General features: G+C 34.2%; 1 protein-coding gene and 1 long non-coding RNA gene across 3 annotated transcripts in view; one reads left to right on the top strand and one right to left on the bottom strand.

The window, feature by feature from the left end:
• Positions 1-18,270: 18,270 nt before the first annotated feature.
• On the top strand, positions 18,271-54,295 carry LOC148610827 (very-long-chain 3-oxoacyl-CoA reductase-B-like). Its single transcript, XM_088596222.1, has 10 exons — positions 18,271-18,499; positions 30,565-30,611; positions 31,166-31,241; positions 33,600-33,710; positions 41,596-41,660; positions 46,911-46,955; positions 47,927-48,043; positions 50,618-50,683; positions 53,118-53,267; positions 54,089-54,295. Exons 1-10 carry the CDS (start codon positions 18,316-18,318, stop codon positions 54,200-54,202), a joined length of 975 nt encoding a protein of 324 aa, XP_088452348.1. The 5' UTR covers positions 18,271-18,315; the 3' UTR covers positions 54,203-54,295.
• A 13,912-nt stretch (positions 54,296-68,207) lies between these two features.
• The window catches only part of LOC148610826 (uncharacterized), a 6,969-nt gene continuing 3,087 nt past the window's right edge, over positions 68,208-72,089 (bottom strand). Inside the window, exons 2-3 of one of the 2 annotated variants that reach the window (XR_015924784.1) lie at positions 70,289-70,386; positions 68,208-69,823 (exon numbers count right to left, since the gene is read on the bottom strand). This is a non-coding gene — a long non-coding RNA (uncharacterized LOC148610826). The other variant, XR_015924783.1, reaches the window with a different exon arrangement.

Here is a 72,089-nt window from a genome sequence, read left to right as displayed (position 1 = left end):
TCTGCGTATACCATCTTTAGATTTTATTGTACTTTCCTTAAAGAAACATCATAAAGTGTGTTAACTTTACATAGAGTACCAATCTGTATAAAATCTGAAACTGCTAAAGGTACATGTGATTAAACAGTAATCAAGGGAACCAAGGTTATAGCGGTAATCAACAGAATGTATTCCAGGGACAAAGACCAGACATGGAAAACAGACATACACAACAAAAAACATAAAGTAACAAAAATCATACATACAAAGTAAAAAAGCAAATGAGCAATTCGGACTCCACTAAAAATTGGGAGCATGGACCAGGTGCACCGGTAGGGTGAGCGTCCTCTGCTTTTCTAGAAACACACGCCGAGTTGCTCATAAAAAGTCAAGTCCGGGATAGACAAGCGAGGAAAGGAAAACTATGACCCGTTGAATAAATCAGTTTTCATGGTGCAGATGGATACACCATAACTATCCACGAGTTCATGATGGCGACCATAAAACTTCTGAAATGATGATTTCAGTCTTGTAGCAACATAACCTTATTCCAGAAGCCTACTTGTTAGTGTTCTGGCACAATACAAAAAGTCTGCGTAGCATCGGCAAGCTCTGGCATGACGTATGAGTTGTGATATGTACACTCCATACGCAGGTGCAGAAGGAATGTTGCCACAGATGAAAGGAAAGATGACAATTTCATCACGTTTGTCGTAAAGTTTGGTTAATAGTTTCCTTCACCATCGATTTCTAAGTGAAGGTCAAGATATGAGGCTGACTTCACAATGTCTGTAGAATCTTCAAGTTCTGTTGGGTAGATGCGATGTATCAAATCCCCGAAATTAGGATTGTTTAAAGATAATACGTCATCTATATAGAGGTGACTGAGATTAAAGGATCTAGCCAAACGATATTCTTTCTTTCTGATCAGATCAGCTACAGAAAAAAACGAACAAACCGGCGATGCTTGTTCGGTCTACTTACGTAACTGTAGTCTTTACTGTGTACAGATTAATATTTAAGAGAAAATCATATATTCATTTCCATCTTCTATCAAATAAATCATTAGCAGTAACTATTGAAGATTGCAAAATTTATATACAAGATTAATGTACAGCAATTAAATGATAATGTGATCTGTGACTTAATGACAAGTTCAGACAGGGTATGTGGTCTGTCATTTCTTAATGACAAGTTCAGACAGGGTATGTGGTCTGTCATTTCTTAATGACAAGTTCAGACAGGGTATGTGGTCTGTCATTTCTTAATGACAAGTTCAGACAGGGTATGTGGTCTGTCATTTCTTAATGACAAGTTCAGACAGGGTATGTGGTCTGTCATTTCTTAATGACAAGTTCAGACAGGGTATGTGGTCTGTCATTTCTTAATGACAAGTTCAGACAGGGTATGTGGTCTGTCATTTCTTAATGACAAGTTCAGACAGGGTATGTGGTCTGTCATTTCTTAATGACAAGTTCAGACAGGGTATGTGGTCTGTCATTTCTTAATGACAATTTCAGACAGGGTATGTGGTCTGTCATTTCTTAATGACAATTTCAGACAGGGTATGTGGTCTGTCATTTCTTAATGACAATTTCAGACAGGGTATGTGGTCTGTCATTTCTTAATGACAATTTCAGACAGGGTATGTGGTCTGTCATTTCTTAATGACAAGTTCAGACAGGGTATGTGGTCTGTCATTTCTTAATGACAAGTTCAGACAGGGTATGTGGTCTGTCATTTCTTAATGACAATTTCAGACAGGGTATGTGGTCTGTCATTTCTTAATGACAATTTCAGACAGGGTATGTGGTCTGTCATTTCTTAATGACAAGTTCAGACAGGGTATGTGGTCTGTCATTTCTTAATGACAATTTCAGACAGGGTATGTGGTCTGTCATTTCTTAATGACAAGTTCAGACAGGGTATGTGGTCTGTCATTTCTTAATGACAATTTCAGACAGGGTATGTGGTCTGTCATTTCTTAATGACAATTTCAGACAGGGTATGTGGTCTGTCATTTCTTAATGACAAGTTCAGACAGGGTATGTGGTCTGTCATTTCTTAATGACAATTTCAGACAGGGTATGTGGTCTGTCATTTCTTAATGACAATTTCAGACAGGGTATGTGGTCTGTCATTTCTTAATGACAATTTCAGACAGGGTATGTGGTCTGTCATTTCTTAATGACAATTTCAGACAGGGTATGTGGTCTGTCATTTCTTAATGACAATTTCAGACAGGGTATGTGGTCTGTCATTTCTTAATGACAAGTTCAGACAGGGTATGTGGTCTGTCATTTCTTAATGACAAGTTCAGACAGGGTATGTGGTCTGTCATTTCTTAATGACAATTTCAGACAGGGTATGTGGTCTGTCATTTCTTAATGACAATTTCAGACAGGGTATGTGGTCTGTCATTTCTTAATGACAATTTCAGACAGGGTATGTGGTCTGTCATTTCTTAATGACAATTTCAGACAGGGTATGTGGTCTGTCATTTCTTAATGACAAGTTCAGACAGGGTATGTGGTCTGTCATTTCTTAATGACAAGTTCAGACAGGGTATGTGGTCTGTCATTTCTTAATGACAAGTTCAGACAGGGTATGTGGTCTGTCATTTCTTAATGACAATTTCAGACAGGGTATGTGGTCTGTCATTTCTTAATGACAATTTCAGACAGGGTATGTGGTCTGTCATTTCTTAATGACAATTTCAGACAGGGTATGTGGTCTGTCATTTCTTAATGACAAGTTCAGACAGGGTATGTGGTCTGTCATTTCTTAATGACAATTTCAGACAGGGTATGTGGTCTGTCATTTCTTAATGACAAGTTCAGACAGGGTATGTGGTCTGTCATTTCTTAATGACAATTTCAGACAGGGTATGTGGTCTGTCATTTCTTAATGACAATTTCAGACAGGGTATGTGGTCTGTCATTTCTTAATGACAAGTTCAGACAGGGTATGTGGTCTGTCATTTCTTAATGACAATTTCAGACAGGGTATGTGGTCTGTCATTTCTTAATGACAATTTCAGACAGGGTATGTGGTCTGTCATTTCTTAATGACAATTTCAGACAGGGTATGTGGTCTGTCATTTCTTAATGACAATTTCAGACAGGGTATGTGGTCTGTCATTTCTTAATGACAATTTCAGACAGGGTATGTGGTCTGTCATTTCTTAATGACAAGTTCAGACAGGGTATGTGGTCTGTCATTTCTTAATGACAATTTCAGACAGGGTATGTGGTCTGTCATTTCTTAATGACAATTTCAGACAGGGTATGTGGTCTGTCATTTCTTAATGACAATTTCAGACAGGGTATGTGGTCTGTCATTTCTTAATGACAATTTCAGACAGGGTATGTGGTCTGTCATTTCTTAATGACAAGTTCAGACAGGGTATGTGGTCTGTCATTTCTTAATGACAATTTCAGACAGGGTATGTGGTCTGTCATTTCTTAATGACAATTTCAGACAGGGTATGTGGTCTGTCATTTCTTAATGACAATTTCAGACAGGGTATGTGGTCTGTCATTTCTTAATGACAATTTCAGACAGGGTATGTGGTCTGTCATTTCTTAATGACAATTTCAGACAGGGTATGTGGTCTGTCATTTCTTAATGACAAGTTCAGACAGGGTATGTGGTCTGTCATTTCTTAATGACAAGTTCAGACAGGGTATGTGGTCTGTCATTTCTTAATGACAAGTTCAGACAGGGTATGTGGTCTGTCATTTCTTAATGACAAGTTCAGACAGGGTATGTGGTCTGTCATTTCTTAATGACAATTTCAGACAGGGTATGTGGTCTGTCATTTCTTAATGACAATTTCAGACAGGGTATGTGGTCTGTCATTTCTTAATGACAATTTCAGACAGGGTATGTGGTCTGTCATTTCTTAATGACAATTTCAGACAGGGTATGTGGTCTGTCATTTCTTAATGACAATTTCAGACAGGGTATGTGGTCTGTCATTTCTTAATGACAAGTTCAGACAGGGTATGTGGTCTGTCATTTCTTAATGACAAGTTCAGACAGGGTATGTGGTCTGTCATTTCTTAATGACAAGTTCAGACAGGGTATGTGGTCTGTCATTTCTTAATGACAATTTCAGACAGGGTATGTGGTCTGTCATTTCTTAATGACAATTTCAGACAGGGTATGTGGTCTGTCATTTCTTAATGACAAGTTCAGACAGGGTATGTGGTCTGTCATTTCTTAATGACAAGTTCAGACAGGGTATGTGGTCTGTCATTTCTTAATGACAAGTTCAGACAGGGTATGTGGTCTGTCATTTCTTAATGACAATTTCAGACAGGGTATGTGGTCTGTCATTTCTTAATGACAATTTCAGACAGGGTATGTGGTCTGTCATTTCTTAATGACAATTTCAGACAGGGTATGTGGTCTGTCATTTCTTAATGACAATTTCAGACAGGGTATGTGGTCTGTCATTTCTTAATGACAAGTTCAGACAGGGTATGTGGTCTGTCATTTCTTAATGACAAGTTCAGACAGGGTATGTGGTCTGTCATTTCTTAATGACAATTTCAGACAGGGTATGTGGTCTGTCATTTCTTAATGACAATTTCAGACAGGGTATGTGGTCTGTCATTTCTTAATGACAATTTCAGACAGGGTATGTGGTCTGTCATTTCTTAATGACAAGTTCAGACAGGGTATGTGGTCTGTCATTTCTTAATGACAAGTTCAGACAGGGTATGTGGTCTGTCATTTCTTAATGACAATTTCAGACAGGGTATGTGGTCTGTCATTTCTTAATGACAATTTCAGACAGGGTATGTGGTCTGTCATTTCTTAATGACAATTTCAGACAGGGTATGTGGTCTGTCATTTCTTAATGACAATTTCAGACAGGGTATGTGGTCTGTCATTTCTTAATGACAATTTCAGACAGGGTATGTGGTCTGTCATTTCTTAATGACAAGTTCAGACAGGGTATGTGGTCTGTCATTTCTTAATGACAAGTTCAGACAGGGTATGTGGTCTGTCATTTCTTAATGACAATTTCAGACAGGGTATGTGGTCTGTCATTTCTTAATGACAAGTTCAGACAGGGTATGTGGTCTGTCATTTCTTAATGACAATTTCAGACAGGGTATGTGGTCTGTCATTTCTTAATGACAATTTCAGACAGGGTATGTGGTCTGTCATTTCTTAATGACAATTTCAGACAGGGTATGTGGTCTGTCATTTCTTAATGACAATTTCAGACAGGGTATGTGGTCTGTCATTTCTTAATGACAATTTCAGACAGGGTATGTGGTCTGTCATTTCTTAATGACAATTTCAGACAGGGTATGTGGTCTGTCATTTCTTAATGACAATTTCAGACAGGGTATGTGGTCTGTCATTTCTTAATGACAATTTCAGACAGGGTATGTGGTCTGTCATTTCTTAATGACAAGTTCAGACAGGGTATGTGGTCTGTCATTTCTTAATGACAATTTCAGACAGGGTATGTGGTCTGTCATTTCTTAATGACAATTTCAGACAGGGTATGTGGTCTGTCATTTCTTAATGACAAGTTCAGACAGGGTATGTGGTCTGTCATTTCTTAATGACAAGTTCAGACAGGGTATGTGGTCTGTCATTTCTTAATGACAAGTTCAGACAGGGTATGTGGTCTGTCATTTCTTAATGACAAGTTCAGACAGGGTATGTGGTCTGTCATTTCTTAATGACAAGTTCAGACAGGGTATGTGGTCTGTCATTTCTTAATGACAAGTTCAGACAGGGTATGTGGTCTGTCATTTCTTAATGACAAGTTCAGACAGGGTATGTGGTCTGTCATTTCTTAATGACAATTTCAGACAGGGTATGTGGTCTGTCATTTCTTAATGACAATTTCAGACAGGGTATGTGGTCTGTCATTTCTTAATGACAATTTCAGACAGATTGATGTTATTTCCAACAGACCGAAAGAAATATAGTAGCCATTCCTTACTATTTAATTAGTATCAAAATTTAACGAGTAAATCATAAAAAAGGTTGATGATGTCACAGTCACATAACAAAATTTGGTCTATGAGATGATGGGCAACATGTTGTATCCAATCAGAAAGCGTGTTTCATCAGAAATGAAATTATTTATTTATAACCTCCTGTCTTATAAGAAAAAGTCTGCTGGTTTACTGATATAACGAAACTATACAATAAAGATAAAGTTGTTTATCGTTTGAGTTGTAATCAAACGCAGGAAGATTGGAATTTATTTGATGTGGCACAAGGATGTGTTTTTGGAGATAGGTGATGCAAAAGGAATCTTGTTTTTGAGAGTGTCACGTGGTTCCAATCAATATCAATTAAAGAATCTTTTGTATAATAAATGCTTCGGTGCACCGTATATGTAATATCGGAAATTCCTGTTGTCAAAATAACTTTTCATCTTGTAAGATATATTTTCTGTACAATGTAAATAATCTGTAGATTAATGACAATTCTCTTTATTTCGTGAACCCGCCTGGAGTGTGGAATTTGTTTTCTGTCGCTAAAATATACCAGCCAAGAGCTTTGCGCCTACTCGGCAGCCATGGCATATGAGTCGATATAAATTAAATACTTGTGTATTATTAAATAATCCTAATAAATAGGTTTTGGTTGAATAAAGGGTAAAACGCGTATGAAATTACCTAACTGACAGACAAGGACTGCGGTGCGTTTAATCGGAAAATAGTGTATACTTTCCCCTTTCACATTTTAAACAAATAAACCTACTTTTTCAAGTATTTTATTGTTGAATACATCAAATTACTAATTATGGCAAGTTCCATAAAAAAAAACTACTTTGTAAAAGGCTTTAACAGAAATCAGGTTTTAATCACCATTAAAAATTATCGTATTAATTTTAAGTAAGGAAGGATGATCACACACGATAGATGATCATTATACCCTCTTTGACACTGAGTTAATAATATATATTGAACACTTAAAATTATAAAAACTAGTTTAAAATTTTTAATAGATAATTATATACATAAAAGGAAGAGACAATGTGGACAATATCATTTCAAACAAAGACATTTGATAACGTTTTAATAGATATACATCGTTCATGGTAGACTAATTACAAGTCGAGAGGAACTAAAAGTACCACACTGTTCTTATTTTCTAGTTTAGATTGGAATATCATGTAATCTTAATATAAAATCTGAAAACTTGAATGATTGTATTCATTATTTCAATAATATACAAACACAGTAGGTTAGAAAAAAGTCCAAATATTGTCAACTCTATTTCATAAGATCGAAGGGAACAAGTTCAATATTTCCAGCTGAAATGTTGTGAACAAGGTGGTGACAAAAATATGTATATACTGTAAAATAAACGTTACAAACCAAGGGCACAATAGCACCGTCGATGTCGGTAAACATTATAAACATCTAGAATTTGAAATCATACTAGAGAGTTGATAAAAATCCTTAAGTTTGAACAAAATTTTAGACATATATATATCCTAAGATAAGAAAAACTTTTTTCGATAACACAAGGATAAATAATATCCATAGTTTGGTTTCTTTATTTCTTAGTTCCAAGACACCAGCAACCGGTACACGATGATCCATGCTTCATTTTTTAAAGTAAGATATAAAAGAACAACATGTAGAACTCCATAATTGATTTTTTTTCAATTCAAATTAAAAGTGACATGAAATATAAATTTACAGTCAAGTAGGGACTCACAAATAGTATATCCTTGAATTCACTATATATACATACGTATTGATAAGACGAACGTAGTTTACAAAGGATCTTTCTTATCATCGCCAGAAGCGGTCTCTTTTTTTTTTTATAAATAAAGCCATTTGAATACAATGTGTACCATATGACATTTAATAAAACATCTTTTGTGCTATGTTAAAATACTTTAAACATGCTGCATTTCTCTCCATAAATCCAATGTACAATGTTACAATTTTTAATTAGCTAATATTTATACTTTGAAGTTTTCCTTTCTACATATATTGTGTCATTGAGTATTAAAAAAAAATCATACTGATTTGGCCCAGCGGCGTGGTGCAAATTTCAGAAGAATTGTGCAATCTATGTAACAAGCACGAAATTTGGTTCATATATTCACCTACTTCTACTACTTTCTTTCAAATAGGGAGCCACACAGAAACATCACCTACTTCCAGTAAAATCAAGACGGCGGATTTCGTACTCCGAAAAAGGGCAATAACCAACATGGCTTAGCAGATGAAAACAAAATCTTTTTTACATATGTGATAAGAAGTTGTAAAGAAAAGTATAACAAACAAGAGGCTCACGGGAGCCTGAATCACTCACCTGGTTAAAATTCGCCTTTCAAGGGCAATAAATTTAATAAGACGTTGTCCAATAATTTTGGCTCAAGAAAACTTAGGCAGGATTTATCATAAGGATCATTTCAGCAAATTGAAAATTTCTTTTTATCTATCAACTGTAAAAAAATGTCATTTTTCACCTTGTAAGAGCAACAACTTTTACAAGGAGTCGTCTGACAAGTTTGATCCCTGGATACTTTTGTAGGTCTCATAATAAGGATCATTTTAGAAATTGAAATAATTTGGCTAAATCTAACGGTTTTGGAGAAATATGCGAAAAACTACTGTCCGATCCGTATGTTCTATTTTCAGTAACGGCTGCGATTCACACCAAGTTTGGTTCTAATTGGTCAAGTAGTGTCAGAGGAAGAGAGCTTTGAAAATTGACGGACAACGACGGACATCGACGACAGACGACATGTAATGACAATAGCTCACATGGCCTTCGGACAGATGAGCTAAAAAGTTGTGGACAGAAGAACGAATGAACGGAAGAATGAACAGAAGGACATCACTATATGACCAAGCAAAGCAGGGGTAATTAAATTTAATACTTTTTGTTCGTTTAAATAAGCTGAAAAAAAAGAATTTTTTCCCACATTTATAGAGTTGTACGTTGTATTATTTCTCATGAACAAACTACAAGGGTCAAGAAGGCATAATTTGTTAAATATCTAAAATGTAAAGTATGGTTTAATTCATTTTAATAGAACGATTATATAGTTGTCTATAGAGTCAACAAATAAAAAGTGTCGTTACTGAACGTTAGTCATTTTCATCCTATAAAGTGTAACACTACATATAAATGATTGTGGCGACAGGTATTTTATACATAAGACGAAAATATCAAGGTAGTTACAGGTAATGATAATCTTTAAAATATCATAATTGTTCAATTTCTGACCAAATTTGATAAATGGTTTAAAAAATCATTTTTCAATGTCTAACAAAAGTATAATAAAAAGAAAATGAAGATTTTAATTTGTGTGTTGCATTGAAATTGGCCTCATCAAGGTGTCCATTTCGCAGCGTGAAGTCGCCATGACAACGGGATTTACAATCGTCAGGTGTGTATCAGTGACGTTCCTAATGTATCATTTTTTATTCATCGAGCCCATGTCCAAACGTCAAAATCCCCCCATGACACCCTTTGTTGTCCACCCTGACTTAATATGATCTAACGAGAAGTAATTGAAATATTCAATGGCGGATGTTTAATGGCGAATTGATTCTTTGTAAAGAAGACACTCTTGATAATCTCTTCATGACAGATAATTTCATTTGAGATGAGGTGTAAATCTGTATGGCCATTAGACCATACACCGTGTAATTATGATGAAAAAGATGTCTATAGGTCATTTGTCCTTACACTCCCCCTTCCCATAAAATGTATGTCCACTTGAATCTTTTTCACCCTAACGTGTGCGTGAACTCGTAAATTGATCTTTTAATTTCACGTATGCAGCATCTTCTTTGTCGCTGTAAACTTTCAACATTGGGTGTCCACTTGCTGCAAGGACCATATAATTTAGCAAACAGTGTCAAGAAATTACCAATACTGTTTTGTTCCCAAGTTTGCCAATTCTCGAGGAAAGCTTACGATCGTTAATACACCTAATTACAATTAAAATGTATCCCAACTCAAATTTTATTTCAATGTAAAATGAAACTCTAAGTTTGTTGTCATTATGAAGCTGTGCAATGTGTCACTAAACGAGACTAAAGTGCTATTGACATATTTTGTTAAATGTCAGGGGTTCATACCTATCGTTCTCACGTATTGGAAAATGACTTTGGTTTTATACATTCAAAATATTTTTACACGATTTGCACATTCATTTCACATATTCTTTTACCCATATTGAGCATTTAATAGAATTTCGTTAAGGATTTCAAAGTAAAATGCCATAAATAAGGAGTTCATAATATAATTATTATGTTATTAATAAATTCCATAAATGTAAAGTGAATTTCATTTCTGAATTACAATTATCATGTACCACTTGATACACATAGACTTTTCCATAGACTTCTTTCTGTGTAAAAGTACTGCTACAATTATGCACAAAAGATAATATAGCGAATAATCGTGTGCTGTCGTATGAAATGCAACAAAATCGATCCAGCATTATGTTTCACCTTAAAATAACTCGCATTTAGACCTAGCTAAAAACATCACGTACATTCTGATCGCGTTGTTTTTTTACGCTAAAAGTCTAGCTTCCATTACGGTTATTTATTTCCGGTATATTCCAGCACAAACGGACAGCTGGATAAGAGTGCCATCCATGAAAGTCTTTAAAATACGATTAAGATCACGTAAATCTAAGTAGACATCAAATTCAAAATAAGTCTTGAACTTTGACCCATCAAGTTCAAGGTGAAAACAATAATAAATAAGTAAAAACTTTTAAAAAAATAAATAAATTGTTGACAATATGAAAATCCATCATCAATAATATGTTAGCCAGATGGAGAATATTTCCCAATAAGTTCGGTATATTGGAAATGAAACTTTTTAGGCAGCAGACGAACTTTTATAACACCTTGTTCAAAAAGCTCAGGGAGTGATTGTGTATATGTCCCTCAAGCAGTTATTGCGTATAAAGAAGTCAAAATTGTAGCTACTAGCTTTGGCATACCTTACAATGTACCGAGAAATATAAACACCAACTGCTGCTATATTACTGCAAGGAAAATTTTATACTTATAAAATCAAAATCTTCTCGTTTGTCATAGTTTTATACTCAGACGAATCTGATGTGAAGGTCTAAAATAAATCCAAAAGTACCAATAATACTTGCAATTTTCGATATCTTGTACACGTTTCAAGGAGTAACCTCTCATCATCAGCAGCATTAAAATCAAATACAAAGAGAGATTTTAATCCAAAGAAAGATTGTATACAAGCAGTTTTTAAAACCAAAATTATCGAAACAGAAAGCTAAATCACGGAAAAAAGCATCGTCAAGATATCAGTATGTAAAATTAAAGGGTCTAGCTTCTTTAACCTTCTTGTTTTTAACAAGATTTTGAAGCAACTCCGATTCACGTAAATAAAGAATCAGTTCGGTATAAACTTGAGAAATTGGCAAATCAGAAACGTTTTCTTCATTTTGTTTTTACTTTTGGGGGCGGAGCAATTGCAAACAACAGTCTCCGATTTTTGTATATTTACACCGCTATGATTGAAAAAAAAAATGAAAAATTATAATTATTAAGAAATGAAATCTGTCTAGATTACAGTTTTGAACCTTCCGCGTCCGAGCAAACCAAACTTGGTACAAAAATCGCGTGCAATTAACAATTGTGCATACATATTAAGGAATTCAACAGTACCGCGCCATTAAAAGAAGAAAATAAATGTTCGCAAATATTAGTGAAAAAAATCGTGCACTTTTGTTTGTTTGGTTATATATATATATACATCTATATATACAGTTTAAACTACACTCCAACTCTAGAATCGATGCGAGGTTACAAATTTGGTCGCTCCCTCTGCGGGATTCGAACCCCTTCTCTTCTCTGACATATATGGCAACACCGCCTGCACTAAGTCCAACGCTCGACCAACGCTAAGACCACTCGACCAACTTGAGTGTATAAAAATATAGCTTCCGTTAACCGAGCGATACTTCCTCGTAAGTAAATCTAGAGCGCGAACATTTATATACAACGTCTCAGAATGTGACGACTCTATTCGCTACACTGCTCCATCGGATCAAATTGATACAGGGAAGATAATGTAAACTTGGGGCTAAGAGATGGATGGGGTAGAGGTGAAGTATGAAGTTTGCAATAGAAAAAGAATATTAAGGTTTTTATAAATAATGAGACATGCGCAAGATAAATTAAAAGAGAAAAAAGGCAGGAAATATTCAAATACTGACGCATTCTTCAAACGAACACTTCTATCGTGTGAAATTCGTGCGTTTATCGTGCCTTTACACGCACGAATGTAACATAATATGTAAGCGCACGCAAAATTCTCAGGAAACTCATTATATGAACGATGATCGGCACAATTCCAAATGAAGCGTCAACGTTTCACGAAATGAAACGACATTTTTATTAATGAACCGTGTATTATTGACCGGAAGTGATCTGCAGTACAAGTCACGTGAGGCAAAATGATGAACGGTACAATGCATCAACCATTGTACAAAGGAAGACAACTCAATATAACCTAAAGTAAAAACTGCCGAAAAATAAAATAAAATAAAATCGTTCTCCCGCTTGGTGATTATTAACATTTTTGGTATCATAACCCACTAAGTGGTTTCAGGGGAGACGATTAAGGCACATAATGTTAGATGAAAGGCGATGAGCTTTTAAAAAATAGCAGTGCTCTCACGTGGTCATATGAACGCTCTTTCTGGTTTGTTAATTGACAAAATTTAAAGATTTCATATTCAATTTCTTGAAATGACGCACATGCTAGAAATATACAACCACCGACAGACGGTTCAACTTTTAAAAGTAGTTATTCTTAACTCCTCTAGTGGTAGAATTCTATTCTCATCGACTACGTCACAGTTAATACAAATGGGTCTATTAAATATTTTTTAATAAAAGGTCAAATTAGTGTCCAATATTTTCGTACAATGTAAAAGTCAGTAGAAAATTCAACCATTACAAACTATAGTGTAAAATCAATGTTTTATTGTTAGTTTTATTCAAAAATAATTATACCCTTTATCAAAATTATTGCGAATTAATTTGAGCTGATAAATTACGTCACATTCAATTCCCGTAAAACAGAAAGCACGACAGTCTCTGTAAAGACCAACAAACCGTATCGCCCAGAATTGTACCTCAACAATGACGTCATAGCCCAAGTTAAGCAGTAGATAGGTCTAACAATATATTACGATGGTTGATGGAAGTCATTATATTGTATGATTACCACCACAGCATATAATCATTTAAACAAATTATGAACATTTAAAGTAATTGTGGATAGACCGAATATTGAAAAACTTTACATAACTTTTATTAGACCGATTGTTGTATATGCCGATGTAATATTGGATTCAAACACTCAGTCCGCTATTCTAAAACTCAAAGTTGAAAAGATTCAAATTGATGCAGCCAGAATAATTACAGGGGATACTAGACCATAACATCAATTAACAATTAACATACAGAAACTGGATGGCAGAAATAATGTGAGAATCACAAATTAACACTACTGTACTAGATTTTGAACATTATGACACCGCCTTATCTTCAAACTCTGATTCCTAACAGGGTAAACCAAATCCATAATTACCCAACTCGTAATTCTGGCCTAATCCAATCTGTTTATTGTAAAACAAACCAATATAGAATAAACACTCTAGGGTGACTGGATAGACTACCCAAGTATATTTCGTTCAGCATATTTCTAATCGGCGTTGTGACATCTATTTTGCCTTTTACAGACTGATTTGAAGTTTACACCGGATCGAAAAGTTCCGGGGTCACACGTCATCATGAATTTTTTGTCCACATCACGTAAAGAAGAAATCACTGTGCACGTAAAGAAAAGAAAATGCACATAAAGTAGTTAGAGATCGACATAACGTAAAGATGAAACGACCTCACGTTATAAGAAAACCACTGCACGTAGAGATAAATCCACATAACGTAAATATATGTTGACATAACGTAATCACAAAACGACAAAACGTAAAGACGAAATGGCAGAACGTTAAGACAAAACGACATAATGTAAAGCTGTTCCTGCATAACGTAAATACAAAATGACCACATGTAATTATAAAACCACAGCAAGTAATATAAAATTGACAACACGTAAACAAATGTGAATCTCATCAGACAGTTTAGGCGTTCCATACGGGTGAGTATTTATTTGAAATGTTTACTAAGGTTCAAAACTTTTTGATTCAGAGCAAACGTTTCAAAGTAACAACCTAAATTACACAGTTACTTCTTTTGAATAATTTTGAAAATTGCTTATGACCTGAATAAATACTTAGCTTAATTATCAACCTCTTCACTTTGCACCTAACTCACCAAATGTACGTTATGAGCACTAAAGCACTACTTCTTTGAGTTATGCTAATAAGTATTATTCATGATTTCAGGAGACGGATTGATATAAGGCAAAGTCTTGTTTCTGAATCCTGTTATTAATTTGCTATGATAGTTCATTTTATTCTGTTGTTTTGAATTGATGTTGAAATAATGAAAGTTACTCAATAAATATGTTTTAAAACTAACTGATAAATGCGCTGCATATCAATCGCATTGACGGTTTCCATATCCTGTCTGACACACACCCTGTTAATTACATGCACTCATGTTTATTACATTGACACATATGATACTTTCATGTTTCTTACCTTTATGATTATGAAATAGGTTAATAAAAGGAAACAAACTTTCGTGAAAATACTTTTACTCTTGAACATACAATACAATATTTAATAAAATAAGTTTATAATTACCAATGATTCTTATCAAGCTTTTTTACGTATTGTATGTAATTCATTAATGAAAAATATGACATGATAATTAGAATTGTTTACATAGGAAAATGTCCGCTTAAGCCTTTAGTTTTGGAATCGGCATTGCCTTTATCAGTGAACACCATACTTGTATCGTCTGTGCAAGACTCGTTAGCATAGTCAGAAACATTAAAACCCCTTAGGCACAAAAGATTTGGGGCGGGAGTCGATAAGAATTTTTTATACGCAAGCGCAATATTTTTATTTGTATTTCAGTAGCAAGTTATTTGCAAATCTGCCTTGGAGGAAATGTTTTCTTTTTTCAATGAATGAGTAAACAATTATTGTTAAAAAAAACCAGCCCCTACTTTCTCCTCGCTTATCACTGTTCTATGACTTAGTTAAACATCGCCATACTTTACCATGTTTAATCCTTCAGTGTATCTCTAGCAACATTTTATTTAGTTTTAGCCGGTCATATATATTTGTACAGATACCGGGAATATAACATTTCTCCATGGGTGGATTCTGAGCATTGCTGGTATTGACCGATGATGTACCAATTGAACTGACAACTGTAAAATCCAAAAAAGAAAATAGGCAAAACTATATGCTTCGTATTAAACAATTATAGGAGTTATATTTTTTTTCGAGGCGGGTTAGGTTCTTGACAGCAGCATATATGTACATCCATGTATATCCCGAACTTTTCTTTGTAAGGGCAGTCAGTCTCTAGCGGTTCTCGCTATAAATGTAAGTTAATCTAATTATCAATTTACAAGTTCAAGATCACAATGAAACTAGAAAAAACTATGAGCAAAGCTCTATACAAACTTTTCTGGTGTTTGTTAAACGATTTCTAGACATTTTCCATTAAGTCATGTTTTCGTTTATTGGAACAACAAAAAATAATTATGATAAAAATATGATTTAACACGTCTATATTAACCTGTTTAACAAAAACGTAATTAGCACCTCTGGACTTTTCTCGTCTTTATTTCTGCCATTTCCGGGGTTTACCAATGACATAAGCATTTTTATCACTAAAACCAAAATGTCTACATTTAATTAAACATATTTTACTTAAAAACTAGTTTATACATGATATTTTTATTTGGATTAATACCTCTAGATTATATTGGTTTTGATTTGTTTTTACCATTTTCGGGTTTTCCAAAGAAATCAGAATTTCATCACTGACCTCCCTCCCCAAATAAAAAAATGAAAAATGAAAATAAAGGTCTGTATGAACATATATCGCTGAAAAATAAGTTCCAACAAGTTTATTGGAATTTCACATCTGGATTTTTCATTTATTTCTACAGGTCTTTCCCGGTGAAAACGTAATTATGGGACCCCAAAAACCGCAATTTATGGGGTGGATTACTCTTACATACGTTTCTGGTCTTTACCTCTACCCACCGCTAGAACACAAATGTACAAAGCAGTTTCACGCATGGGCAGAAAATATTATATAAACTTTGGCACACGTTTGTTCATTTAATAACGGACAAATAATCAAGAATTTGACAGGCTCGCTTTGCTAGTCGACTTGCACCCCATTCCGCACTTGACACTTATTACCACACCTTTTTACCTTGTCGTTGAGATCTTCTTAATTAAGGGTCGCCTCTCTGACCTGTCTCAATAATATTTTTTTCTACTTCCTGTTTCCGGCCCATAGGAATCAGACACAAATTTTATTGGATTGTTTTTTTCAATAAATATTTATGAAACTCTAAAAAATATTCATGTTTCTGGCTTCTACACACATGTCCACAACTCTTTTTGAAAAGCTGAGGTATTTTTTTAATTTGTTTTGCAGTGCTTTTTAAAAACATATTTATGACCTCTCGTGTTTGACTCTCTGATCGGAAAAAAATATCACATTCAAACCTATCAATACCTTCAATAATTTTATATGTCAATACTATGTCTAATCTAGCCCTTCTGTACTGTAATGATGGTAAACCTAGATAAATCTGCCTTTTACCATACCTCATGTGTTGGATGTCCTTTAATGGTCTAGTTATCCTTCTTTGCATATTTTCAATTAAGATTGCTTCCTTTTTATTTAGAACTGACTATGAAGAACTACCATACTCCAGGCGTGGACGTACCGGCTTTTATATAATACAAGGAACATTTTTTTGTCTAAATTAAAAGTTCCGTTTATCAAACCTAGTTTATGATTTGCCTTTCTGACCTTGATATTTATATGTTCTTGAAAATCCACTTTGTTATCTATGGTGATTCCGAGATCTTTTCTTTGTTTGTCTCTGTTATTTTCTCATTATTCATTGTATATTTAGAACCTGTTTCTTGACCTATGTGCAAATACATTAGAGCGTCTAAGTCCCTTTGTGGACTAATATTTTCTTACTCAGTATTTACTGTGGCATAGACTAAAATTGTGTCGTCAGCAAATAGTTTGACCAGGTTTTCAATAGCATCAGGAGGTCATTTATATAGATTGTGAAGAGTAAAGGACCTAGAACATTTCCTTGTGGAATTCCACTAGTGACACTGGACCAATTTGAGTGGTCTCCATTTAGCACAATACTTTGTTTTCTATTATTGAGGAAATCTTTAATTCAATTTAGTACGCTACTGTCTATTCCGTATCCTTGGAGTTTGTGGATTAGTCTTTTGTGCAGCACTGTATCAAAAACCTTCTGGAAGTAGAGACAAATACGGTAAATGGATTTTTGGTTGTATAGATTGTCTGTCCACTTCTCCATTGCTTCTATTAGTTGGGTAGCACAAAATCTTCCCGCATCACCAACCCTCACTTTTTCAAACTACCCAATTACATATTTTCTAGATCCTTGAAATAGAAAACATTTTCATTCCACATAAATAAAGTATGTAAATATGGAATGTTTTCTAACAAATCTAACAATTTAAATTAAGTTGAAAAGGTTAAAACTATTTCACACTATATCAGGTAGTCAAAAAAGACTCATTATATGTAAACAATCACTACTTGGCGAATGAAACAGTGGCGAATCTAGAGCGTTCTGGGTATGACTTATTTGGACTTGTACATTTTGTTCTTTGAGCCCTAATATTTGCACAAAAAATACCAAATAATAGCCAGGGTATATTTTGGTCTAAATACTCTGTATCGGGGGCGGATCCAGGATTTTAGATTAGGGGAGGGGGCGGGCGCACAGTTAATTTTTTTAGGTTAAATATTTGAAATATTCTTCTAGAGTGGGTGCAATGTAGATATCTATTAAAATTTGCGAGAAATTAAAGTTTCAACCTAAAACCGCCTAAATCTACCCCTGGCAACCCAAGCTTTGCAAATTTTAAGGGGAGTACGCCCGCCACGCCCCCGCCTGAATCCGCCCCTGCTGTATCAGGGACATATGTCTGTCTGTACTTACCTGTCCGTGTTTATTGTACAAGAACTCCGGTCACCTGTTCAAAGAGGGATAACTCAAAATCCAATTCAATGTTTACCATAGCCACAGACCTTTGATCACCGACGCGTTTTGATCAACTTTGGTTAACGTGATCGATAGAAGCTGTGTCCTTGTCCCACCATGGCGTCCGCTATCCAGAATTTTCTTGGGAGTTATTCGGATTTGTTTGCTGTTGCCGGTGTTGTCTCTGCGTCATATTTAGGATTGAAATTAGTCCTCTCGTTTCTGAATGGAATCAAAGTATTTCTATTAGCTAAACATCTTGGTTTGACCAAAAATTTCAAGAAATGTGGACAGTGGGCCGGTAAGTCACGTTTTTTTTTTAAAGTGGCCTACTGAGTACACGTACTTGCCCTTCTCCCTTTTGATTTTATGAAAATATTTGCCAAAATATCGGTCTCCATAACTGTTTTCCAGAATATAGGTAGTTCATTGGTATTTGAAGTATATCTTTAACTTTCCTACATGCCAACTAGCTCCCAACATGTATTCAGGGTATCACTTGAATCAGTGTCCAACTGGAATTCTTGTCTTAATGTCAAAAGTGTTTGACAATGTTGATCATTAATGTGTCTTCATGTCGTTATTTGACTTATTAGTTTATTTTGAAGAACTGTCATCTTTCTGTTACCATGGATTTTATTACTTTTGTTGTTGGGGGCCTTTCAGAGCTTGCCTGGTACTTGAAGGTGTGTTTACTACACAGACTTTTTGTATCACGCTAGAATTCTAACAAATAGGTTTCTGAAGCAGGGTTATGTTGCTTCAAGATTGAAGTCATCACTGCAAAAGTTTTATGTTAGTCATGAACTCGTGGATCGTTACGGTGTATCCATCTGTGCCATGAAACCTGATTTGTTCAAGATGTCATAGCTTTCCTTTCCTCTTTTGTCTACCCTGGACTTGACTATTTTTGAGCAATTCGGCAGGTGTTTCTAGAAAAGCAGAGGACGCTTACCCCATCAGTGCACCTAGTCCATGCTCCCAGTTTTTAGTGGAGTCCGAGTTGCTCACTTGCTCTTGTTACTTTTTATATATGATTTTAGTTACTTTATGCTCTTTGTTGTGTATGTCTGTTTTCCATGTCTGGTCTTTGTCTCTGGATTACATTCTTTTATTACCACTAGATTCTTGGTTCTCTTGATTACTGATACACTTACCGGCATTGAAGACCTTTTGGTATCTCTGTTGGTATTAAATATTTTATAAAGTATATACCATGGTGCCTTTATTGTGTTTCATAATATCTGTTCCTTTTTCTATTGTGTTTCGAAATGGGTTTTTGAAAATTGTCCTAAAGTTCTTCTATGTATTGATGGTACCACAAAGAAAAAAAACGTAAGAAGTTTAAGAGGGAACAAAAAGCAGCCTGAAAAACAACTGCTTGCCATAATTATACAAGCTTATTTTGAACCTTTACATTGGAGAGCAAGGTGATGCTAGTAAAAAATTGATGACAGACAGCTGAAAATCTGTACTTTTTAGCTCACCTGGCCGAAGTGAGCTACTGTCATCACTATGCGTCCATCATCATCCTTACATTTTTTCAAACATCTCCTCTGAAACTACTCAATAGACTGTAAGGCCAAAAAATATGTTTTTTTTCCTGTTTCCCGATCCAACCTGGACTATTTTAGCAATACCATGGACCAAAATAAAAAGCAAGCTAACACAGAGTCAAGCCAGGGAAAATCACTGGAAGTACATCCAACATTACAGTCGGGGAAGTTATTGCACTTTTCAATGTAAGAAAAAAATTTGCAGTATTGAAAACAAATTTACAGCCCAAACTCTTTTAGGCACCCCTCAATTTAGTCTAGTGAAATGGTCGCATTGGCAACTTAAATAATGTTTTTGCAACTGAAAACAAAATTAAAGTCGCCAATTGGCGACTTGAAATAATATTGACTGGCGACTGAAAAATCTGGAAAAAAATCATGTCTGAGCCGGTATTTTTTATATGTTACTCAATTGTCACCAGTACGTTTGAAAGTAACGAGATTTTGAAAACGATTTTAAGCGTGTCATCGATTGTTTCTAATTCCCCATAATGGCGGAGAAAGTAAAACAAACACTTTTGACAAGTTTTTTAACGAACAAGGACACCAGACAACATGAAAAACTAAAACCAAAAACACACTAAAAATTAAAAAAGTGAATGACCCGGACAAAATGAAAATACATGGTATTACTTGAACTTGTGATAACATTTTTTCTGGCGACCTACTTTTTTTGGCTGGCGACCTAAAATGTGTGTTGGCCACTAAAATTTCAAGGTTGGTGGCCAAAAGACCACCTAGTTTCAAAAGGTACTTTGAGGGCTGTGAGGGTAAATGACAACATACAAATGTATCTATAAATGTTGTCTCCCCAGTTTCTTATCCTCCTTTTTTCTGATAATCATTGAACAAAAAACAAAGAAAAAATATCCATTCAAGTATTGACCTTTCCATTGGCCCTACATTTTGATATACTTCCTTTGCTGGGTTTTTGATGTTTACTTTGTATTTTTCACCTGGTCACATCCTCATTTTCTTATTCTGGACCTACTCAATCCTAGATCCTGCCCCTTTTACTCTGGACTCCCTCTCTCCTCACTTGACATTGTGACTGAACTTTTTTTATACATTGAGCTATGCTTGGCACACTTTCCAGTAAATTATTTCTCGATCATTGTGAAAGATGTTTTATTTATTTTGTGTTCCATTCTCTCTGCTGCCCTTCATACCATCATCAGAGCATCATTTTTTAACTCACCTGGCCAAAGGTCATGTGAGCCATTGCCATCACTTGATGTCGTCGTCGTCGTCCGTTGTCGTCATTAACAATTTTTTAAAACTCTTCTCCTCTGATCCCACTTGACCAATTGGAACCAAACTTGGTATGAATGTTCCTTGGGGTATCCTGCATAGAACTGGAGTAGGGATTTTTGATCCGTTGAAAAACATGGCCTCTGTTACTAAAAATAGAACAGGGGTCTGACAGTAGTTTTTCGCATATATCTCCAAAACTGTTAGGTTTAGCCTAATTCTGACATGTGGTAAAAGTGTTCAGCATGATGAGATCTATCTGTGGTCAAATCTTCATTTTAGTCTGTTAAGCCATTTTGGAGTTATTGCTCTTTTTCGACAATTTTTTTCCTATTTTGAATGTTATTTCTTTCAAAAATTTTCTCCTCTGACACCACTTGACCAATTGGAACCAAACTTGGCATGAATGTTTCTTTGGGTATCCTGCATAGAACTGATGTGGTGAGTTTTGATCTGTTGAAAAACATGGCCGCCATTACTAAAAATAGAACATAGGGGTCAGACAGTAGTTTTTCGCATATATCTCCAAAAACATTTAGTTTAGCCAAATTCTGACATGTGATAAAAGTGTTCAGCATGATGAAATCTATTTGCGGTTAAATTTTCATTTTAATCTGTTTAGCCATGATGGAGTTATTGACCTTTTTCGACGTTATTATGCTATTTTGAATGTTATTTCTGTCAAAAATCTTCTCCTCTGATACCACTTGACCAATTGGAACCAAACGTGGTATGAATGTTCCTTGGGGTATCCTGCATAGAACTGGAGTAGGGATTTTTGATCCGTTGAAAAACATGGCCTCTGTTACTAAAAATAGAACAGGGGTCTGACAATAGTTTTTCCCATATATCTCCGAAAGCATTAGGTTTAGCCAAATTCTTACATGGGGGTAAAAGTATTTAGCATGATGACATCTAGCTGTGGTCCAACTTTCATTTTAATCGGTTAAGCTATGTTGGAATTATAGCCTTTGTTTTCGACATTTTTTTTCCTATTTTTAGTGTTATCTCTTTCAAACATTTTCTCCTCTGACACCACTTGACCATTTGGAACCAAACTTGGTATTAATGTTCCTTTAGGTATTCTGCAGAGAACAAATGTGGGTACTTTTGATCCGTTGAAAAAACATGGCGGCCATTACTAAAAATAGAACATACGGGTCAGACAGTAATTTGTCCCATATATCTCCAAAAACATTTAGTTTAGCCAAATTCTGACATGTGATAAAAGTGTTCAGCATGATGAAATCTATTTGCGGTTAAATTTTCATTTTAATCTGTTTAGCCATGATGGAGTTATTGACCTTTTTCGACGTTATTATGCTATTTTGAATGTTATTTCTGTCAAAAATCTTCTCCTCTGATACCACTTGACCAATTGGAACCAAACGTGGTATGAATGTTCCTTGGGGTATCCTGCATAGAACTGGAGTAGGGATTTTTGATCCGTTGAAAAACATGGCCTCTGTTACTAAAAATAGAACATAGGGGTCAGACAGTAATTTTTCGCATATATCTCCAAAACCGTTAATTATTTCAATTGCTGAAATGACCCTTATTATAAGGCCTTCAAAAGTCTTCAGGAATTAAAGTTGTCAGTCAACTCGTTGTAAGAGTTATTGACCTTGAAAGATGAAAAAAGCCTTTTTTCTGCAGTTTTCAGCCAATATCTAGAAAACTATAACAGATAGAATGAAACTTTCAATCACTGAAATGATCCTTAAGGTAGTCCTACTAAAGTCTTGTTGAGTCAAAATTGTTGTACAACTCCTTGTTAAATTTATTTTAAAGCTTGAAAAGACAAACTTTAACAAGGTGAGCGATTCAGGCTCCTGGGAGCCTCTAGTTTTACCAAATGTAGTTTCTTGGTCATGTGATTGTAGTTTATAATTCTCATTTTCCCGTCCTAATAAACTCCCTATGATACCTTTAGTACAAGGTCCCACTTTCAAGATATATGATTCCAGGTCTTCCAGGCTTCTATTTCATGTGTATTTATCCATATACTCAGTGATGGCAGCTACACTTAGGGTAGAAGCTTGATATTTTTTGCAACTTACTAAATTCTATAATCCCATTCTAAATTTACAATTGAAATTACAACAATATTAAGTACGACTTAGACAAAGAATTTTGTTATGTCCAACCCATTTCGGTAGGAGGGCATGCAGTGTTTGGATCTGTCTGTCCATCTGTTGCTCCAAACCCTGGTTATAAACCTTACATTTTAATTTTCTTTTTCATGAGAAAAGTGTGCATGAGTCTTTTATCTGTACCAAGTATGTCTTGTCACAACTACTGGTATTAGTTTATTTAAAAAAATACACAAATATGGGTCAATGCAAAACAAATAATGCACACGTCATATTGAAGTGCATCGCTTATTTACTGTGTCAAAAAAAAAAAAGGTAAGAAAGGAAGAAAAATCTGTACCTATCTACCTGGATTTTTTTGGCCTAATGAAATTTTGCATGTATGTTCCTTAGGGTATTTTTAATAATTCTGGTGTGGGGATTTTTGATCTGGCAAAAACATGACCGCTGTTACTAAAAATAGACCATAGGGGTAAAAAAACTCAAAAACAGTTGGGTTTAGCTAAAACTGGTAGGCTGTAAAATTGATAACCACGATGAGATGTACCTTTGCCGAAATATTCAGAAAGATACTTTGATGAATGAATTACGGGCCCTGAAGTGGATTTTTTTCCCAAATTTTATATTTCCAACTTTGTAAATCATCTCTGAAACTACTGGATGGATTACAAAAAAACTTTGCATGAATATTATGCAGAATATGTTTAGCAATCTATGCACTGTCCTTTCCTTCAAAATCCTCAACAACTTGCCCGAATAATAGAGGACTGTATAGGATTCAACTAGCCCAAAACAAGAAAAATACACACCATTTCACTAGCCCAATTTAATGTTTACTATCCCCAGGCTGCAGGCTAGTGGCTAAAGGAGAGCACTGCATGCGTGTGAATTTTTGATCTAGGGAAAAACATGGCCACTGTTTCTAAAAGTAGACCATAGGGGTCAAATTTCAGAATTATGCAAATAAGTAAAAAAAACAGTGGGTTTTAGCTAAAATCTGGCAGGGATTAAAATTGTTCAGCATGATGGCATTACCTACATGCACATGAATGCCATAATTTTCAAAAATGAATGAGTTACGGGTCCTGAAATGTATTTTTTTTTTTTAAATTCTTTTTAGACAACTTGTAGGATGGATTGTAACCAAACATTGCATGAATGTTTGTTAGGAATCCTACAGGATATCCTAAACAATTTTTATCGGTCAAAACATGGACACCAGTAATAAAAATTGATGACTTGTTGAAATTACTTGAAAACCAAAGGGTTTAGCCTAATTTTCCTAATTGATCAGCATGTTGATACCAAACTATGCAGAAATTTTCATTAACATTTGTCGGTCAATGTTGGAGTTGTTGCCCTTGAAGAGAAAAAAATAACAATTAGAGATTTATTTTATACAACTGTAATATGAAAACCGGGTGGATAACTAAGATGCTCTGTATTGATTAAAGCATTCTTGTGACAATAGTACAGTAAGGTCTAGAAATGCTATATTTGACCAGGTGAGCGATCCAGACTCTCTAGGGCCTCTGGTTTTGTTTTTGTTTTTTTTAACACCATAAAAAATTAGGGTCGGCAGGAAAAAAATACGGTTGGGCAGGTTACACAAAATATTTTTTAGCTGAAGGTACTGTAAATCTTGCATGTGAGCTTTGATTGAGCAGATGATATGTTTGAATGATGTTGTTACATGTACATCATCATATGATGTTTTTGTTTTTTGTTGTTACTCATGAGGGTTAGGTGAATTCACCTTCAATTTTAAATATTGTTGCCTTAGACACCAACCATTTTTAACACTGGTGGTATATATAAAAAATATGATTCAAAATTTTCCTCATTACTTAACCAGCTGGTGGTGGATCATTACTTGTATCAGTTAAAAAGTTATGAACATATCTTTTAAGAAGGTTTTTATTAGCTACAGGTGGGGATCATTGTCCATTACTTAGCTACAGGTGGGGGATCATTGTCCATTACTTAGCTACAGGTGGGGGATCATTGTCCATTACTTAGCTACAGGTGGGGGATCATTGTCCATTACTTAGCTACAGGTGGGGGATCATTGTCCATTACTTAGCTACTGGTGGGGGATCATTGTCCATTACTTAGCTACAGGTGGGGGATCATTGTCCATTACTTAGCTACAGGTGGGGGATCATTGTCCATTACTTAGCTACAGGTGGGGGATCATTGTCCATTTATTAGCTACAGGTGGGGGATCATTGTCCATTACTTAGCTACAGGTGGGGGATCATTGTCCATTACTTAGTTACAGGTGGGGGATCATTGTCCATTACTTAGCTACAGGTGGGGGATCATTGTCCATTACTTAGCTACAGGTGGGGGATCATTGTCCATTACTTAGCTACAGGTGGGGGATCATTGTCCATTACTTAGCTACTGGTGGGGGATCATTGTCCATTACTTAGCTACAGGTGGGGGATCATTGTCCATTACTTAGCTACAGGTGGGGGATCATTGTCCATTACTTAGCTACAGGTGGGGGATCATTGTCCATTACTTAGCTACAGGTGGGGGATCATTGTCCATTATTTAGCTACAGGTGGGGGATCATTGTCCATTACTTAGCTACTGGTGGGGGATCATTGTCCATTACTTAGCTACAGGTGGGGGATCATTGTCCATTACTTAGCTACAGGTGGGGGATCATTGTCCATTACTTAGCTACAGGTGGGGGATCATTGTCCATTACTTAGCTACTGGTGGGGGATCATTGTCCATTACTTAGCTACAGGTGGGGGATCATTGTCCATTTATTAGCTACAGGTGGGGGATCATTGTCCATTACTTAGCTACAGGTGGGGGATCATTGTCCATTACTTAGCTACAGGTGGGGGATCATTGTCCATTACTTAGCTACAGGTGGGGGATCATTGTCCATTACTTAGCTACAGGTGGGGGATCATTGTCCATTACTTAGCATTGTCCATTACTTAGCTACAGGTGGGGGATCATTGTCCATTACTTAGCTACTGGTGGGGGATCATTGTCCATTACTTAGCTACAGGTGGGGGATCATTGTCCATTACTTAGCTACAGGTGGGGGATCATTGTCCATTACTTAGCTACAGGTGGGGGATCATTGTCCATTACTTAGCTACAGGTGGGGGATCATTGTCCATTACTTAGCTACAGGTGGGGGATCATTGTCCATTACTTAGCTACAGGTGGGGGATCATTGTCCATTTATTAGCTACAGGTGGGGGATCATTGTCCATTACTTAGCTACAGGTGGGGGATCATTGTCCATTACTTAGCTACAGGTGGGGGATCATTGTCCATTACTTAGCTACAGGTGGGGGATCATTGTCCATTACTTAGCTACAGGTGGGGGATCATTGTCCATTACTTAGCTACAGGTGGGGGATCATTGTCCATTACTTAGCTACTGGTGGGGGATCATTGTCCATTACTTAGCTACAGGTGGGGGATCATTGTCCATTACTTAGCTACAGGTGGGGGATCATTGTCCATTACTTAGCTACAGGTGGGGGATCATTGTCCATTACTTAGCTACTGGTGGGGGATCATTGTCCATTACTTAGCTACAGGTGGGGGATCATTGTCCATTACTTAGCTACAGGTGGGGGATCATTGTCCATTACTTAGCTACAGGTGGGGGATCATTGTCCATTACTTAGCTACAGGTGGGGGATCATTGTCCATTACTTAGCTACAGGTGGGGGATCATTGTCCATTACTTAGCTACAGGTGGGGGATCATTGTCCATTACTTGTGTCAGTTAAAAAGGTGTGGACATGTCATTTTTCAAGGTTTTTATTACCTAATGATCAACAATATATATATCCTTGATCATTTACATGTTTGAACAAAAGAACAATTAACAATGTAATTTTTAAGAATTTATATAACTTTATCATATCAGAAAAGTCTGGACTGGCAGTCGCATTTGAAATTGAAAATGCCTCAAAAGAATTTTTAGCTAGACCCAAAACAATAAGTTATCTTTTTCAAAGCATAAAGAAAATAATTATGATGGTAACCAGAATCAAAGTACAGTTTTTGTAGATAATGACTTGGCAGCTCAGTGAGCTGAATATGATTCTGAAAATGTTTGTGCAGACAACACCCCCTATTGCAAATACTGATGATGGTCGAGTCAAGTCATCCACCAAGACATTTCCAAGTGTAACTAAACAAAGAAATAGGCTCTCACCTATCCTTTGTAATAAACTATCTAGGATAAAACTATGGGGAACTGTGGACTATGACAAAGCACTAAACAAGGCATTAGTATAAAAACTTGAAAAACACAATAGGGAAGTGATGTGATGTGACAATTTATTGACATGGGCATATGATACATTTATATACAGTACTGTATTACAAACACCTCAACACTTAATGAGCTATGGATCTGCAGTGTGAACTAAAGTTTGTTTATGCTACATTTGGTCTTCAATATCTACACCTAGCTGGTTATGGTATTTTAGAATGGCCCATTGAAATGAAGAGTAAGGGGTCATAGTCCAAAATTTTAATCCAATTCACTGAGATAGAATGCTCCTTGACATAATCATATAAGTTTTTTTCATCTGAAAAAAAAAAAATACCTTCTCCAGTGTTTTTAAGGACAAACATGATTTATGCAGTAGAAAAACAGAAGTACTTTTTATGACCCATGTATCCAGAAAATTAATAATTAACTTGTCAATAGAACTGATGATGATGCACTTACAGCTATCAATATTAAACAGATCTACTGTTTTGTAACAAAGAATTATAGCTTGTACATGTAGTTAATGTACTTTTAAAAGCTGTAAAAACCTGATTATCTGTTTGAAAGATCAAAGTTCAATCAATAATTATTGCTTTCTGATGCAGGATTACAATTAAACAGTCCAACATTATTATTAAATATATAGGTTTTTGCCTAACATTGCTTCTAATCTTTATTGACAATAGTTCTTTTATTTAAGTAGTGATTCTTAGTGTAGGGAGTAGCCAGCTAATTGTTCTGACTGTAAAACCTGATGGTACCCACATCTTTCTTGAAAATTTCAAAGTATTTAATTGATGCATTTTTATACCCTGTCACACTAAGTGGCAGGGTATCATATGATACACTCCAAGTAGTTGCTTGCCAGTCCTTCTTTCTGTCCATCTGTCAGTCTCCAGGCAGTTACCAGACTTTTGAAATTTCATAACCTGAGGTCCGGAACTATCAGTTGTATAAATTGACACCTCATGAAAAGGATCTTTGGTTTATTACAAGTTGTCCCCCTGTTCTAGGATATTTTACAAAAGTTAATTTTCCTTGAGGAAGCTAACTTTCCAACATTTAAAATTAGCTTTACCAACTTAATAAATCCCACCAAATTATCCCTGGGTGACAGTAAAGTGGAATCTATTAACATTCCCCACACCAAAATATCTCTTCCCTGGATGACGATAAAGTGGAATCCTATCAACATTCCGCACAACAAAATATCCCTGGGTGATGGTAAAGTGGAATCCTAACAACATTCCCCACACCAAAATGTCTCTTCCCTGGGTGACGGTAAAGTGGAATCCTATCAACATTCCGCACACCAAAATATCCTTGGGTGATGGTAAACTGGAATCCTAACAACATTCTCCACACCAAAATTTCTCTTCCCTGGGTGACAATATAGTGGAATCCTATATAGAACACAGGCACCTATTAAACTTGGAAAAGTCCATGACCTTCCACTCTTGAAAGTAAAATTGGACCCATCTATTGTTTGGAATTTCATAAGACATGAATTTTCTCTTTTCCAGCAAGGGAGTAAAAAAGAGCCCATTAAAAAAGACATTTGAATAAGCAACATTCTTACACAAGAAAAGGGCATTCAGTAGAAAAAATTTCAACCCAACTAATTGTAGAGACAATAAATCACAGCTGGAAATATTAATCACTAATGGAGTTCATAGTGTTAATGACTAAAGGAGACAAGTAGTTAACATTTATTGTGTTTCTATGAGGGAGGTTGCTGTACTATTTGACCTGTCTTAAAAAGTAATAGAAGTGGTTTTTTTGTATTGTTCATGTACAGAAAAAGATGGATGCATTTTATAAAAGAAAAAGTAATGATATCAGTGACATAAAGTAACCTCTGAAATAAGGCTGTTTCATGTATGAAAGTTTTCCTTGAATAAAGAGCTTCACCAAGTGCAGCATGATACCACTGCAGCATATCATACTCTGTTTACTTGGGGCAGGTATGGACACAATATTACATTTCACTATAGACACATTAACTCATTTGGACACAAAAAAAGCACAAATTAAAAGTTGAATTTCAATTAATTTTTTTTCAACTGAACCAAAAATAAAAAGTAGATTTCTTGGGGTGTGTGGCCCCTTTGGCTTTGACCCCTTACTGGTAGATATAACTTGTTAACTGTAATTGATATCTGAAATCTGATTGAAAAATGCAGGCAGTGATTTTCATACAGAATCAAAAAAAAAATTCAAAATTACACCAAAAATAAAAAAGTCTTTTTTTTTTTAGTGTGACCCTGTTGACCCCCAATAACTTGAAAACTGTTAGAGATTTCTGAAATCTGATTACAAAATGCAAGAAGGGATTTATATAAGGACTCCAATAATTTTTATTTTTTTGCTATGGCCCAATTTCGTATCACTCTAACTCCAAAACAACTAATAATAAGCTTATCATATAAAAAACAGAAATTCAAAAGGAAAAAATTGACATCTAAATTTTAAAAATTGGATCAACAATAAGTTTTTCATATCAATTATGATGATGACACCCTTTTTCCCCTTTTAGCCTGTATTTCCAAAAGAGGTAGGGCAAAAACCTCCAAAAACTAAAGTACCCTAGATCTTGTAAATACATTTTGTAAATTAAAGGATGTAAATGACAACGCCGTTGCCATTGACTGGATGATACCATTATATGATTGAAAAATTGGCTCAAAAGTAATTTCAAATAAGATAAATTATTGCACAATTGGACATAGTACAGGATATGGTATTTCAATCTGTTTAAACTTTCCCTGATAAATTTTTTCTTGTGTTTTTCTTTTTGTCTTCCTACAAAGCTCACAGGCTAAAATAGGCTTGATATGGTGATCAGGCTAACAGTATCACCGAATATGGTGATCAGGCTAATGGTATCACCAGATATGGTGATCGGACTAACAGTATCACCGGATATGGTGATCAGGCTAACAGTATCACCGGATATGGTGATCAGGCTAACGGTATCACCAGATACAGTGATTAGGCTAACAGTATCACCGGATATGGTGATTGGGCTAACAGCATCACTAGATACAGTGATCAGGCTAACAACACTGAATATGGTGATCAAAATGAGTTATGTCAGGCACCCCTAAAAGAGAGGAGAGCATGAGAATCAAGAAATTATTTCATGTAGCTATACAAATGGTGTGTTTATAGACTGCTATAGTTTTGTCATTGTTTTCAGTTGTGACAGGAGCTACAGATGGTATTGGTAAAGGCTACACACATCAGGTTGGTCTTATTACTTTCACTTCTATAATAAGCAATTTGTCATGGTGAACACAATTTACAAAATCTCATTTGGAAATGGCAAGGCAAGACAAAAATCTTGATTCGCTGTATTTCAGGTAACTCACAAAATACTTGTATCTACTTACCAGTATTAAGAAATCTTAATTTCACCCCCTCCCCAAACAATAAAAAATCATATTTTGTTTAATTTTTGCACAACAACCTTTTGGCCTATTAAAAAAAAACCACTTTGCTACGAATGTACTTATTATAGTGCCAATAAAAACAGAGGATAACAAATATGGGAAATCCAGGACTTAAAAAGCACTTACCAGGACACATAATGAGAAAAATAAAAAAAAAAAAAAATCTCTGCAGAAACAAGCAGCACAAAATTAACGCATAATTTTTTCCGCTATTCTGATTTTCATTTCTGTCCTAGATGGATATTATTGATTCATATACCAGTATACTATACACTAATGGTACATGTACATGTATATATGTTAACTTAGGTTATGTATTCATGTCATAAGTCATATTTTATATTTTAGCTTGCAAAGAAGGGACTTGATATTGTACTGATCTCCAGAACCAAATCAAAATTGGAAGATTGTGCAAAAGAGATAGGTATGTAAGCTACATTTTTATGCTTTCAATTTTCCAAGCTACATGCTATGTGGAGCATTCAGACTTTTCTTAAGGAAATTTCCAAATTCATTTTGAATTTTGCTGTAATATTCTGTATTAGTTTCCAGTTACAATCATTATCATAATTACTTTTATAACTTGATTTTTTTTAAAAACTTTGATTATCTCCCCTGACACTTCCGATAAAAAAATTCCTAAGCAAGTTTTTTTTTTTTTTTCTACATTTCCATATATTGCTTATCTTTGAGATGCAATATGATCCTTTGTGGATTTTTGTGTGGAAAGAAAATATTTTTCCATGGGAGTTTAACCTTTCATCTTCATAATTCAGTAAAGACTTCTTCTGCACAAATACTGCAACAAAGCAATCAATTTATGGATTTTAAGATAATATAAAATTTTTTACATCTACAAGTAATAAATTATTTAATGAAAAAGGGAGACAACTTTTAACTCCAAAGTTATTTATTGGCACAAGTAAAAAAATCTACTTGTATAGGTAGTTTCCCCAGGCTTTAATACACAACAAAATGCTAAATACTTTTCCAAATGAAGTTCGTAAATTTTTTATAACCCTTATCGTGGTGCGCATTTCTGAGCGAAAGTCTAGATTTCGATATTTGGCAAACTTATGCAAATTATATGCAAATCAGTTGCACAATGGTACTGATGCTGATTGTTATATATAAATTAAAAATGGGTGACCAAAGAGTGGGGTGAGTGGGAGGAGGTGGTGGGAGGGTGAGTGGGCCAACACATAAAAATGGGTCTGTCACTTGAAAATGGTCATTTTTGTCCATTTCTGGTCATTATTTGCTACCTGTGGGGTTCAACAGTGAGTGGGCCAACATGTGAAAATGGGTCTGTCACTCGAAAATGGTCATTTTTGTCCATTTCTGGTCATTATTTGCTACCTGTGGGGTTCAACAGGAACAAATCAGGAACCAAAGCACATTCATCCTACAGCCTGAAGACCGTGAAGGCTAATGAAGCCAAAGAAAGTGCGTTACAGTCACGAGTGGGGGGTCAGGAGCCCCCTGAAGGGTCATTCACTTTAAAAAGGGTTGATATCGAAATGGTGGTGACAGAAATCATTCTTATTTAGTTTCCAGGCAAAATAGAGTACTACAGATTAATTCTGCTCTGGCGAGGGTCCAAGAAATGAACACTAACCCCCAAAAAATCTCATTTTTTTTTCGACAGCGGAAAGTCATGACCTCTTCTTTTAGTCATCATTTATTAACAAACTCATTATCAGATAGCCTCATTTTAAAGCACAGTCACGCTGCTTGCAGATGGACACAAATTGGGCTTTCCTAAACTCAGATTTACACTGCCAGAACTGATAAAGCGGAACATGGTCCAATCCTGAACAGGTCCGGGCATAGCATGACAAGGGTTAATTTTCTTATTAGGTCAGAAAAGTCTTAATACTGTGAACTCAGTGGCTGACCTTTTCAAAGCATTGTGCAGAGTTTTTATACTCCATTCATCTGACTAAACAGGGATTTTCTTCTTTCAATTTGGGTTAAAATATCATAAAACAACTGAAATCACTTTAAAGAATTTCAATAATTACTTGAATTGATTTGTTTAAACCCTGGCTTAAATTTCTAGGGGCCACAACTGCTGTTCTACATGTATGTCTGTCTCACCGCTATTTGACGTTGTATAGTTGACTAATAGCTGATGGATCAGTAAAATGGATGATTCATGTAAATTTTAGAATTTTCACCGGAACAGATATTGTAAATTTACTTTAAGTTTAAAATATTTAAATAAGGTTTTGTGTTTCATTATAAAAAAGCCAATATGATAGAAAAGTAACTAAACTGTCTAAATCTTAATTATGAATTTTGTGTAAATGGAAAAATGAAACATTAATCAACATGGAAAAATCTATCAGCCAATCAGCTGAGACAGGGTGTAAAACAGAAGTGATCACTGGTTATAGGGATTGGTTTGATGGATGACTGGAAACTAATTGATGATCAGTGACAGTGTTATAGTTATAAAAGATATAGTGTAGAAAGCGACATAGAAATATTATATTGAACTTTGAATGGCTAGTAAATTATATTTTTATATCCTGCCACAAGAGTTGGGGAGGTATTATATGATTTCCTCTATCTGTCCACATGTTTGTCCCCTGATGGTTTCAAGATGAAAACTTGAAAACTGATCAATGAATTTTTAAACTTTGCTAAATTGTAATACATGTAGTCACTTTTCAGCAAAATCCAAAATGTAGTTTTTGAGTTAGGTCATTTTAAAAGTTTTGCAATCCCCTTTTTTCACTATTTATGTCCCATTAATGCCCTATTTTTCTACTTTCAGAACAAAAGTTTAAAGTCAAGACCAAGATAATTGTAGCTAACTTTACGGATGGGGTACAAATCTATGAAGGCATTAGAAGGCAATTAGCTGGTTTAGATATTGGAGTTTTAGGTAAGGGATTATAACTTAGATATTGGAGTATTAGGTAAGGATTATAACTTAGATATAGGAGTATTAGGTAAGGATTATAACTTAGATATTGGAGTATTAGGTAAGGATTATAACTTAGATATAGGAGTTTTAGGTAAGGATTATAACTTAGATATAGGAGTTCTAGGTAAGGGATTATAACTTAGATATAGGAGTTTTAGGTAAGGATTATAACTTAGATATAGGATTTTAGGTAAGGATTATAACTTTGATATAGGAGTTCTAGGTAAGGGATTATAACTTAGATATAGGAGTATTAGGTAAGGATTATAACTTAGATATAGGAGTTTTAGGTAAGGATTATAACTTAGATATAGGAGTTCTAGGTAAGGGATTATAACTTAGATATAGGAGTTTAAGGTAAGGATTATAACTTAGATGTAGGAGTTCTAGGTAAGGGATTATAACTTAGATGTTGGATTTTTAGGTAAGGATTATAACTTAGATATAGGAGTTCTAGGTAAGGATTATAACTTAGATATAGGAGTTTTAGGTAAGGATTATAACTTAAATATAGGAGTTTTAGGTAAGGATTATAACTTAGATATAGGAGTTCTAGGTAAGGGATTATAACTTAGATGTTGGATTTTTAGGTAAGGATTATAACTTAGATATAGGAGTTCTAGGTAAGGATTATAACTTAGATATAGGAGTTTTAGGTAAGGATTATAACTTAAATATAAGAGTTTTAGGTAAGGATTACAACCATATAAACATACTGAATTCCTCTGGAATCATTATAATCTTTTACTGTTGTTGCATGCACAGCATGTTCACATACATGTTGAATCAGAGTACTCAGCATTGTGTTTAGAGTTTTTTATATTTTTTATATGACCGCAACAGTCACATAATGGTATCATCAGTCTTTGTCGTCAGTGGCGACAGCTATGTAATCTTTGGCATTACTAGAGTAAAACCTTATTCCATATTCTTGAAATTTTAACACATATTTCTGAGGAACATGGCAAATGACCCTAAAGTTTTTGGAGGTTTTTGCCCCACCCCGTTTAGGAAATAGGGGCTAAATAAGGGAAAAAGGGTGCCACAGTACTGCCACCATTAGAACTTAGTATTTATCTGATTTTTATGATTCAGATGTCAAAAGACTTCCCTGAAATGTCTTGACAGATTTTGTTCAAATATTGCTTGATTGTTTCTCACTATTTGTAATGGTGACTTATTGCGCCACCATATTGATTTGACAGTTTTACAGGAGTTTGCATTTAAGTTTTTATTGCAGCAGCAGTAGGGGACATATGGCTGTGAGTTGCTTGTTTATTTGTGGTCTGATTCAGAATTTTTTTATTTAATGCCCTTTGAAAAACCTCCCTGTGTTTTTCAATCAGATTTTAGGTATCTGTTACAATTTTCAAGTTATAAAGGTCAACACCCCAAAAAATTAACTTCTTCATTTTTGATCTGATTTTGAATTTTTTTTTATTGGATTCCTTATGAAAATCTCTCATTTTTTTAATTAGTACAGGCTTTTTCCTAAAGAAAAATTACCTCATTAAATGATAAAAGGGACAACTTCAACTTGGTTTCGCTTGATTAAACAGGATGGTTGCCAGAGGACTTTTCAGCTTCTGATTGGCCAATTTTCAAAGATTAACTTTTCTGAAACCAGAGGTGCCAATGTCTTAAAACTTAATAGACTTAATGATTTCTATGCCCTCTACAAATGATCCACTTTTAGTTTGGCTCAGAATACTCAGTTGATGGCTGCCACTCAAAGTTGCCATTGACATTTTATGGGGAAACACATTTTGGCCTTTATCTTTGCTTTTATTGAGCCAGTGGTGACTAAGGCTTGGCAGAAATGATAAAAGGGACAAGTTCAACATCTGATAAAGTTTTGGCTCTGCTTGATTAATTAAGATGACCACCAGAGGCCATTTGAGCTTTAAATGATCAAATAATATGACTACATGATTTCAAATTCTCTGGGTGAGTGACTTTGGCTCTCTAGAGCCTTTAGTTTGGTTCCCAATTGGTTAATTTATCCAACAGAATGCAGCTCTTTTGTAATATAAACATACCAATCATAAAATATTGCAAATTTTGCTAAGCTGTACATGTGCTTCAAGTAGTAGCCTCTCTTCATCAGCATTAAAATGAATTACAAAGGATAACATTAAAAAGAGTAAAAAATTAGTGTAGTTAGACCACCAGCTTTGTGTTGATATTTTAGTGTTAATTTAATACACCTGTGATGTACTTCAGGAGTCACGACCAATGTATGGTTTTGTCATCATACTTAGCACTTGAATTATTTATACCCCCTGCATATAAGTTTTTTGCATTAGACACAATACTATAATTAATTTCCCAACTATAATTACTAGTTAGTATTTTTGGAAAAAAATCTACATGCACAAATATATCCAAATTTCTAGGACTAAAAATATGTCACTTGTAGTAACTGATATCCAAAAGTTAGAAAAAAAATCAGTTTCATTACTGCGAAAGCACTATAGTTTGTGGAGTTCCAATTTCATGGCTTTTGTGGGTGAGGCAGACCACAAAATTTAGTTTCCAATGAAAAGCAGATTCCTATTGATGTGTGTACTGTAAACCTCAAAACCAAGAAATTCAAGAATCCATGAACTTGTGTATTCTCCCTAATCCACGAAAATTGGTATCCACGAATTAAAGTACTTTCACAGTATTTGAAGCCATCCATTAAATTAATTTAGCAGAAAAAGTCTCCTGGTTTGAATAAATGATTTTGAAAATCCACATTTCTACCTTTTATGCTAACTGACTGCATGGAGGTATATTACTCACATGTATAAACAATACACTTTAGTGGTAAATTACAAATATCATTTTAAAATTCTCAGCTTTACTTTGACTACTTTTGATCAGCATATGCACAAATTATGCACTTACAATGCTTACCTCTAGGGTCAGTGTGTTTTTTTTTATACTACCATTTGACCCAGAATTGGTAAGTGAGACTTTAGGTCTCACTAACCAATTCTGGGTCAAATGGCCATCCCCTATGTAGTATCAAAAACACACTGAACCTAGATATATGCATTGTAAGTGCATTATTTGTGTGTATTCTGATTAAAAGTAGTCAAAATAATGCTGAGAATGTGAACTTGAAAATCATATATGTAATTAGCTACAAAAGTGTATGAATATTATTTACATGTGTGAGTAATTTGCCTCCATGCTGTCAGTTAGCAGAAAAGGTAAAAATGCTGATTTTTAGTATTTTTTATTCAAGTAAATTTTGTGAAGCATTAGAGTAATAATTTTTAAGGGCTTATTTTCCAAGCTTTGCAATGGTATGCAACATTAAGGTGTCATTCATTTATCCTGGGAATTTACAGTGAAACATTGAAAATTACTTGTTTAAGTACTGGAAACGTTAGAAGTGGTTAGTGAGACCTTTACTAATTTTGAAGTTATTGCCCATTTGCTAATTTTACCTATTTTTAGCTCGCCAGGCCAAAGGCCACGTGAGCTATTGCCATTATTTGGTGTCTGTCGTTGTCATTAACAATTTTTCAAAACTCTTCTCCTCTGTCACTACTTGACCAATTGGAACCAAACTTGGTATGAATGTTCCTTGCGGTATCCTGCATAGAACTGAAGTGGGGATTATTGATGTGTCAAAAAATATGGCTGTCGTTACTAAAAATAGAACATAGGGGTCAGACAGTAGTTTTTCCCTCTTTTATCTCCAAAACCTATAGGTTTAGCCAAATTCGTTAGTTGCTGAAGTGATCCTTATTGTCAGGCCTAAAAAAGGGATTCTCTTCTTTACGTTATTTTTTAGAATAAAACCTTCTTGATTCTTCAACACTTTCTTTTTTATGGTAATCACATACTGTGAAAGTACTATTGTTTGTTGGGTACCAATTTTCCTAGATTTTGATGGTAAGCCAAACCACGAAATTTGGTTCTCAACGAAAAGGAGATTTTCAGTGATGTGTATACTAAAAAATTCAAGAATCCATGAACTTGTGTTTCTTCCCTAATCCACAGATATTGGTATCTGCATATTTTAGTACTTTCACAGTATATTGAACTTTTTTTTTTTTTTCAATTGTCAAGAAAATATGTATTTTCAGAATTATTATATCCTAAATGTTGATGTATTTACAGGTTTGTGATATTTGGAGAGTTCATGCTAAATGGCAATGTTCTCTGTGGAACCTTAAATGACATTAACATTTAATCTGGTATTGAATTTTAATCTTTATATTAACAGTTACTCTTTAATAAGTACACATGTACTTTACGTTAATGTTACCTGTATTATTGTAAGCTGTGTTTGAACCTTAACTCTGAGGATATATTATAGAAACATTTGTCTTCACCTGAATAATGTTGGAATTGTAGCATTTTAAGTAGCATTAATGAAATATACTTGTATGTACAATACAGAATGACTCCTAGTTGCAAAAAAAAAGTGTTTTGACACCTTTTTCAATAATGTATATCTGTGTTTACAGAACAAGGTAGTCTCTCATTGTTTTGTGTACTAGGATGTATGATAATGCTTCTACACAATGAGTCAGTGATGTATTGGTATCACCATGGCTTATCTTCCAAATCTTGTCACAGTTATCTTGACTTGTAATGGATCTATAAGTACCAGTATCGTATTGCATATCCCTGAGCAGGTGTACGTCAAAACATGGATGCTATAAAAATATAGTGCATTTTCTTTTTGCCTCTCTACAAACTAATATTTTGTCAAAAGTTATGAACAATGACTTATAAAATAGAGCAAACATCACACTGTAAGATGAAGAACTTTTTTAAAAGAAAATCTAACATAATATCATAAAAATGTTCCACTGAAAAGGTTGGTTTGGTGAGTACAAAACGAAAGTGAAAGTAGGGAAAATGGCTATTTATAGTTCGAGACTACTTTTCTGTCCGATCTTCGTGGACTCACCCTATTTTCTTTGCGGGAAATTATTTTTTCACGTCCTTAGAAATGCTACATAAGTGAAAGTTTTATTGAATCAATTTACATATTTTTTAAAAAGTCCTAAAAATATGCACTCCACTATAGAAGTCTATGGGAAAATTAATACGATACTGAGACCTAGTAAGCCAGTTTTTCAAGTAAAGTTGGATATTCAGCAAGTGGTCTTTACCAGCTGAAAAAGTAGTACCCCAATGCAGGTAACACTTTTAAGATGAATTAGCCAACTTTTGAACCTGATTTTTTATGGTAGCTCTGGTTTTTTGCATTTATGGTTAATCTTTACCAAATTTGGAAATGCATTTTGTTTTCATGAATTTGTATAATATCAGTTCAATAAAATTATTATCTTGACTGTTTATGATGAGCATATCTATATTCATGTAACCTAAAGCAAGTAATACTCCTGCATAAAGGATAGTTTTCAAGTTACAACACATTTTAAGTATGTGGTTAGGACTTGAAAATAGTTATTTTCCATACATTGCCTCTTATATATGAAAAAATGAATATTTTTTTTATTTTTTGTTTTTCTTTCAAATAAATAGCTAAAACGAGTTGCCATATAACTGTGTGGTTGATTTAAACACAGAAATGTCACAAAAGTCAACAGCCAATTTTTTAGTGGACTTTTTTTAGTGGTTCAAATGGACAGATTCTAATGCGGCAAGAAAAATAAAGGTGTTTTTTCATATAAAAACTGAATTTTTTCAAAAAGTATCTAAAGCAGACAGTTGTTATTATAATATTTATACCAATAAACTATTTTTCTTGCATCATAGCTATCTGTTTTAAAGAAAAAGTCCTTTTCCTGTCATATTGAGGTCCTTTTGTATCTGCCTGGGGTACCAAAATGGCTGAAAATCTGTATTTTCTGCATATGAAAAGCTATATTTTTTTAAAACTATGATATTGGTATAATTTTTTTTTGATTTATTATAATTGAAATGACCATATCTATAGTTTAAAACGGTTGTACCAGTCATTATACTTTACTTTAAACAAGAGGCTCCCTTGAGTTAAAGACAAAAACGGAGGTTCGAATATTAATATTTCCATATATGGAAGTCACAAGTGGGGATTAAATAATGATTTGGAACTCATAGTACAGCTCATGTATCTACCATGTCAGAATGAACCACAAATTTGCTTAGTTTGACTAATGCAGCAGCTTTTTATCAAAAGTAATATTTTCTGGCTAACACTGAGATATTAGTCTCATGCCTGGAATAGGGTACCTATATAAAAATTTTAATAGAAAACTCATGTTTATAGCAGGGCAATGATGTTCTGAATTTTCAGTATGAAAATGAATACTCTAGCAGAAAAACAACAACTTTTATGATTATATTGAAATGTTTATTAGTAATAGGTACCAGTATCATATTGCATATCCCTGAGCAGGTGTACGTCAAAACATGGATGCTATAAAAATATAGTGCATTTTCTTTTTGCCTCTCTACAAACTAATATTTTGTCAAAAGTTATGAACAATGACTTATAAAATAGAGCAAACATCACACTGTAAGATGAAGAACTTTTTTAAAAGAAAATCTAACATAATATCATAAAAATGTTCCACTGAAAAGGTTGGTTTGGTGAGTACAAAACGAAAGTGAAAGTAGGGAAAATGGCTATTTATAGTTTGAGACTACTTTTCTGTCCGATCTTCGTGGACTCACCCTATTTTCTTTGCGGGAAATTATTTTTTCACGTCCTTAGAAATGCTACATAAGTGAAAGTTTTATTGAATCAATTTACATATTTTTTAAAAAATCCTAAAAATATGCACTTCACTATAGAAGTCTGTGGGAAAATTAATACGATACTGAGACCTATAGATAGGTCATATATTCTAAGGTGTCCAGAATTAACTTCCTGTTTCATTTTCTTTATGGACAATCACTGTGGGAGGGGGTGATGAGTTACTCCTGAAGCCTGACAACATATACAAATTTATGTAAAAGCTGTAGCCCTACCCATGATTGATAGTACTCTGACTGGGGCGAAGTGCTATGTGAACAGGATGAGGAGGACGATGTTAGGCTGGTGCCTATTTGGTTACGTTGGTGCCTTCTTATCCTGTGGTCAGATTTGTCCTTAAATGTTGTTGGGGGAATCTAGCTCATGGTGAATAGTTTAATGTAGTAAGTTCCTTTGATCAGACACATAACCAGTAATCATTAATAACAGTTTAATTCTATGTACAAAACAATTAACAAATAGTCATAACAAAAATCCACATATACAAGTCTAGATTATTACAAAATTGTAACTACATGTTTCATGTTGCAATCCTTATATGGTATTAATTTCCCAAATACATGTTGCCTGTTCAAAGGCTAAAACTGAACTCTCTCTCTATATATTCATGACAACTGGGATTAACTAAATACCCATAAATTTGATAAGATAATTATGTTACCATTTAGAAAATAACAGTTTTATGTAATTTAATTATAATCACTTCCTTTGACAAACATGTAAAAGTATATCTAGCAATTAATCCTAATCCTTATTGTCTAGAAAATGCTTAATATTTTGAAACTGTGGAAAAGTGAAAAGTACTAAATAATATCAATATGTTTAAATATTTACATAAATTAACATAGCAATATGCAGTCAACAAGATCAAAAACCAAAGGAAAACAATTTCCATAATTTTTCTAAAATGCAAAATATAAGATATTTTGCATGGATGATATTCGGACTGTTACATAGGATTGTACAGGCCAATGTTCACTATAAGGAAATATTGCTGCTTGGACATTAAACCCCAACAATAATCAATCAATCACTATACGAAAATCAAAAGATGCAAAAAAAAGTCTTTGTCCAAAACTGCATGAAATTCAAAGGATATAATCAATCAGTCTGTTCTGTATTTTACAGTCAACAATGTTGGTCTTTCCTATGATTTTCCACAAATGTTCCTGGAAATTCCAGACAGAGAGAAGGTATTGTATCATCTTTTTTTTCTCACTTTTACATTAACCTTCCTTACATTTAATTTATTTTAGCATGTTTAAGAAAGTCAAATTTGAGTCGTATTACAAAAAGAGTCTAATGATCTTTGCCATGTCTTTAATTTTCATTTTTATACCCCCTACACTAGCATGTTTTTTTTTGTTTGGTGAGGTCTGCCCCTTCCCTCCCCAGAATCACCAACCTAGATCTCCTGCTGCCACACATCTTGTAAATATATGGTGATGTGTATGAAGACATTTAGTGTTTGAATATACTTGTGACTGGAGATAATTTAGATTCATCCTCAACTCCTTTGAATCTACTGAATGGAATTTGATGAAACTTTCACAGAATCCTATAACATAATGCCATTGTGCACCTTCCATTTTGTTTTTCAATTGAATGACTTTTGGAGTTTCCTGATGCAACTTAAGACTGTCATTTGTCGCCCAAGGGGGTACCCACTTTTTATCCATAACTCCTCTGAAACCGCTGAATTGAATTTGATGAAAATTCCACAGATTCTTTACTACATGATGTCATTGTGCACATCATATGTTTTTTCTATCTGAATGCCTTTGGGGTTTCCTGATACAAAATATGGACTTTGTCATTTGACAACCAAGAATGGACTTTCTTCTAATCTGCAACTCCTCTGAAACTGCTGAATGGAATTCAATGAAATTTTCACAGATTTTTAATTACATGATTCCATTGTGCAATTCCTATTTTGCTTTCCCATCTGAATGCCTAAATCACTTATGGGATATCCTAAATGATTAATTTTTCTGAGGGAAGCAGTGATCAGTTTTTCTAATTTTGATGAAATTTAATATAAACCTAAGGTTTTAATTGTTCACTGCCTGCTATTTAGGGTGTTCCACTCTTTGACAATCTAATACACATTCTTGGCTTGTGATCCTTTTTCTTGGGTTGGGTTGTTCATAAGAAAGCGGGTTTTCACAGTTTTGGGACTATAACTCAGTAGTGGTTGCACCCATTACAGTAATACTATTGATTCTTCAATTGTTTTGAATTTCTGATTTTTCCTTTTTGTTTTTTGGACTTTGTTCATAAAAAAAGGGGGGATTTCCAATACTTGCAAAATGACTTCTAAAGGCTTCAAGCAATTTTCATGAAAATTTGTTGTTTTTATTTGCTCAGCTTGCCTGAAGTGCCATGCGAGTTATTGCTATCACTTGGCATTTGTCGTCGTCATTTACAATTATTCAAAACTCTTCTTTTCTGACACTACTATTAGAACCAACTTGGTATGAATGTTTCTTAGGATGTTCTGCATAGAGCTGGTGTGGGGATTTTTGATCCATTGATAGACATGGCTGCTGTTACTAAAAAAATATAACTAAGGGTTCAGACAGAAGTTTTTAACACATATTCCCATAGACATTAGATTTAGCCAAAGTCTGATAATAGGTTTAAATGTTCAGCTTGATGAGATTATTTATGGTCAAATTTTCATGTTAGTCTGTTAAGCCACAACGGAGTGGTTGCCCTTTTTTGACATTTTTTCCGTATTGTTAATGTTATTTAAAAAATCTTCTCCTCATACACTGACACACTAATTATAACTCAATTTGAATATTTCTTAGGGTGTTCTGTGTAGAACTGAAGTGGGAATTTTTGATCCATTGAAAAACATGGCCACCATTACGAAAAATAGAACTTAGGGTCAGATCAAATTTTTCTCCAATACTGTTAGGTATAGCCAATTTCTGACAGAGTAAAAGTGTTTAGCACAATTAAATCTACCATATCATTGATCTAATTTCCATGTAAATCTGTCAAGCCATGTTAGATTTGTTGCCTTTAAGACATTTTTTTACACTATCTGATGTTATTTCTTCTGGCATTATACCAGACCAGTTAGAAACATCACAATCTTCTCTTCTGGTATTATACCAGACCAATTAAAACCATCACAGTCTTCTCTTCTGCCATTATATTAAACCAATCAGAACCATCACAATCTTCTCTTCTGGCATTATACCAGACCAATTAAAACCATCATAATCTTCTCTTCTGGCATTATACCAGACCAATTAAAACCATCACAATCTTCTCTTCTGGCATTATACCAGACCAATTAAAACCATCACAATCTTCTCTTCTGGCATTATACCAGACCAATTAAAACCATCACAATCTTCTCTTCTGGCATTATACCAGACCAGTTAGAACCATCATAATCTTCTCTTCTGGCATTATACCAGACCAGTTAGAACCATCATAATCTTCTCTTCTGGCATTATACCAGACCAGTTAAAACCATCATAATCTTCTCTTCTGGCATTATACCAGACCAATTAAAACCATCATAATCTTCTCTTCTGGCATTATACCAGACCAGTTAGAACCAAACTTAGTTATAATGTTTCTTAGAGTGTTCTTCATAGAACTGATGTGGATATTTTTTATCCGTAGTATTAAAAAACATGGCCACCCTTACAAAAAAAAAGAACATAGGGTCAGACAGAAGTTTTTCGCATATACATGTACTTTTAGGTTTAGCCTAATTCTATCAAAGCCTTAAATATTCAGCAGGATGAGATCTATCTGTGGTGAAAATTCCATGTAAATCTGTTAAGTCATATTGGAGACATTTCCCCTTTTTATCTATTTTAATGTTGTTATTTAAAAAAAAATTATCTTCAGAATCTACTGTACAGAATTTGATGAAAATCGATATGATTGTTCCTTAGGTATGAGTGTCAGGAATTTTTATCCAAGAAAAAACATGGCCACTTTTTCAAAAATAGAATGTTGCTTAATGCGACAGGTGAGCCATTCAGGCTCTTTAAATATTTTGTCAAACATTTAATCACAAATTCAGAGTTGTGTCAAGCTTGAATTCTGTGTCCAAATTTGCCATATCTGTTCAGGGTTAGACTGCTGGAAGAATATCTAGATATGCTCTGTGAATCAATTTATTACAGAAAGGTCACATTTTGTTTCAACGATTCATAACCTAGACTTTTATCCCTTACAGTTTTGGCAAATTTGAAGTGTTTGCACAGTGCACATTAAACTCTTCCTGTCATTCCACTTCTTTTGACTACAGCATGGTTTAGTTAGTGGAGGAATCAGGTCAGTTTTGCCAACTATCTTCTGTATTGAAGCTGAAAAATCATGATGAACTAATGCACTGATGTATCATTACTCCACACAGATTGATACAAATTATACAAGTACCAAACATGGCACCAATGTCTGTTATATGACATATATAGTCTTAAATCATTGAATATAAAGGTCACACAATTTTAATTCCCAGAATACTGATAAGTGTCAACTGTAACTAAAAATTGTCATATAATTTACTTCATATCATTTTAATGTATATTTTATATCTATTAGAAGTCCCTCCTGTGTTGTTAATATAAGGTTGTAAAGGTGTTAACTATGAAGATTTCTAAATAATGAATTGGGATGTGTTTTTTATGTGCTTCATATTTGACATGAGATTCTGTTTTCCAATCCTATTTGAAAGTTATTGAGAACATTTGCATTAGCTGGTTTGTCGTCTGTTTTAACAATGGTGTATTAAATGATATAAAAATTTTTTTAAATGTTTAGGTTCCAGAGAGCTTATGCCATCACTTGTTTATCTTCCATCCATGTGACCAATTTTAACCAAACTTGGCAGAAATGATGTATGTAGAAACCTTTACTTTTGGTTCTGCCTGATTAAACTTAATAGCCATTAGAGGCCACTTAAGCCTCAGTTTGGCCAGTTTTTAAAGATGGACTCCTCTGAAACCACATGTGCCAATGTTTTAAACTTGATGAGGTGATTGCCTTTTACAAACAATCCACTTTTTAGTTCACCTAAAGGTTAAGATCTAATTACAGTACCTTAACTGATTTTGAGGTCAGTATATCAAATGAAGATTTTTTTTATCCCTTATTAGCTCACCTGGCCAATTTGGAACCAAACTCGGTATGAATGTTCCTTTGGGTATCTTGCATAGAACTGTATAGGGATTTTTGATCTCTCAAAATACATGGCTATTATTACTAAAGATAGAACATTGGGGTCAAACAGCAATTTTTCACATATATATCCAAAACCGTTATTTCTAGCTAAAGTCTGACATGGGTAAAAGTGTTCAGCGTGATGAGATCTATCTGTGGACAAATATTTGTATTAATCCATTTAGCCATATTGGAGTTCTTGCACTTTTTTATCTGTTTTTGCTATTTTTTAATGTTATTTCCTTCAAAAATCTTTTCATCTGTCATTATTTAACCAATTGGAACCACACTTAGTGCAAATGTTTAAAGGGATATCCTACATAGTCAAAGTTGTTGGACAACTTGTTAAATTTATTGCTTTTGTAAGGCAAAATTGAACCAGGTGAGCAGTTCAGGCTCCTGGGAGTTTTTTTGTTAAATTACAACATGTATAACGGATCAAATGACCCACACACCAAAAATCTAGTTTTTTATATTTGGTCTGATTTAAAAAAAAATATTTTTTTTTTTCATTTGATTCTTCCTAAAAATCTGTGCCTTTGTTTTTCAATCAGATTTCTGGTTTCCCTGTGTAAAATATTTCTATAATTCACACTTTTCCAAGAGAGCATTATTCCAGTGACTTTAAAGTACATTATCATATGATGTAAGGATCTATGAAGAATACCAAAAGCTTTTCCAAACTAGAACATTCTTCAGAAACCACTGTTAGTAGGATAGCAGGCTATCGATTTAATGCTCCGGAATAAAATATGGCTACATTATATATAGATGGAAAGCGTATTTCAAGCTTTATCAAAATATCGATGTTGTACACAAATTGTACAAAACTGCGTCAATACTTTCTGCATGTTTTTGAAATATTTAATTAAAAATTACAGCTTCAGGTAACCCTTAATGTTTACTTTGAAAGACAGTTTTCATAATCAAAATAGACTTTTTAACAATGTGTATTTGTAATGGAAAACATGGTGCCCTCACAAAACGCAAAATTTTACAAACTGTGACCACAATACGTGACAATTCTAATTTGAAAGTAGAATGATTTTCCTAAAAATAATACTTATTATAGCTGTATTATATTTCGGTGCATTAAACTTCACTGTTTGATGACTTTTTTAACCTCTGCTATTCTACTATGTAGGCATAGCTTTCATATGAGGTATGATATACTTACAGTCATTTAATTATCATTTATTTTCCAAATTTTTCAGTGTCTATTTAAGATTAAAATTATTATTTTTCAGAAATGTATGGATTTGTTAAATGTCAACTGTACATCAGTGACAATGGTATGTATATAAGTAACACTAGATTAAATGGAGAAGTTTGGGCTAAAAAAACAATATCTTATCGTTATGGTGTATCCATCAGCACTATGAAAACTGATTTATTCAACGGGTCATAGTTTTCCTTTCCTCGTTTGTCTACCCTGGACTTGACTTTTTATGAGCAACTTGGCGGGTGTTTCTAGAAAAGCAGTGGACGCTTACCCTACCGGTGCACCTGGTCCATGCTCCCAGTTTTTAGTGGAGTCCGAGTTGCTCATTTACTTTTGTTACTTTGTATGTATGATTTTAGTTACTTTATGTTCTTTGTTGTGTATGTCTGTTTTCCATGTCTGGTCTTTGTCCCTGGATTACATTCTTTTGATTACCGCTATAACCTTGGTTCCCTTGATTACTCTTAGTACTATGGCCCTCCTTTGTCTCTTTTTAGGGTGTCATATTCTATTTTTTTTAAACCATATGAAAAAGTATGATAAAACAATGTTGTCTTTGCTGTGAACAGCACTGTAATGACTTTTTCATGAAAAAAATAGAACTTCATCTTCATCCTTTATACATGAAAAAAATGGCCTGAGAAACATTAAAATGTGTCTGAATGGCCTCAGTTAAACATCACTAATGCTGCTTAGTCGAATTTTGAAAAAGAATGTACTTTCGTCAGGCAATGTCTTCTGAAGAGTGAAATTTTGTTTTGAATTCCAGTACCAAGGCAATTAAGATAACATGTTCATGATGGATGAGCTTCATCATATGACCTACGTTTTCTGTTCAAATTATTAGTGGGTTAATTTTATTAGTAGAGTGTCTTCATGAACATATTAAAAGTTCCATTACAGTAATCTATTTTGAGGCATTTAAGGTGGTGCCAAATAATAAGTGAATTGTTCTCTTTTGGTTTTAATAAGTGTTATTATTCTCTTATATTTCTAAGTCATTATGTTTCAAGCCTTTAGGAATCATCTATATTATTTTAGATGACAAGTGTCGTGTTACCAGATATGGTGGCTAAAGGAATGGGTGTAGTAATCAATGTGGCTTCAGCTTCTGCTGTCAATCCAACCCCTCTTCTAACTGTCTACTCTGCCTGCAAGGTAAGATCTGATTACAGTATCTTAATTGATTTTAAGTTAGTGATGTCAAAGGTCAATACAACTTTAAAATGAAGATGTTTCTAATCCATTATTAGCTCACCTGGCCGTAGGCCATGTGAGCTATTTCCATCACTTGGCATCATTAACAATTTCTTCAAACATCTTCTCCTCTGAAACTACTGAATAAATTTGCATGAAACTTATAATGATTGTTTGATTGGTTAAAAAACGTGGCAGCCGTTATTAAAAATAGAACATAGGGGTCAGACAACAGATTTTTGCATATATCTCCAAAACCGTTAGGTTAAGCCAAATTCTGACATAGGGTTAAAGTGTTCAGCATAATGAGATCTATTTGGTCAAATATTGGTGAAAATCTGTTGACCCATGTTGGAGTTATTATCTTTTTTGGACGTTTTTTTGCTGTTTTTGATGTTATTACTTTTGAAAATCTTCTCAAAAACTGCTATACAGAATTCAATGAAAGTTGGTATTTTTGTTTTTTAGGGTATCCTTAATATATTCTTAAGATATCCTTATTATGAGGCCTTCAAAAGTCTCTGCTGGATCAAAGTTGTCAGACGACTCCATGTAAGGATTATTACCCTTGAGAGGTGAAAAATGATTTTTTTTTTTTTTTTTTTTTTACAGTTTTTAGCCTATATCTTGAGAACTATGATAGATAGAAGGAAACTTTCAATTGTTGAAATGATTCTTATTATAAATCCTACAAGTCTCTGGGATCAAAGTTGTCAGTCAACTCCATATAAGAGTTATTCCCTTTGAAAGGCAAAAAATTATATTTTTTGCAGTTTTCAGTCAATATCTTGAAAACTATAATAGATAAAATGAAACTTTTGATTGGTGAAATGACAAATTCTACCAAAGTCTTCTTGGAGGCAAAATTGTCTGACAACTTGTTAGAGTTATTGCGCTTGGAAGGCAAAAATTTAACCAGGTGAACGATTCAGGCTGCTGGGAGCCTCTTGTTTTATAGATAGACTCAATTATGTATTGGGTTCACTTCAATACTGAGGTCTGAGGTAATTACACTCTCAACCTTTAAAACAGGTGTTATCTTATATTGTTTAAAGCCTTGTGAGCTATTGCCAGGACTTGGCATTGGTTGTTCTTGTTGTCTTTGTAGTTGTCTGTCATCATTAACAAATATTCAAAGCTCTTTTCCTCTGACACTTCTTGACCAATTAGAACCAAACTTGGTATGAATATTCCTTGGGGTATTAAGAAACCGTGAGGTTTAGCCAAATTTTGACATAGGGTAAAAGTGTTCAGCATGATCAAATTTTTGTGTTAATGTTTTAAGCCATGTTGGAGTTATTGACCTTTTTCAATGTTTTTTGCTTTTTAGCGCACCTGGCTACACCGACTCTCCTTTGAACTACTTGACCAATTAGAACCAAACTTTATATGAATGTTCCTTAGGGTATTTTGCACAGAACTGGTGTGGGGATTTATTGATCTGTTGAACAACATGGCCCCTGTTACTAAAAATAGAACATGGGGTCAGACAGAAATTGTTTGCATACATCTCCTAAACCATTAGGTTTAGCCAAAGTTCTGACATGGATGAAAGTGTTCAGCATGATGAGATCTATCTGTGTCAAATTTTTTTTCGTTTTAATTTGTTGAGCCATGTTGGAGTTAATGCCATTTTACGATGTTTTTTCCCTATTTTCCATGTTATTTCTTTAAAAAATCTTCTCCTCTGAAACTACTAGACCAATCAGAACCAATCCGTAGATTGTTCGGCATTGAACTGATTTGGGGATATTTGATCTGTCGAAAAACATGGCAACTTACTGAAAATAGTACATAGGGGTCAGACAGAAGTTTTTCCTTTTTATGTTAAAAACTGTTAAAGGTTAAACCAAATCTGATGAGGTAAAAGTGTTCAGCATGATGAAATCTATTTGTGGTTATTTTTTCTTGTTTATCTTGTTTTGCCATCTTGGAGTTATTGCCCATTTTTGACTTTTTTTTTTCATAGTTATTTCTTTCAAAAATCTCCTTTGACACCACCAGACTAAATATAACTTAACTTAGTATGAATATTTCTTTGGGTATTCTGCATGCATAGAAGTAATGTTTGGATTTTTGATTTGATGAAAAAACGTGGGAGCTGTTACTTAAAATAGAACAGAAGAGGTAAGACAGACATTTTTCTCATATATGTCCAAAACTGTTACATTAAGCCATATTCTTTCAATTGCTGAAACGATCCTTATAATATGGCCTACAAAATTATGCTTTGTATAAATGATGTCGAACTATTCATTGTTAGAGTTATTGCCCTTGAAAGGGAAAAAATGATGTTTTTTTACAGTTATCAGCCAATATCTTGAAAACTATGATAGAAAAAACTTTCAATTGCTGAAATGGTCCCTATATTATGGGTTACAAAAAACTGTGTTGGATCAAAGATGTTTGATGATTCTTTGTAAGAGTTATTGTCCTTGAAAGGCAAAAATTGAACCTGATGAGCAATTCAGGCACCTGAGAGCCTGTTGTTTTAGTAGTAAATTCTGGTAACTTTGCATGTATTTATTATTTCAGGCCTTTGTCCATTATTTTACCATATGCCTTGAGAAAGAGTATAGTGCTAGAGGAATTGATGTTCAGGTAATGATGGTTATAGTTTTATTATAATACCTGATGCTTTGAAAAGCTGGTGATCAAGGTGTCTGTCTCTCCTTCAGTCCTTCAATTAACCATCTGCAACTCTTTCAAAACTACTGAATGAAATTCAATGAAATTAGCATACATTCTTAATTGCATGAATTACTGGGGGTTCATTTTTATTCATTCTTATTTATTTGCATGGTTTTTATGGTCCTTGTTGGACCACAAAATAATAATTCCAACAAACAACATTTTTTATACAGATAGTGTAAAGGCTGCATTATTGGAGTTACACAGGGGAAGAAGCCATATCTAGTGGTATCAACCAAAGCCTATCAAATGTTCACAAAATATTAAATACTAACAAATTTTTTGTTCTAAATCTTGAGCTTAACTGGATTTGCTTCTATGATAATTTGCAGAAATGCTCTGAAATTTGTCAATGTTTTATTATACTCCCACTGGCACTTATATAGTGGATGAGGTGTCCATCCCTCATTTTTTTGTCCATCCTTCCTTCATTCCATACATATTTCCTTCCTTCCATTACACAGGGGGAACCTATCTCTAATCTCTTATCTCTTTCTACACTACTAGATAGAATTGAATGAAACTTTCACAGTTTCTTTATTACACGTTCCCACTGTGCACCTCCTATTTTAAATTTGATCCAAATCAATTTTGTGGTTTCACATATCCAAACGTGAACTTTGTGAATATGGGGACATAGTGGGGGCCATTTCTGGCACATTGATCCTCCTACACCACTGAATGGATTTGAATGAAACTTTCAATGAATGTTTATTACATGTTCCCATTGTACACGTCCTATTTAAGAATTTGTTTGGTGTGAATATGGGGACATGGTAGGACCCATCTCTTCACTGCTCTAACACCACTGAATGTAGTTGAATGGGACTTTCACTGAATCTTTATTGTTCAATTGTGCACTTCCTATTTTAGATTTAGATTGGAAACATTTTGCGGGTTTCACATATCAAAACATGGACTTTGTCCTTGTGAATCTAGGGACCATCTCTTGTCTGTTGCTCCTCTTACACCACTAATTGGAATTGAGTGAAACTTTCACTGAATTTTTATGAAATATTCCCATTGTGCACCTCCTATTTTAGATTTTGATTCAAATCAGTATGAAGGTTTAACGTTGCATGTTATCACATGGTGGAGTGGAGGGTATCAAGTTACTGAGCATTACTCTCAGTTTTTGTAGTTGATCCATGAACCACAAATTCAAGAATCCAAGGAAACCACAAACATTGATATCAATGAAATAAATTAAACCACAGTATGATAAAGTGCATATTCTACTTTATTTTAATCCATCTTCCAGTGAATGTAATATGATGCACTACTTTTTTTCCAACTTTTTTTGCCCTGTAAGATTTAATGGTTACCTGATCCATTTATCATACATCATCATCAGGATCAAAAACAAATACGACAATACAACAGCTGATCATTTGTGAATATGGGGACATAGTGGTGGCCAAACAGGTCTCAGAATAATTCAGACAATACAACAGCCGAACAGGACTCAGAACTAATCAGACAATACAACAGCCAAACCGGACTAAGAACTAATCTTACGATACAACAGCCGAACAGGACTCAGAGCTAATCAGACAATACAACAGCTGAACAGGACTAAGAACTAATCTTACGATACAACAGCCGAACAGGACTAAGAACTAATCTTACGATACAACAGCCGAACAGGACTAAGAACAAGTCACACAATACAACAGCTGAACAGGACTCAGAGCTAATCATACAATACAACAGCCGAACAGGACAAAGAACTAATCTTACAATACAACAGCCGAACAGGACTAAGAACTAATCTTACAATACAACAGCCGAACAGGACAAAGAACTAATCTTACAATACAACAGCCGAGCAGGACTAAGAACTAATCACACAATACAACAGCCAAACCGGGCGAAGAATTAGTCACACAATGCAACGGCCGAACAGGACAAAGAACTAATCTTACAATACAACAGCCGAGCAGGACTAAGAACTAATCATACAATACAACAGCCGAACAGGACTAAGAACTAATCTTACAATACAACAGCCGAACAGGACTAAGAACTAATCTTACGATACAACAGCCGAACAGGACTAAGAACAAATCATACAATACAACAGCCAAACAGGGCGAAGAATTAGTCACACAATGCAACGGCCGAACAGGACAAAGAACTAATCTTACAATACAACAGCCGAACAGGACTAAGAATAAGGAAAAAATAAATTGCACAAACCAAATGAAAAACTTTATTGAACAAAAAACCCTCCATTTTTAATTATGGAAAAGTACACATTTCAGGGTTTATTTGCAAGTATAATACATTACTCTCAACATATTAGAGATATAAGACAAGTCATTTTTACATTTTATTTTAACAGTGTGTGATACCATATTTTGTGGCTACCAACATGTCCAAAATTAGGAAAGGAAACTTTTGGATTCCCTACCCTCAGCAATATTCAAACAGTGCCTTAAATACAGTGGGTTTAGAGAAAGTAACTAACGGTTGGTGGAGCCATAGTTTAACTGTAAGTGTCTGGGTTCTGTAGCCTTACATTCAGTCTGGTTAGTATTTAAAGAAAGTCACTAACGGTTGGTGGAGATAAAGTTAAACTGTAAGTATCTGGGTTCAGTAGCTTTACATTCAGTCTGGTTAGTACTTAAAAAAAGTCACTAACAGTTGGTGGGGCCATAGTTTAACTGTAAGTGTCTGGGTTCTGTAGCTTTATATTCAGTCTGGTTAGTATTTAAAAAAAGTCACTAACGGTCGGTGGAGATAAAATTAAGCAGTAAGTATCTGGGTTCTGTATCTTTACATTCAGCCTGGTTAGTATTTAAAGAGTCACCAACGGTTGGTGGAGACAAAGTCAAACTGTAAGTATCTGTAATCTGTAGCTTATGATAAAAAATATATTATATTTTACTTGTAACGAATTTAATTAATATTCAAAATTATATTGTTTAAAGTTTATCTGAAATTGAAGCAGTAATTTTGTTAATAAGGCAAATAAATATTGGCAGTACAATAATCGCAATAATTGAAAATTTGCATTTTGGAATATTTTATGGGTAGCCTTGAGCTGACATTTTTCATCCCAGTTGGGAGACGTCTCTGACATAGTCACCATATCCGTTCTCGTTATATTAAAGCTAACGTCTAATTAGAAAATCGAAAAGAAAATTACATTTTTCTGAATTAAAGATCCACTAATGAAAACAAACGCTAGTAATTTAGACAAACCCGTCTCCAGTGTTCAATTCACACCGTGTAAGCACATTGGTTAAAATTTAGACTAATAAAATAGCATTAAGTTATGATTTAATTAACGAAATGACATCATTTTTTCAGGGATGGCTCATTAATTTGATGCCACAGTGTGTTCAACTATCTACAGGAATGAGCATGCTCCAAGGTGCCAGAAAAAAAGGTTTAAAGAAACTAAATGCTCCAAAGAAGGAATAGTTTAGTGGATTATATATTTATTTATTTGATTACCATTCAAAATAAAGTTCTTTTTTTTTAATACTTTATAATAAAATATTATTTGAATGATAAGTTTTTGATCGCTCATATTTTGATGGCCTGTATATGGTGTGTCTATTGTTCCAAGCATATTTCTTGAAAGGTTTGATATCAGTGTCTAATCCTATCACCGTAAGGGGATTTTAATAGGCCAAAAATAGATGAGACATTTCTTTGTTTTATTGTTTTTATGTAAGTTGTTGCGAGCACAAAAGAAAAAAAAAACAATCTGTCGTTCAGAGGTGATAAAAAGACAACGCAGAAAATTCAATTTAAAGCTTTTTAGACCACAGCCATGGTAAAAAAAGTGATAAACACATGACCAGCATTTCGTGCAACACATAAGCTGCGTCTATTACAGAGTAATCAAGGGAACCAAGGTTATAGCGGTAATCAAAAGAATGTAATCCAGGGACAAAGACTCAGACATGGAAAATAGCATTACACAACAAAGAACATAAAGTAACTAAAATCATCCATACAATGTAATAAAAGCAAATGAGCAACTCGGACTCCACTAAAAACTGGGAGCATGGACCAGGTACGCTGGTAAGGTAAGCGTCATCTGCTTTTCTAGAAATACCCACCGAGTTGCTCATAAAAAGTCAAGTCCGGGGTAGACAAACGAGGAAAGGAAGACTGACCCGTTGAATAAATCAGTTTTCATGGTGCAGATGGATACACCATAACGATCCACATGTTCATGATGACAAAATTATGAAGAACCTAGTCTTATTAGAATCTAAATAAATCACGGAAACTCCAATTAATCATTGTTTTACTTCAGGCAGGCCATTTATTTCGATATTTAACAATTCAACCGAAATGACCATTGTAAATTACTGGTAATATGAAGTTTCCGTTATTTATTTCTTAATTCATAATGTGAGACTGTAGCTGATGTCCTTTTTCTTTTAGTCCAAAACTCAAATTAGGCAACAACCTGTATTACAATGCCGTATTTTTTATTAAGATAAAATGTTTTGAATGCATGTAATGTGCGATCCAAAATACTTGTACATTTTTATACATTTTTTTTACATACTCGGTTAAAATCCCGACTTAAAAACATTATACATCGTTGTTTTTCCAAAAAAGATGGTACACCTAGATACAAATATATAGTTTTTGGTAGAGATTCCTCATACTTTGTAAGAAATATTCCAAATATACAGAGGAAGATGTTTACAAAATGCTGGAATTTTTTATCGACAACATATTTGTCCAGTGTGGTGGACGTGTTTTTCAACAAACGGTCGGCATTCTAGAGAATTTTACGGGTGTAGTATAGACTTGACTGTACATTTATATCAACTTGGTTATCGTGCTATCCTTCTTTTACATATATATCCTAAAAGAGAATATACCTTTATTACATTACACATTTTTTTTTGTTTTTATAATTTTTATGAAAAAAAAATATTTATCATTCTATTAATAAAATGCATAGATATAACGTAAATATAACTAATCGTATTATTCCTTTCCTTTACTTCGTGATACAGGATAAAATCCTTGACAGTCTGTACGTAAAGAAATCAACACTAACCTGTCCTACTATTGTTGCATAAAAAGTAACTCTATATAAATACAGAAATTATTGCGAAAAATGCGGTTGCATTTAGACTTGAATTTAGAAATTAGACGAAATGGAATTTTCAATATAATAATTGCTCAGGGATGACAAAATCACAATAAACGATGCAAGCAAATAAATACCGTAGTACAGTCATTAACAGACTGGTGAATTTTCTCTTAAAAGAGCCCTTTCTTAAGTATGAGATTTTTAAAGACCTAACACATATTATCGATGAAGCTAAAACAGTGCGCAACTTGATGCCTCGTTAAAACTACGACACCTTGCTTTTTTTTTAAAGAACTTTATATGACATTATTAGTTTTACCGTTTGTCACAAAAAAACATGCAACTTATGATTGAGAATTGACACAACAATCGTAGGCAGTATCAGGCAGATGTATTTCAACAAAACTAAACTTGATTTATATTTAGTTATCTTCAGGTCATGAGCCAGTTTTAAGACACTTTGATTATATTTTTATGAATCATCCAGACGTTTTGAAATACATTTTAAATTTGCTCCAATATGGAAAGTAATGTTTTTTACTCTTTCCCTTGATTATTTTTGATCTATTTGTCAAATGCATATTAATGAATGATTCTGTTTCAAACGAATTGACAGCACCAATGGTTCTTAAAAATGTGTACCTTTTCGGTAGTTTTTATTTGTGTTTAGTTAGAACACATACAATATTTTTCAAAATTTTGAACTCGATCTACATTTTGACTCGCTTGGTATCTAATTCATTCTATTGAATGTTCTAAAGAATCAAATCAGATTTATATTACCCATAACACTGCTGACACTGCAAACGATAGAATTCTAGTGCGATACAAAAAGTCTGCGTAGCCTCAGCAAGCTCTGGCATAACGTATGAGTTGTGATGTGAACACTCCATCCTCAGGTGCTGAAGGGATGTTCCACAGACGAATGAATAGTTGACAATTTTGAATGAAACGTCATCATGTTTGTCGTAAAGTTTGGTCAATAGTTTTCCTTTACCATCGATTTCTAAGTGTAGGTCAAGATACGAGGCTGACTTTACAGTGTCTGTAGTATCCTTTATCTCAAGTTCTTTGGGGTAGATGCGATGTATCAAATCCCCAAAATAGGATTGTTTAAAGATAATACGTCATCTATATAGCGGAAAATGAGATGAAAGGATCTAGCTAAACGATACTCTTTCTTTCGGATCAGATCAGCTATAAAGTCAGTGGAAAGCCGACCGTTTGTTGAAAAACGTGTCCACCACACTGGACAAATATGTTGTCGATTAAAAATTCCAGCATTTTGTAAACATCTTCTGTATATTTTGGAAGATGATTTGGAATTATTTCTTACAATGTATGAGGAATCTCTACCAAGAACTATATATTTGTATCTAGGTGTACCATCTTTTTTTTTTGAAAAACAACGATGTTTAATGTTTTTAAGTCGGGATTTTAACTGAGTACGTGGAATATAAGTATACAGTGTTGAAAAATCATAGGTTTTAATGCTACTATATTCTGATAATAGTCTTGAACTGATTGTCTCCAAAAGATCTTTCCAATTTTTCAGGATCCACATTGAATTAATACCACTACGGCAGTAACAAGTGTTGTGATAGGACTGCAAACCCTCTTTGACAGCTGTGAGTATAGAAGTTAAAAGTTTTGAAAGATGTTTGGTGGTACATTTTGCAGATCCAGCTATGTAATGTTGTTTGTATGGATTCTTGTGGAATTTAGGAATGCAGTACATAGACGGTAAATCATACTCATCGTTCTTGGTAGACACCAAAAGAGGATAGCACAGATTTATGGTTTTCCACAATTTCTTCTTTGGAGAGTGTGGTAGCAGTATAGGTCTTATCACTGCTGTCATTTTCTACGTGTACCTCTAACTACATTGGATGTGAATCGTTTTGCAGACAAAAACAATTGTTTAGGGCTTTGTCTGCTGTTACGACAGCATACTTGTCATGTATTGTAGACAATGGTTTTGCTACATCAGGGTCCTTGCATTTGCATTCATTGACCTATTTAAAACTTTCATCCGTTTCAAAAGTAAGGACCTCACGGCCTTTAATCACCCTGGCAGAGAATCAATGTCGTCTTGTTCTCGTTTTATCCATTTTCTTGCGTAGTCCTCCACGGCATCCATAAGAACTTTAAAGTTATAATTCCAATTTATGGAGCGCGTTCACGGTACCTGGGACCTTTAGAAAGGATATTACGCAGAGAATCGTTTTCGATGATGGACAAATCTCCCGCAACGACGTGACCGGAAGGATCATATTTGAGTGGAGAGTTTTTGCAAAAACAGTTAGGTTGTTTAGACTTGAAGTCCTCAATCTCGAGGTTCTGCAATAGCCTTTTATAATTGAAAATTTTGGATGCAATGGGTGAAGTATAGTAATATGAAATAATTGGTATGGATTTGCTTTGAAATATGGGGGAATTTTGTTGGGAACATTTTTGTGATGGAGGATGTTAGCATCTATACCTTTTTTGACAAACGGTAGTGGAAGAAGTGATCGTTTTTCTTCATCTTGACTTTTCACACAAACTGGTTTAAAGAGACTGTGGAATCCAAAATCTAAAATGATGGCAGGAAGTCTGTATAATGATGAGGTAGGGTCATAAACAGGAGTGTCAAGGCTTGTTTTGTAAAGGGAGTGTAGTAGAGTGAGAGATATAGTATAGAGTTTGGTTCTAATATGATGAAGTCCAAGAGGTTTTTGTATGAAGGGAAGGAGACCATATATTGAGACATCATGTAACTTAGGTGACGTATAGTGACGATGGCCATGACTCCTTTCCCGTCTTGGAGTTTTGTCAAATAAATTCATCACATTTATGCTATTGCTATATTGGCTTGAAAGGTTTCCTATACTTTTTATGTTGTCTTTGCATCCATAAGGTATTGCAGTACCTAGTATGCGTATCCAGTACTCCTCTCTTTCCCTGCGATAGTTTTTATTTAGAACGGGACTGTTCGTAGGATGGTAATTTTTTTCCAAAATCCAAACTTTCATAGAGAGGATTGAATAATCTTGTTGATTAAAATATTGATAAACTGTAGGGAAGAGTAATCAAGGGAACCAATGTTATAGCGGTAATCAAAAGAATGTAATCCAGGGACAAAGACCAGACATGGAAAACAGACATACACAACAAAGAACATAAAATAACTAAAATCATACATACAAAGTAACAAAAGTAAATGAGCAACTCGGACTCCACTAAAAACTGGGAGCATGAACCAGGTGCACTGGTAGGGTAAGCGTCCTCTGCTTTTCTAGATACACCCGCCGAGTTGCTCATAAAAAGTCAAGTCCGGGGTAGACAAACGAGGAAAGGAAAACTATGACCCGTTGAATAAATCAGTTTTCATAGTGCTGATGGATACACCATAACGATCCACGAGTTCATGATGATGACCATAAAACTTCTGTAATGATGACTTCAATCTTGTAGCAACATAACCCTGTTCCAGAAGCCTATTTGTTAGAGTTCTAGGGAATTTAGTGGTATTTATTCCCGAGCGATGACCTCACATTCTTTTGTTAAGTCGTTCTTGTGTTTCACCGACATATATTAGACCGCAAAAGTTGCATTCTAATCCATATATTAAGTTTGTAGATTTACAACATAAGTCACCATGACTTCTTGAAAGGAAGGTTTTGTTTGTAAGGGTACTAGAAAAGTAAGTGTCGGTTATAAGAATGTTGCATATTTTGCAATTTTTAATACCACATTTTGATATAGTACAATGTGGTTCGTCATCGTTGTAGTCAAATACAATGTATATCATTTAAAGTGATGGAAAATGGTTTGATAATTTTGAAATAGTCAGAATTTTTGTACTGGAATAGATAGTCGTGGTTTGATTATTTTGAAATAGAATTTTTGTACTGGAATAGATGGTCTGCAGACTGAACGTGTGATTGGGTATTTTTTGTTGGAATGGTCGGGGCACTATCCATACCAGATGTGAGCGTGCTAAGTTTTTCCCACCTGGGAACACCACAGTCTTGCAAGACAACAGTGTGACAGATCTGCTGTCAGGTCCGGACCTTTTTATAGTGGGCGACGTCCGAGTCAGTTTTTCTTCCATTCCTCTTGTTAAAATCATAAAAACAGGAATGGATCCAGAAAATTAAATGTATTAATTGGGTCATTTTACAATATGAGTTTTATGTATCAGCTTTTATACAATTAGACGAGAGGTGATTCATGCATGTAAAAATCCACCAATTACACTTTCGTTTCTGGTTCAGAAACTGTTACAGACCACATAACCAGTCTAAGTGTGTCGTTTTGTAGTTGCATTTTTGAGATAAAATATATATCTATATTGATTGTGCATGGAAATATTTACTTTCCAAGAATTCTTGATTCATTTGATTCATGTTGGGGATAAATGCATGATTGTCATCAACAGACAGATCTATATATAGATAGGACTATAATTAGATCAAAAATATGACGGGGAGATAGTTTTGCGTATTTGATGTGTTGAGTTGTATGTGCGATATTTCGTATGGAGCCTCATTGTATGAAAGATTCCCTTGAAACCCTCTTGTTGCGGTATTCTGGTAATATGCGTATAGTTACTGGTTCGTAATATTTCATTCTATTTTGTGATCGCTCTATATTTCTGGATTTCTATTGGTTGAAAGTTTCAGTGATTTAATTGAGCTACCTATGTTATGATTTGAAAGTGATAGTTGCCATTTTGAACTGTCTCGGTATTTGATTAGAAATATGGATGAACAGCAGGATTTTGAGTATGGATAATAAAGTCTAGTACAAGCAGTTATTAATAAGATAGAAGTTATAGATATTATAAAGCTAAGCTGATAGTCAATTTCAGTGTATTAAATCGCTCCAAATGGTGTAAACTATTTTTCATTCAGCTATGAAATACTGATAGATATTTTTTGAACTTAAGTTAGATTTATTTGTGTTCTATTTATAGATGCTGTGTCTTTTATATTTTTTCTAATGTGAGTAATATTTGATACAGGCCAAATTATTTTGTTTAAAATATTTTTCCTTTTTATGTTTTTATTTTCAAATTCAGATGTGATATGTATTAATATTGTTATTTGTAATTTCAGGGTAAATTATATACTCAAATAAAGTAGATGAACCCTAGCCTAGAGTTTAGTTTGATGAAGCCACTAAACCCCCGTGACATACAGATAGGATTATAGTGATATTACAGTGATATTTTAACGTTATTTAAATGGATCAGCAAAATGTACCACCAAACCTCTTTCAAAACTTTTAACTTCTGTACTAAGAGGGTATTCAGTCTTACCACAACACTTGTTAGTCGAGTAGTGGTATTAATTCAATGTGGATCCTGAAAAATTCGAAAGATCTTTTGGAGAGCCTCAATTCAAGATTATTAACAGAATATAATAGCATTAAAACCTACGATTTTTCAACACTGTAAACTTCTATTCCACATACTCAGTTAAAATCCCGATTCATTAAACATCCGCTATATAGATGACGTATCGCCGTTAAACCATCCTAGTTTCGGGGATTTGATACATCGCATCTTCTCCAAATAACTTGAGATAAAGGATACTACAGGCACTGTGAAGTCAGTTTCATATCTTTCATAAACTTTTTGTATCGCGCTAGACTTCTTACAATGCGGCTTCTGGAACAGGGTTATGTTGCTACAAAATTGAAGTCATCGCTACAAAAATTTTATGGTTGTCATCATGAACTCGTGGATCGTTATGGTGTATCCATCTGCGCCATGAAAACTGATTTGTTTAACGCGTCCTAGTTTTCCTTTCTTCTTACGACTACACCGGACTTGACTTTTTATGAGCAACTCGGTGGATGTTTCTAGAAAAAAAAAACAGAGGACGCTTACCCTACCGGTGCACCTGGTCCATGCTTCTAGTTTTTAGTTGAGTCCGATTTGTTCATTTACTTTGTATGAATTATTTTAGTTACTTTATGTTATTTGTTGTGCTTGTCTGTTTTCCATGTCTGGTCTTTGTCCCTGGATTACATTCTTTTGGTTTCCGCTAGAATTTTGGTTCCCTTGATTACTCTTTCAATGGACTTTTACATAAAGACAGGTTAAAGTCCCTGATGTTTTCCATTGAAACAAATCCAGTATAATAAAATATAAAATTTATCTTAAATTCAAGATGTTAGATCCACAAATGTACTTTGTTAAAACAAAATAAATGCGAAACAAAGTACATGTGATTAATTGATGTTTAAGTCTTTCGCATTAGGCAGATATGTGTAAAAATTGAAATATCGGAATCCGCAAAAAACATTTCCGCTTAATGGTCATGTGATGTGTTTAACTGATCGGATCGATGATTGATCGGTAATCAATGACCGCAATTATAATTGCATTTATCGGTTCCGGTAATGTACCCTAAAATTTTCAGAAAGACACAATTATGTAAAACTGATATGTGTTGCGTTTAAGGTCAAAAGAATGACAAGACATTTTCCATGTTTTCTGATTCAAGGTTTAAAAAGTTAAATACACCAAAAATTCACAATATATATATAGCACAGATTGGAGAACCTGGAAAAATAAAGGCATTATAACATAAAGGTTATACGACGAACTATCATTGCTTTTATATATTCAGACTATGAACACTACATTGTGTCTAAAGAAAATGTGAAAAGTACGACTGTCTTGTCAGACTATGAACACTGCAAATGTCTAACCAGAATGTGAAAGACTGTCTTGTCAGACTATGAACACTGCAAATGTCTAACCAGAATGTACAACTGTCTAACCAGACTGTTATCACTATTATTGTCTAACCAGAATGTACAACTGTCTAACCAGACTGTGATAACTATTATTGTCTAACCAGAATGTACAACTGTCTAACCAGACTGTGATAACTATTATTGTCTAACCAGACTGTGATCACTATTATTGTCTAAGCAGACTGTGATCACTATTATTGTCTAACCATAATGTACAACTGTCTAACCAGACTGTGATCACTATTATTGTCTAACCAGAATGTACAACTGTCTAACCAGACTGTGATCCCCATTATTGTCTAACCAGACTGTGATCACTATTATTGTCTAACCAGACTGTGATCACTATTATTGTCTAACCAGACTGTGATAACTATTATTGTCTAACCAGAATGTACAACTGTCTAACCAGACTGTGATCCCCATTATTGTCTAACCAGACTGTGATCACTATTATTGTCTAACCAGACTGTGATCACTATTATTGTCTAACCAGAATGTACAACTGTCTAACCAGACTGTGATAACTATTATTGTCTAACCAGAATGTACAACTGTCTAACCAGACTGTGATCCCCATTATTGTCTAACCAGACTGTGATCACTATTACAGTCTAACCAGACTGTGATCACTATTATTGTCTAACCAGAATGTACAACTGTCTAACCAGACTGTGATCCCCATTATTGTCTAACCAGACTGTGATCACTATTATTGTCTAACCAGACTGTGATCACTATTATTGTCTAACCACATTGTGATCACTATTATTGTCTAACCAGACTGTGATCACTATTATTGTCTAACCAGACTGTGATCACTATTATTGTCTAACCAGACTGTGAATACGGCTGTCAGAGAGTAGGATTAGTATGAATAGTAGAATTGTCTGGCCGCTGGATACTATATATTTTTTGTGTTGTGGTTGTGATCTGATACATTGGGTATATTGTTTTTTGTCAACAAAACATAGATATAATTTGTATAAGGTGCATTGTCACTTCCTGTATGAAATTTTAAAATAAATTTGCATTTGTAGGATCACACCCACACTCAAACAGACGAAATACCGTACTATTACAATGTGGGTACCTACAAGAGTAAGTCTTCATTCGTCTTCCAGAGATCTCATGGTGCTACACATTGAAAGTCATATCCAGTTTAATAAGAAGAATATTGTATGCAAAAGTAGGTTTCAAGAATTCAAAAAAGAATATGTCGATATCGTTGAGCTCGTTAGATGAAATTGAAACTTATTTTTATTAGTCTACAAGACCTTGGACATACCACTTGGATAGACTACTGTTATAACATTAAAAATATGACGAGACACAAAGAATCTAACACCTACGAGAGTAACAGAGAAATCGCAGGCACCCAAGTTCTCCAAGGAGGTTCGTTTGCGTAAGATCACAGACAACCAAGGTCTCCAAGGAGGCTCTTTTGAGTAAGATTGCAGACACCCAAGTTCTCTAAGGAGGTTTTTTAAGTAAGATCGCAGACAACCAAGTTCTCCAAGTAGGTTTTTAGTAAGAGAACTCGAAGGTGCCCAAGAATTCATCGTTTTGCATTTTTTTTTTTTTTGTATCGTGGTGTTTATTTTTTTTCTCGCATTAATGTTGCAATTGATATTTTATAAGAATGACAGTACAGCACGCCATGCTTACCGAAATTGTTTTCTATTCAAACGACATAATAAAATGTTTTAGTGTGATGTTAAAAATATTTTGCTTAAAAAATTCGGTGAGTTTTTTTTTATAATATATAATGAAATATTACATAAACGTAGTCTTTGGTTATCAGGGGCGTAGCTGCCTATACGCAAATACGCAGTTGCGTACTTTCAGAAAAAGTAACAAAAATAAAAACACACATTTTAAAGATGAAATAAAGGTTATTTATCACATATGCATACCTTGAACGTAGTATAGGCTCTGAAAAACTGGCTCCAAAATCGTTAAAATTCAGGAGTTTCCCTCAGGGCTTTGCCTTGCCGGACTCACTGGGGGCCTTGAGCGACCCCCTCCCCCCAAGACCCCTCGCCGTAATTTTGCGTACAACTAAAACAGGCCTAGCTACGCCCTTGGTTATATCCATTGATCGACGTTTCTCTCCTATAAAGTGTTGCAAAGTGCTTCAAACCAGACGACCCCGAACAGACATTAACCCAAATCCTTTATAGATTGTTCTGTCGTCAAAATTTTTTCTCTACAAAAATGAAAGTTTTATTGCATGCAAATGCATTTTAATTTGAAATATATCAAATTACGCCCTACTTGTCTGATCAATAATCTCATTAACCTCATAACCTAGTTTATCATGTTAGATATGTTTCTGATTTTCTCCGGGGACACGATTTAGACTAAAACTCATAACACAAATACTGAAGTGTTAGACGTTTTGATACATTAAGACGCATCTTATGAATCATATCTTTTAGGGGACAATACATAATCCTGAAAAAGCCATAACTTTAATCGTTTAATTTCAATACTTGTGCGACAAGAAATGAAGGCAAATCAAGATTCATACCGTTTTAGTTTGGTAAAATGAGTTTTCAGTGATGATATAACTCTTTTCGATTTGTTTCCATTCATTGTTAATGTTAAGGTAGTCAAATGTCACTTCCAACTCCGACCCCGAATCGAGACTCTGCCATATTAAATATCGCCGAAACATACCAACGCGTCAGCAGTGGAATAATTTAAATAAGTCAAATTAAAATTGAAGTGATGCTTTTTTTCTATTATTGTACAAAGCAGTGAATGCAGGTGTACGATGCCTTTTGACAAAGGCAGTTGTTTAATATGATATTCTCACTCATATAAGAAAGTGTTATGTTGCCACAAGTCTAAGTCGGCATTTAAAAAGTTTTACAGTGGACATTATGAACTGTTTGATTGTTATGATCTATCCATCGAATGTCTACCATGAAAACAGATTGTAAATAATAAAATAGTTTACTTTTAGCGCTTTCAACTTGATTTGTCATCATATAATTAACTTGGAGGGAGATTATAAAATCACAGGGTACCTATCCTACCGGTGCCCCTAGTTAATATTCCAAGTTTCGAAAATTTTACTGAAGTCTCATTTGCTCATTTCTTCTTTAAAATTTCTGTGTAATCTTTCTGGTTATTTGTGGTATCTGTTTCGCACATAGGTGGGCCTGACTAAAGTAAAAGATTAATAATTGATTACTTAAAGGACCATTTATTCTGTTACTTTCTCATCATTCGACTCCTCCATTTCAATTTCAATAGAAAGGTCCATCTAAAATTCAAACATATATTCATTATTGAAAACTGCTACACCGGATTTTTTTACATAAGAGGGACTTGTCGACAGTTCTTTTATAAGTCAAAAGTGTACCCTTTTCTTTTATTATACCGTCATTAAAATCATAATTAATAAACTATGTGTGCAAATTTTATTCCGATATTCCAGTGTGGTGAACGTGTTTTTCAACAAACGGTCGGCATTCCAATGGGAACAAATTGTGCTCCTTTACTTGCTGACCTATTCCTTTACTCTTATGAGGCTGACTTTATAGCTGATCTGATCAGAAAGAAAGAATATCGTTTGGCTAGATTCTTCAATCTCAGTTTCCGCTATATAGATGACGTATTATCTTTAAATAATCCTACTTTCGGGGATTTGATACATTGCATCTACCCAAAAGAACTTGAGATAAAAGATACTACAGACACTATGAATTCAGCCTCATATCTTGACCTACACTTAGAAATCGATTAATGGAAAACTTTACGACAAACGTGATGACTTTTCATTCAGAATTGTCAACTTTCCTTTCATCTGTGGCAACATCTCTTCGGCTCATGCGTATGGAGTGTTCATATCACAACTCATACGTTATGCCAGAGCTTGCCGGAACTACGCAGACTTTTTGTATCGCGCTAGAACTCTAACAAATAGGCTTCTGGAACAGGGTTATGTTTGAGATTGAAGTCATCACTACAGAAGTTTTATGGTCGTCATCATGAACTCGTGGATGGTTATGGTGTATCCATCAGCACCATGAAAACTGATTTATTCAACGGGTCATAGTTTTTCTTTCCTCATTTGTCTACCCCGGACTTGACTTTTTATGAGCAACTCGTCGGGTGTTTCTAGAAAAGCAGAGGACGCTTACCCAACCGGTGCACCTGGTCCATGCTCCCAGTTTTTAGTGAAGTCCGAGTTGCTCATTTACTTTTGTTACTTTGTATGTATGATTTTAGTAACTTTATGTTCTTTGTTGTGTATGTCTGTTTTCCATGTCTGGTCTTTGTCCCTGGATTACATTCTTTTGATTACCGCTATAACCTTGGTTCCCTTGATTACTCTTCCATTTTCTGTTTCCCATGTTCAATTAGTAAATCCCTTTCCCAATTGTCGAGTATCCCATTACATGTGAAGGTCCAATCCCAGAGTACTTTTAATTATTGTCTTCGTCAATAATATGAAAGAACAGAGCAAACAAACTTTTTTCATACAAATAATCGCTACTTCAAGACATGAGAGTGACTAGTATGACAATTAACACTCTTTTTGTGATACTTGATATTACCCTTTACAGACAAGAAATATTTAAACTATAAATGTACAGATTTATCGAACCGTCTCCATACTATATTCTTAACAAAGAAAAGATAAAACAACATCAGAATTACCAAGGCTTGGAGTTTTGACTTTTTATCAAAGGCATGCAGGTCTTGTCATGTGACCCTGTGAATATTTTCAGGATTTTCAAAAGTTTAAGAAATAAATCACGAAACTTCATTTTATCATTGTTTTACTCCGAGCCATAACGACACAAATGGCCAGCCCGTGTCAAAACAATGATAAAATGGAGTTCCCGTGATTTATTTCGATTCTAATTGAACTAGTTTCTTGACATGTTTAAACAGATGCAGCCTTTGAATTGCACGAAATGTTGGTCACGTGTTTATCACTTTTGTTACTATGGCTATGGTCTAAAGAGTTTTGAAGCACGTCAGATAACAATTAATAATAAATTCATAATATATTCGAAAAATATAATGATCAAAATATCAGAAATAGCAAACTAAATACTAGTCAGTCAAAAACAAATAACACAACAAAAAACAAAAAAAATCGAAAGCGAAAACTACAAGCTCTTTAGTTCTGTTCAATTTGTAGCAGACTTTAAGACTGATAGGTATTTTTTACTTATGTGTTCACTATTTCAATGATAACATTTATTTAATTTCAGTACAATCACTTTTGCTATTTCTCTGAACGTGTGATCGTGCTATTTTTGAGTTTTTTTTTTTCTTTTGTATGTGTCTATTTACCATGTCACATGTTCTTGTATGTGTCTATTTACCAGGCAATTACAGTAACAACAAGTTGGTGCTTATCATTTTTCTAATATATGCAATGTTAATGAACATAATCTTACCATGCGACGACGCAAGTTTTTTTTTAATTTCAAGTAAAGTATTCACGGTTTACCTTGGTATTTTTTAACTACACTAAAATCAAGACACAATAGCATTAAATGCTACTATTTCTATAAGGATAATATTATATTTCATTTTTTAATGAACCGAACATATCATTTATAATATCAAAAACTGAACGAAATATTATCCGCTTTTTATTTCGTCAAAAAAGAAAAAAATAAATGAGTACATATTAGAGCCATTGATGTATCTTGATTATATTGCTTGCTAACCTCATGATTAAGGTTGTACAACAGATGATACAAAACAATCATCTCTAGTGTTAGAGTTATATTACAAACTGACATGCTAAATCGATGGTTAAGTACAGGTACTAGTAAACAGTGTTCCACGACACAGGTATAAACAGTATTTTCCTTATATTCTTAGCCATGAACTATGGGGTTTTTGGTTGTCTTAGTCGTTACTTTTTACGTATATACAGTTATCAATTATAACATGATAAACTTCATTTGTTTAGTTCCAGCAAAAGTTTGTGTAAAATCAGACAATAAATGACTTTTTTGCTCAGTTTTATGACAATAATACAATATTAGACTAATATATTCATCAGTAACAATTCGTATGTAGCTATTCATTTTAAAAATTCCGGCTAAAATAAAAACGTAATTTAACACAATAACAATCCAGAATTATTCTGTGATATAGCCGTCGAATGAACAAAGCAAGTCTTGTTAAGGGATCAATTAAATTCATCTAAACAACTTTTCGACAGATCCATAGTCGAACATAAACTTTTGTGTAAGCGATTGTCATGATTATTTCAACAAACAAACATACAAACAAACAAACAAACAAACAAATTATAAAAAAAAAATATTAAGGTATATCCATCTGCACTATGAGAACTGATTTGTTGACCATGTCATGGTTATTCTTTCCACTTGTTTTTCTAGCCGTACGTTATATTCCAAAAGCAAGACGCTTACTATACCGGTAATCGTCCTCAAAGTATTTCTACCCATATGTAATATTTCACAAGCAAGACGCTTACTATACCGGTCATCGTGCTCACAGTATTTAGTAGATGCTTAGTTGCTTGCTTTTTAATGTTGTTCCGTTTTGCGTATAATGTTAGTTATTTCATGCTTTTTTTCTGATTTGTGCCTATTATCTAGTCGCTGTTCCTGGATTGTATTCGCATTGTTAACTGTTCGAATCCTATTTACCTTGATTTCCGTACCCCGTAATATTGTGTTTGTGGTTTGTACAGTTCTTTGTAGACTTTACTACCTACTACAATATTAATCAATTATTTTATATTAAGACACAAAAAGAAAAAAACAATTGAGAGTAGACAAACAAAAAAAAAGAGAAAAAGAAAAAGAAAAAGAGTTTTTGATTGATCTTTATGTGCTATTTTGGTATTATGTGTTTATTATGAAATATGAAATTTATGGAGAAGTCGAAATAAATTAAATCGAGGGAAATCTTCGGACAAGAACGATATAAAATTTAGGGAGAAGTAGCAATAAGGTAAATCATGGATACTACTCTTTATACTCTTAGATTTAAGGATATATAGCAAAAAAGTTAATCGAGATAAATCTTCGGACGAAAATGATATTAAATTTAAAGAGATGTAGCAAAAAGGTAAATCGAGGATAATCATCGGAACATCAATATGTCAACCCTGGATTTGTAGTTCCTGCTTCCATGGAACACTCGCCTTGTTTGTTAACGGTCAAGCAGGTTTCTTGTTTGTTTTAAAACAATTCCTTTCTTGATTAGACCTTTGAAGTAAAATAGTTTTCTTCAGGTTTAGATTCAAAACAAAAAGCAATTCTATAAAAGAAAATTTATATAAAAAAAAGATAAATCATTTTAAAACCAATATGGATTATTTCAATGACAATGAGCTAGTTTGATCACCAATATTTGTCTGTTGGCTGTTCTTTAGTTTAATAATTCTTTAGAAGCTCTCAATTTATCTGGGTTGAATATACTAGAAAGAGCAGCATTATTTCTTTTAAATCCCTGAAACATATTTTAAAAAATGATATTTAACTCACAAGTTTCGTTAAACAAATATGTACAACCATTATTAGAAATTGTGTAGATTTCTAGGTTTTAATTACCAATTTATTAATAACAGAGTATTCTACGATGCTTATTCTTGTTTATAATTGACATGTTAGTATGCTTTACAAATATCTGTCCTGAGCCTTATAAGCAAAGAAAGTGAGGCTATTGCTTACCTGTCGTTTTCCATAAGGGTGCTTCCGACACAATTCACATATTCCTGTTTGTAGGCACGTCCGAAATTGCCGTACACATTTTTGTGGGCATCTACATTCTGGAATATTGAAAAGTACGGGTTAATTAGTTCGTGGCCAACTAACTTTTACAACTCGAAAACTGTTCGTAGAACGACTTACATAAATTCCCCATGCTCCCAGATATATGAAGCGTGCAGTCATTACATTGCATAAAAATGATTCTCTTATTCAACATTCTGTGTAACTTCAAAGTTCACGGAATAATCCCGTAAATGTCGGAGTCACGGTATATATTGCCCCGACTGACTCAAACTTTTTACTCATGCAAAGACATGAATTAAATTGCTGGAGCAATAATATGATTTCATGATAAACGTCTATGACTTCTTTTGTGAGTTTACGAGTAGGTTACTTCAAGTTTGATTTAAATCTGTCAATATTTGTCCTCTTTACTTGATATTTGTCCTCATTACTTGTCATTTTTTCCTATCGATGAATGTTTTTGCTTTATATTTTGCCTTGTCTTTATCGTTTTTTGTTATATTTTCTATAAATGTAAATGTAGTTTCCGTGATAAAAAGGGAAAATAAAGGATTCTTATTCGGGACAGAGCATTAGATGTTATGTTGTTAATTATTTTCAAATTTAACTCATTTGTTGTTGTTTCTTCTTCAATTTGTAGAAAAAAATTACATTTTATGCTTCTATGAACTAGATCAACCACATAACTCTTGCCTTGCAATCGAGATACTTGACGTACTTGAATACGAAAGAGACCGAAAGATCAGAATGTAAGCACATGCTTTGTCATTCAGATCGGATCGAAACACTTTTTTTTTCTCTTACTCAACCACTCGGCACAATGTTTAACATTTTGTCACTTTTCTAAAGCTTGATCATGTTAAAGTAGGACCACATCATAAAGTGTTAAAGATACTTATTGTTAATGGAACAGTACAAAATTGTTTTGTTGTTTAAATCGACTGACTTGCTCGTACGACGTCATTACCATCCTTTTATTTGTCATAATTAGCCGTGATTCAATATTATAGCGGAAGTTTCAGTATGTTTCTATGGAATGTGTTTACCAAAATAATAGGTAAACGCACGTTGAGTCTGTATAGAAGATTGTCTGAAATCGTTACGTAATTGTGGTTGAAAATTCTGAAAAAGGCAAACAGTCTAGAATTAAAAAAAGCCTTTAGAATTATTAGAACGATTTAAGTTGGATTAACAAACGGGTCGAATATTTGTTTATAATACCGGACTATGCTCCGTTCAAAGGAGTAGTTATCGCTACAGCACTATTGTTAATAAATGACAAAAAGATAACAATATAATAGTGTCGAGTTACCCATGAATAACGTTCCGGAGTGATTCATGTACTGAAAAAAATAATGGAATTACTATTTGAAGTCGTGCATTTCTTCATATGTCAATCAAGTTATGTTTCGACTTTGGTCTGCAAGTTACAAAACACAATTGATTCAAAAGTTATGATTTAGATATAATTTATAAAACGACTTTTATCTTGTTCTATACATACACCCTTACCGCTCGGGTTCTCCTGATTACTTTCTTAGAGTGCACATTTCCGGATATATGTTTAGATGTTATATCAAATTATAGTATAGATTGTTTTAATGCTCTTCTCTTACTACACTGATTTGAATATTTATTGTGCCAAAGGTTTTAATGTGTCATTATTAAGTCCCCTTAACTTCCTGTGTTAAGTTTCTATTCAGAAGAATAATCTGGTTTTTTTTTCTTACCAACATAA

This window comes from Perna viridis, chromosome 8, assembly GCF_037379345.1.
Source record: "Perna viridis isolate PV_CMFRI_1.1 ecotype Kerala chromosome 8, ASM3737934v1, whole genome shotgun sequence".
Taxonomy (NCBI): domain Eukaryota; kingdom Metazoa; phylum Mollusca; class Bivalvia; order Mytilida; family Mytilidae; genus Perna; species Perna viridis.
The sequence above is the reverse complement of the archived record's forward strand: the minus strand, read 5'-3'. Positions and strand labels throughout refer to the sequence as shown.

What these genes read in the sequence shown, in the direction of transcription:
- LOC148610827 (XM_088596222.1), top strand. Translation starts at nt 18,316, where the DNA reads ATGGCGTCCGCTATCCAGAATTTTCTTGGGAGTTATTCGGATTTGTTT. An exon ending in GAAATGTGGACAGTGGGCCG is followed by an intron (nt 18,500 to 30,564) that starts GTAAGTCACGTT and finishes CATTGTTTTCAG; the next exon opens with TTGTGACAGGAGCTACAGAT. An exon ending in ACTGTACATCAGTGACAATG is followed by an intron (nt 46,956 to 47,926) that starts GTATGTATATAA and finishes ATATTATTTTAG; the next exon opens with ATGACAAGTGTCGTGTTACC.